Source organism: Triturus cristatus, chromosome 4_2 (assembly GCF_964204655.1).
Source record: "Triturus cristatus chromosome 4_2, aTriCri1.1, whole genome shotgun sequence".
NCBI lineage: Eukaryota > Metazoa > Chordata > Amphibia > Caudata > Salamandridae > Triturus > Triturus cristatus.
Genome location: NC_140586.1, coordinates 624297929 through 624370017, shown reverse-complemented (window position 1 = coordinate 624370017; position 72089 = coordinate 624297929).

Sequence of the window (72089 nt, the reverse complement as noted above, 5' to 3'; positions counted from 1 at the left end):
TATGTACGGACCGTACCCACACCCGCGTATGTATGGAGCGTACCCCCACCCCAACAGTGTATGTATGGAGCGTACCCCCACCTCAACAGTGTATGTACGGACCGTACCCACACCCGCGTAGGTATGAAGCGTACCCCCACCCCAACAGTGTATGTATGGAGCGTACCCCCACCCCAACAGTGTATGTACGGACCGTGCCCACACCCGCGTAGGTATGGAGCGTACCCCCACCTCAACAGTGTATGTATGGAGCGTACCCCCACCCCAACAGTGTATGTACGGACCGTACCCCCACCCGTGTATGCATGCAGCGTACCCAGACCCGCGTATGTTCGGAGCGTACCCCCACCCGTGTATGTACGGACCGTACCCACACCCGCGTACGTATGGAGCGTACATGGCCAGACGCAGGAGGGGTGTGTGCAGAGTCCTCCCAGCAGTGCCCAGACACAGGAGGGGTGGGTGCCTATCACTCCCAGCAGTGCCCAGATGCAGGAGGGGTGTGTGCAGAGTCCTCCCAGCAGTGCCCACACACAGGAGGGGTGTGTGCAGAGTCCTCCCAGCAGTGCCCAGACACAGGAGGGGTGTGTGCAGAGTCCTCCCAGCAGTGCCCAGACACAGGAGGGGTGTGTGCAGAGTCCTCCCAGCAGTGCCCAGACACAGGAGGGGTGTGTGCAGAGTCCTCCCAGCAGTGCCCAGACACAGGAGGGGTGGGTGCCTATCACTCCCAGCAGTGCCCAGACGCAGGAGGGGTGTGTGCAGAGTCCTCCCAGCAGTGCCCAGACACAGGAGGGGTGTGTGCAGAGTCCTCCCAGCAGTGCCCAGACACAGGAGGGGTGGGTGCCTATCACTCCCAGCAGTGACCAGACGCAGGAGGGGTGTGTGCAGAGTCCTCCCAGCAGTGCCCAGACACAGGAGGGATGGGTGCCTATCACTCCCAGCAGTGCCCAGACGCAGGAGGGGTGTGTGCAGAGTCCTCCCAGCAGTGCCCACACACAGGAGGGGTGTGTGCAGAGTCCTCCCAGCAGTGCCCAGACACAGGAGGGGTGGGTGCAGAGTCCTCCCAGCAGTGCCCAGACACAGGAGGGGTGGGTGCCTATCACTCCCAGCAGTGCCCAGACGCAGGAGGGGTGTGTGCAGAGTACTCCCAGCAGTGCCCAGACACAGGAGGGGTGTGTGCAGAGTCCTCCCAGCAGTGCCCACACACAGGAGGGGTGTGTGCAGAGTCCTCCCAGCAGTGCCCAGACACAGGAGGGGTGTGTGCAGAGTCCTCCCAGCAGTGCCCAGACACAGGAGGGGTGTGTGCAGAGTCCTCTCAGCAGTGTCCAGACACAGGAGCGGTGTGTGCAGAGTCCTCCCAGCAGTGCCCAGACACAGGAGGGGTGGGTGCCTATCACTCCCAGCAGTGCCCAGACGCAGGAGGGGTGTGTGCAGAGTCCACCCAGCAGTGCCCAGACACAGGAGGGGTGTGTGCAGAGTCCTCCCAGCAGTGCCCAGACACAGGAGGGGTGGGTGCCTATCACTCCCAGCAGTGCCCAGACGCAGGAGGGGTGTGTGCAGAGTCCTCCCAGCAGTGCCCAGACACAGGAGGGGTGTGTGCAGAGTCCTCCCAGCAGTGCCCAGACACAGGAGGGGTGTGTGCAGAGTCCTCCCAGCAGTGCCCAGACACAGATGGGGTGGGTGCCTATCACTCCCAGCAGTGCCCAGACGCAGGAGCGGTGTGTGCAGAGTCCTCCCAGCAGTGCCCAGACACAGGAGGGGTGTGTGCAGAGTCCTCCCAGCAGTGCCCAGACACAGGAGGGGTGGGTGCCTATCACTCCCAGCAGTGCCCAGACGCAGGAGGGGTGTGTGCAGAGTCCTCCCAGCAGTGCCCAGACACAGGAGGGGTGTGTGCAAAGTCCTCCCAGCAGTGCCCAGACACAGGAGGGGTGGGTGCCTATCACTCCCAGCAGTGCCCAGACGCAGGAGGGGTGTGTGCAGAGTCCTCCCAGCAGTGCCCAGACACAGGAGGGGTGTGTGCAGAGTCCTCCCAGCAGTGCCCAGACACAGGAGGGGTTTGTGCAGAGTCCTCCCAGAAGTGCCCAGACACAGGAGGGGTGTGTGCAGAGTCCTCCCAGCAGTGCCCAGACACAGGAGGGGTGTGTGCAGAGTCCTCCCAGCAGTCCCCAGACACAGGAGGGATGTGTGCAGAGTCCTCCCAGCAGTGCCCAGACACAGGATGGGTGGGTGCCTATCACTCCCAGCAGTGCCCAGACACAGGAGGGGTGTGTGCAGAGTTCTCCCAGCAGTGCCCAGACACAGGAGGGGTGTGTGCAGAGTCCTCCCAGCAGTGCCCAGACACAGGAGGGGTGTGTGCAGAGTCCTCCCAGCAGTGCCCAGACACAGGAGGGGTGGGTGCCTATCACTCCCAGCAGTGCCCAGACGCAGGAGGGGTGTGTGCAGAGTCCTCCCAGCAGTGCCCAGATACAGGAGGGGTGGGTGCCTATCACTCCCAGCAGTGCCCAGACGCAGGAGGGGTGTGTGCAGAGTCCTCCCAGCAGTGCACACACACAGGAGGGGTGTGTGCAGAGTCCTCCCAGCAGTGCCCAGACACAGGAGGGGTGGGTGCAGAGTCCTCCCAGCAGTGTCCAGACACAGGAGGGGTGTGTGCAGAGTCCTCCCAGCAGTGCCCAGACACAGGAGGGGTGGGTGCCTATCACTCCCAGCAGTGCCCAGATGCAGGAGGGGTGTGTGCAGAGTCCTCCCAGCAGTGCCCAGACACAGGAGGGGTGGTTGCCTATCACTCCCAGCAGTGCCCAGACGCAGGAGGGGTGTGTGCACAGTCCTCCCAGCAGTGCCCACACACAGGAGGGGTGTGTGCAGAGTCCTCCCAGCAGTGCCCAGACACATGAGGGGTGGGTGCAGAGTCCTCCCAGCAGCGCCCAGACACAGGAGGGGTGTGTGCAGAGTCCTCCCAGCAGTGCCCAGACACAGGAGGGGTAGGTGCCTATCACTCCCAGCAGTGCCCAGACGCAGGAGGGGTGTGTGCAGAGTCCTCCCAGCAGTGCCCAGACACAGGAGGGGTGTGTGCAGAGTCCTCCCAGCAGTGCCCAGACACAGGAGGGGTGTGTGCAGAGTCCTCCCAGCAGTGCCCAGACACAGGAGGGGTGGGTGCCTATCACTCCCAGCAGTGCCCAGACGCAGGAGGGGTGTGTGCAGAGGCCCCCAGCAGTGCCCATGGAAAGAAAAAGGGTGGAGTACCCACAGATCCAATGGCCACAATTGTCAGTCAGGTGCACAAAGACCCTGCAGTACATGTAACACATGTGTGCAAGGCTGTGAGTACACACATGCATACTGCCTAAAAGGGAACATGTCCACATGAAGTCATGTCAACAGACTACATACACAAGTACAGTGATCACCAAGGATGCCACGAATGATGCAGGTGGAGACATCGCTCTGCATGCATGGCCAAAGTTGAAGGGGTCCGTCACACACCCAGCTAATGTAGACACAGCTCAGCACAACATATTGGAAACACCCTGCAGGGAAGATGTCAGGGTACACAGAGGAAGGAACACACCTTGGGACAATTTTGCCATGCAGTAACTGCTTACATGAACAAAGAAACTTAGCTAACACCTCGTGATGGCACACAGATACCAGGGTCCCCCCTATGACCAGCACACTACTACATTTTCCACACACCCAACACATGATCACCACCCAAAATCATGTAGCAGCCCCACCAACAGCAATACCAGAAAAGCAGTAGTGTACTAAGGAAAACAAAAATGGCTTTATTCAGCATGATCAAAACATGTTTGTTTGGATAAAGTTCAATATTTACAAAGCCCATAGGGCAGCCCATAGTTCAGACCACCCTGTCTTCCACAGGGGGGGAATCATGTGGGGGGGAAGGACCAGGCACCGCAGGGACAGGAGGGGCAAGGGCAGGTGTTGTGGGTGCAGGGACGGAGGACTCCACCATAGGGGGTGGGGCAGCGCCAAAGGAGGTGGTGAGGATGGTGCTGCACACGTCAGCAAGGTCCCCCAGCGTCTCCCCTGCACCCGAAGGAACCACAGGCCCCAAGGAGGGGGGAGCGGAGGAATGGGTCGCAGCGCCACTGGGGGAGGGTGTGGACAGGGGGGGGCACTCAACTACCCTGACCGGGGACTCCTTTGACCGCTTGCGGGGTGGTGTCACTGTTGGGCTCAGGGACAGAGCGGCCATGAAGGAATCTTTGCTGGATTCGTGGCCAGGAGAGCTGAGGGGAGTGGATTTGGAGGGAGTGGATTTTGCGGAATGCGGACTCGCACTCTGGCTGCGTGACTTACGTTTGCCCCCCGACCCAGTGGGTGTGCCTACCTCACTCTGTGTGTGCGTGCCAGGAGGTGTGCGCTTGCCCTGCCCTGCTGGTGTGGTGCCTGTGTCTGGTGGGGTGCGTGCATGCTGACGTCTGGGTGTACGTGGGACAGGCATGGGAGTGGGAAGTTTGGATGGGGCAGGGGTAGGGGGTGGGACGTAGCGCTGCAGGAGACCCACTGCTGCAGTCAGTGTTGAGTCTATGGACCTCAGCAAGTTGCGTTGGTCAGACTGCGCGGCTGAAATGCCCTCCAAGTATGCCTCCATCTGGGTGAGCACTCAGCTGTGGCCATGGAGGACATTAAGCGTCGCAGTCTGACCAACCCGCAACTGCCGCAGGATGTCCACAGACTCGGCATTGGTGGCAGCAGTGGAGACAGGGGCAGGGGGTGCGGTGCCTGGCAAGAAGGAGACACGTGGTGACCGAGCACGGCGGGAAGGGACACAAGCAAGTGGGAGGCCGGTGATCGAAATGGAGGGGGCGGGTAGTGATGGAGTGCTGGTGTCAGCTGTGGGACCAGCCTCCGCCCCCTTGGAGTGCTCAGTCTCGGACCCGTCTGCGTCATAGTCGGTGGTGGTTTGACTGGACAGGTCCTCCGCTGCACTCCCGTCGGCCTCCGTGCCACTCGATGTGCCAGACAACTCTGCACTGCTGGCACTGGTGCTCGCTCCCTCCACACGGTCCTTGCCAGTGTCTCCCTCGGTGTCCCCCGACGATGCTGTGGGCAAGGTGAAGAGACAGGAAATAATCAGACACCTGTATACATATGTCACATGAGTCAAATCCACATAGGTCACAGTGCATAGCCTGAAAAGCAACATGAGTAACATCTACAATACAAGGTACATATGTAGGCCCTGCAACACACAGTTGGTTGACCCACCATGCCACTGACCAACTATGGAGAGCATGACACAAAAGCAAATAACATGATATGGATTAGGACAGAGGAGCCAGGCACTGGGGACAATCCAGCACAGCATCTGCAGCACACAGCCTTGGCGTAAAAAGGGATGAGCAGGAACCATGTCTATTAACAGTAGGCACATGCTGCAAAGGTAATACTTAATAACATGCCCAACATTAATGGGTCACTGCACCTTGAGTGTATGTCCAGACAAACATCACACACCAGACCTAGCAAGGAGACTCCAGGTATAGACATGTAGGCCTTGCCTGCACCAACCACCCCCTACATGAGACAATTTTTTGAGACACAGGAAGCACTTACATCTCTTAGTCTGGAATAAAAACACATGGCCTGCAAGAAATCCTGATTGGACACAAAATACCCCTGGTGCGCCGGTACAAATACATCATCTACAAATGGCCATCATCAGATCATTTTACCAAGACACACAGGCACTGGCCCCCGTGAGTATGAACAAGGGACATTTGGTCAGCCTGTACAGTGGACACATGTAGCAGAGTTTACGTAAATACTAATGGTGCCAGGGTACAATGGCACAGAGCACAACCTATGCTGTAGACACGGATATTGTCGACATTTTTGGATTACACACATGACACCTAGGAAAAGATGCCCCAGGGGACATTAGTGGCCACACTACTCCATGGTCCAGAATGGTAATGACTGCAACACAAGCCACCATCCCTGCACTCTGCATATCTCACACTCATGCACATCATGTCACAGGCCACAAAATAGGACATGCATGCTGTAAAGCAATACACTTTTGAGACACACTCCTATGTCTGGACTCAGCATCAGTGACAACTGACATGGACCCCACAAGTACTGAACTGGACAGGGCACAGGCAAGGTCCCAAAACCTGTTACACACCACCCCCACACATGATGCTGCAAGCATTGGGCACATCGATAAACTGGCAGCCTAGATAACCTTGTGCAAGTGTGACTACACACAGACCAGGGTACACATGGCAAGGAGGGGAAGGGAGGAAGGACAGCACCGCTACACTTTGGGGACCAGGAACTACACTGCACATGTAAACCCTGGCAGTGTATCCATGCAACTGTGCACTTACAAATGCTGGTGACACACAACAAACACACATGTACCTACCCCCTTCCTGCTGCTGCTTTTCCCGTAAGCGCCTGTCCATGTCAGGGAAGACGACCGCCAGCACACGCTTGTGGATGTGGGTCAGACGGCAGCACCCATGGTTCTTTTGGCTCACAGGTGAGTCCCCCAGCAGGACCCGTGCGATCCTCCGCGTCCAGCACCGGATATCCTGCCAGCGTTTCCTCACCTGGGCTAGGCGCCGCTTCCGACCATCCGTCTGCCTCACGGCACTGACGGTGTCCTTCCAGATCTGCTCCTTGGCACAGGCGCCTACCTGTGAGGATGAAAAAGTGAGACAACATCAATACACCTGCGACATGTCACAGAGACACACATTAGGACAATCTGGCTGGTCTTAACAGGGCATAGAATGCATCAAACTCATTACACCTGTGTCATAGGGACATTTTCCTCTGTGGAAGGCAAAATGCACTAGGTGGCATTGTAGAGTACACAGGTGGCATGAGGGGTCCGACACAATCAATCATCCAGGCTCACACTGTGCAGAGTACACAGACACACACAGCCACAGGACAATCACCTGCCATTGCCGACTGCAGCTACACACCTCACTCTGCACATGTGCCACTAGACTGGGGGGTGTCACAGGTGTGGGGCTGGCCCATCACCGCAGACACACAGCACTGCTCCCTGCTCACATCAGATGGGCAGAGAATATCCATCCCTCCTGCAGCTGGGGTGCTACACTCCACATATGCACTCACCCACATGACAGGGTACTTACACACACACACCAATGTCCAGGGGACAAACACATCATTTGTACACTCTCAGCACAGGTACACTAAACAAACACACATCTGTGGGTACTGCCACCTGTCACACTGGGGTGTTGTAAATTGCAACTACGATGTGATTAAGCATTTACTAAAGACATGAATTCTCCTGCCTTACACATGTCTCTTTCGTTATGTTGACTGAAGTTTGGACTCCATTTTGTATTGTCATGTCTCCACGTGCGCAACACGAGGAGAGTCCTATCTTTGTGTTAGTTGCTCTTGTAATCTGCCTAGTAACAGTCTATAAATAGTTCCTTTGTCCGTCTGGCGCATGCCCAGACTTGACCACATCTGTTATCAGTTAGTCCTTGCTTGACCATGTTTTCGCGGGCTTAAGGAGTATGTCAGCTCCGCCCACATATTGATCTTGTATTGAAAATGTCCATAAAAGGTAACATTCTTCGCCTCATGTTGTATCCTCCCACTTATGAGCCCCTCTGTTGTGTATAAAAGGGGACCGTGTACGCAAGTTCTTTGTGCTACTCTATGCAATACTGAAGGGTATTGTATGGATTGTAGGACCACCCTTAAGGGTTAATAAACGCTGTCTTTGTACTTTGCAGTTTCCGTGCCAACTTCCTTATAGATTCCATTACAGGAGAGCGAACCCTTGCGTCCTGCGGGCCTAGCTGGGGCCTGTATTCATCAATTGGCGCCCAACGTGGGGCTCATCGGCGACTCGGATGCTCGAAGGATTGGTCGCGACGAGGGTGAGGAATTTGGCCGGGGATGTGATCACTGCCAGAGGCATTTTAGTCCTGGCATCCCGAGGTTTTTCTTCCTTCCCTTCCGACCTGACCATCTGGGTGGCGCCGGTCCTCGACTGAGACCTCTTCTGTCGGTCCTGCCGTGACAGCCGTTTGGGCGAATTTTGGAGCTTGGCAGTTGGAATCTGGACTCTTGATTGGTAAGAACCGTTGTACGGTACTTGCTCCGAGTTTTTGAAGCCTGGGTTGGCTATTTGAGTTTGATTTGTGATGACCGGTCATATCTGGTATTGATTATTGTGAGAATATATGCGTTGCAACACATATAGGCAGGTAATGTGGAGATATTTCTCCGGAACTGTGTAACTTTGAACAGCACAACGTTTAAGTGCCATTTTTTTGATAATACTGCATATTCTGCATTATTTTTGAGCATGCCTGCTTTTAGCGCACTCCGTAAGTGGTGCTACTGCTTTGGAAACCGGTTAAACCTCGACGAATGTGCTCCAGCTCCCCCAGAGGTGACTCCTAATAGGGATATGTATGTGAAGCATGGTCTTTCCTCCATAATGTACAGCACAGTATGGAGGAAATATACCAGAAAGGATCCTGAGTTACGGTGGCCGTTGTATGGGTCGTTTGATATACGTAAGATTGAGTATGTGGAACAGTGTATGTGTAAACGGCGTGCTCGTCAAGACATGTTTGAATGTGTGCGATTATGGGTGAAGGAAGTGCGTGAACAAGAGAAACGTGAGAAAGCGCTGTTTGATAAAGAGCAACGAAAGAATGATCATGTGAGAGCGCAGGAAGCAAAGCGTTGGGAGGAAAGAGAACAGACGGAGAAGCAAGAGAAAGAACGCAGGTTACAAGTCTCGGGTCAATATGCTGTTCGTCAGCCACTCTATCCTGTCCTTAATAATCATGACGATGATTTTTATTTATTAGATCGTTCTCCGCCTCCTTATGTCGGCGCGTCTGCCCCGAGGCCACAAGATTCTGGATCGGGTTCGAGTAAGGTAGACACGCGGTCCATGTTATCGGCTGAGCGAATGGGTGAGCTTCGGCAGTTTTCCTATCGTGCATGTAAGGGCAAGTTATCCCTTGCTGAGTTGTTGGATTCTTGGGAGTCGTGGCAGGATAGAGAAAGGTTGTATTTCTTGGGACATTTTTCTGATGAAGTGATTGGTGCCTTTCGGAAATATTCCAGTGTCTTTGAACCTGACGATGTGGTATTGGATGCTAAAGCATTGCGTAATGGTGTTTTCTCTCCCTCTAAGGCGCCGGAGGCGGTTCGGCGACTGTTTGCGTTGCGGGATGCGGCGAAAGACCTTAAAGAGAAAGCACGCCAACAACTCGAGGAGGAGAAGCGGTCGGATTCGCGTACTGGAGACGGCCATTCATCCGCCTCTCAATCAGATAAGAGCGATCTAGTACATGCTAAACCAATGCGCGAGGCGGCGCCTTTGTATGTTCCTCCTAAAGGAACGGGGACTAGCTCGGATATTACCTCCGCCGATGCTAAGGGATATTTTGTGTATAATTGGGTTTATACTCCCTGGCACAGGGCTGATGTCATGGCATTAAAGAATGCGTTGCCTGATCCCCGCAAGAATCCAGCGGCCTTTTACGAAGAAGTCGAGGGGGCCTTGAATTCTTGTATTATGACCCTAGCAGATATAGATTTGTTCTTTGGGCTTATTCTACCACCAGATATGTGGCGATCTGTGCGGAAGGTGGATGATGCTGCCACTTTTAAGGCTCGATGGTCTGAGCTTGAGGATGAGGATAGGGAGAGAAAGCCCGCGCAGAAACCACCTCAGATTTTCTTAGATCTCCCTGCTGCTATTCTGACTAAGTTGAAGACAATCATTCCCCCTAAAAAGATTGACTGGAATATGCTAGCCTCGTGCAAGCAGAAAGTCGATGAATCAGTTGCAGATTTCTTTACGCGCTTTGAGGAGACGTTTCATGATTTTAGTGGTCAGTCTCTTACGGATGACACGGGTCGACACCTTTTTGCTGATAAATATGTGGCGAATTTATTACCGGCGATTGCAGCCCGCCTAAAAGCGAGTGAAAGTTCTTGGTCCACTGCGACCCCGACAGCCCTCCTGACTATAGCTCAGTACTATGAGCGCCAGGAGCAAGAAGCGAAGGGGCAGAAGGAGAAGAAATCGAAGGACTTAAAAACGAAGGTGATGTTAGCACAAGTATATGGTCCGCCCCGACGGGGTGTAAATAGAGGTAGGGGAGGATTTTATGGTCCTCCCTCGGGCCGATCTGATCTAAATAGGAATCAATGTGCGTATTGTAAGCAATCGGGACACTGGGCCAGAGATTGCCCAGCGTTGCATGCTTCGCGTCAGGGACACAATCAGGGTGGCCCGAGAGGTAGAGGGGGTTTCTCGAATTTTAGAGGGAATTCTAATGATCACGCTCGTTTTGACCCTGCCGGGCAGCAACGAGATAGGTCTAATGTTTTCGATCGACAAAACCAGTATCAAGTGTCGGGGATTGACCGTTCTGGGTACCATGATTCTCAGCATGCATAGGAATGCGTTGGATGGGGGTTAGAATCAGTTGAGGTGCCGGTTGATCAGAAGGGTCCTTACGTATCAGCTGAGGTTTTGGGTTCTACTGATCAGTTCCTAGTGGATACAGGAGCGACTCGTAGTGCGCTGTCTAAACAATTGGTTCCGAGGGCTCCCCCATCTGGCTTAATGGTTACATCGGTAGGGTTTGATGGTACACTCTCCCAAAGCCCTCTTTCGCAGCCCCTCACATTTCAGGTTGATTCCTTTTCTGCACCCTGTCCGTTTTTGCTTGCCCCGAACACGCCGGATAATATTATGGGCCTTGATATACTGAAGCACTTCAGAGCTACGATCCGCTGTTCCCCTGCTGGAGTGCGGGTGATATTGAATGACAATTACCCCCTGTCTGAACGGATGTGTGTGGTTACAGAAGATGCTGTGTTAGCTACCCTCCCTTGTGCTCTATGGGCCACCTCGGATACTGATGTGGGACAGATGGTGATTCAGCCTGTTCACATTAGTGTCCAGGAGGGGGCGGTGTTACCACGCCTTCCACAGTATCGTATTTCGCAGGAGGGGGAAGAGGCTCTTATACAGATTGTGCAGGATTTGATTAAGGTGGGAGTAGTGGAAGAAGTTCCCTATAACGTTTGTAATAGCCCGATTCTACCCATTTTGAAAAAGGATACGGATGCCAAAGTCTATCGGTTCATCATTGATTTGAGAGAAGTAAACAAGATCGTGATACCTCAGTACCCAGTGGTTTCTGATATCACAACGTTGCTTACTTTGGTCCCGCCTACGGCGACCACGTTTTCAGTTATTGATTTGAAAAATGCCTTCTTTTCAATTCCCATTCATCCCGATAGTCGATACCTTTTTGGTTTCACTCTAAATAATAGGTCTTACCGATTTTGTAGAATCCCTCAGGGCTACACAGAAAGCCCTAGCATTTACAGTCAAGCTTTGAAAAGACAATTGGACTCCTTTGTTCTGCCTGAGGGTGTCGCCCTCATTCAATATGTCGATGACATCTTGTTGGCGGCCGACACTTCGGAGTTGTGCGAAAGGAGTACGTTGTCCTTGCTTTCCTTTTTGGCATCCCACAATCACAAAGTCTCTCGGAAAAAGTTGCAATTCTGTAGACCAAAGGTGACTTATCTGGGTCACCTTTTGTCTAAGGAGGGACGTGCACTCACACCAGATCGTGTCCAAGTGATTCTGGACACGCCGACGCCGTCCACGCAGAAGGACGTGCGTGCATTTTTGGGTCTTGTTTCTTTTTGTAGGCAATGGATATTAGGGTTTTCGAACATAGCCAAGCCATTGTTAGCCTTTTTGACAAAAGACACACCTATCCCGCTTCCTTGGACGAATGAGTGTGACACTGCCTTTCAGAAATTGCGACAGGCCCTCTGTTCAGCACCAGTGTTAGGGACTCCTGATTATACCAAGCCTTTTTCGCTGTATGTGCATGAGAAATATGGATGTGCATTATTAGTTTTAGTGCAGATGCACGGCGACAAGCAGCGCCCTTGTGCATATTTTTCGGCCGTACTTGATCCTGTTGCCCGAGCATTGCCTGGTTGTTTTCGCTCGGTTGCGGCAACAGCTGTGTCAATACGCCAAAGCGAGGGAATTGTGTTATCTCATAAGCTGTTGGTATTAGTCCCCCATGCTGTTGATGCCCTGCTTAATCAGACAAAGACGCAGCATTTGACCAGTGCCCGTTTAACGGGATATGAGCTGACGCTTTTGGCTCCTCATATTACGTTAAAGAGGTGCGTGACGTTAAGTCCTGCCACATTGTTGCCATACCCCGAGACTCGGTCTGAGGCACGAAAAGCACATGATTGTATCCTTGTGACCGAGGAACAAACAAAGGGTCGTATTGATCTCCAGGATACGCCCTTTTCAGATGTAGATGGAGAACTGTGGGTGGACGGGTCATGCCTGAAGCTACCAGATGGTACGACTTCAGCAGCGTATGCGATTACCACATTGCAAACAATAGTGGAGACAGCACGCATACCACAGAAATCAGCTCAAGCAGCGGAACTGATAGCATTAACACGAGCATGTGAGCTCAGTACAGGATTGTGTGTGAATGTTTATACAGATAGCCGCTATGCCTTCGGAGTAGCGCACGATTTCGGCCTGCTCTGGAAGGAAAGAGGGTTCTTAACGTCACATGGAGTACAAATAATGCATGGGGAGTTAGTTCATAATCTTTTAACTGCATTGACATATCCGAAGAAAATTGCCATCGTTAAATGTAGCGCCCATAGGAAAGTAGTCGATAAAGTTGGAGAAGGGAATGCGTTACCAGACCGGGTGGCGCGGGAGACTGCGATGCAGCCCGGTGCTACTGCCATGTATGTAGTGAAGTCGCAAGTAGAAAGATGGCATGATGCGAAGGAAGAAGTGCGAGAAATACAGAGGACCGCTTCTGAGAAAGAACGGGAGCAATGGTCTAGTGAGGGAGAATTGGATGATGAGGGCTGCTGGAGAAATAAGCAGATGGATAGATGGAAATTACCCACGGCTTTTGTACAACCTATGGTTCAGATGGCACATGGGCTAGCACATGTTGGAGCTTCCGCAATTGTAAAATTGCTTACCCAAGTCTGGGAGCATCCAGAGATTGCTAGCACAGCAAAGAGGGTGGTGCAGACCTGTATGATCTGCCTGAGGTACAACCCAGGAAAGGGTACTCGAACCCCAGCAGGAGGGTTTGTAACACCTACTGCACCCTTTGAGGTTTTGCAGATGGATTACATCCAGCTTGAGCGTTGTAACAATTTGAAGTATGTTCTAGTAGTGGTGTGTGCCTTTAGCAAATGGGTTGAGGCATACCCTACGAAGGACAATACTGCAATGACTACCGCTAAGATGCTGTTGAAGGAGTTCTTCCCTCGATATGGCGTTTGTAGACTTCTGTGGAGTGATAACGGACCCCACTTTATAGCGGATGTTATAAAGTATGTTTTGAAGGGTCTAGGCATCACCCAGAAGTTCCACGCAGTATTCCACCCTCAATCTGCAGGACTAGTCGAGAAGTATAATGGTACACTGAAGCTCAAGATCGCTAAAATTCAAGCTTCGACGTCTTTGACTTGGCCAGATGCTTTACCGCTGGCGTTGTTGTCAATTAGGTCGGTACCACACTCTCGAATCGGTCTTACACCGTACGAGATTGTCTTTGGACGTCCAATGAATATTTGGGGTCCACCAAAACCTAAGACTGTGTATGATGTACCTTGTGTAATGATGAATGATTATCTGGCACAGTTAACGGATAACTTGGTTTCTATTCATCAACAGGTCCGGGAGGCGCTCCCTGATCGGTCCACCGGCGAAGGACATAGTCTCCGGCCTGGAGACTATGTCATGCTGAAAATCTTTGACAGGACGAACAGCCTGGAGCCGAGATGGGTTGGCCCTGAGCAAGTCTTACTGGCAACGAGGACGGCTGTGCGAGTTTCCAACAGAAAGAATTGGATCCATTCCCTGCACTGCCGCAAAGTACCGCCCGGATTGGTGGAGCCTGCTGTATTGACCGATCAACAAGAGATTCTGACCACAGAGAAAGGCCGTGCTGTGGAATCGAACGACGCTGAGGAGCTCTTTCCGGACCACGCGGCTCCTGGAGGAAGGCGATATCATCTGAGGCCAAGAAAGTGAATCCTTCAGTATCGGGACATGTTGTCAGAACGGCCCTTGGGTTAGTGAAACGGAGAGCCAATGAGGCAAGGGGGGGATCAGCCCTGCATTAGTGTAGCGACACCCGTCTTGGCCCGTTGGTGAAGAAATCGACCGCTGCCCAAGGGGAAGAGTTCTGACAAACCTTTTAGTTTCAGGAAGATATTGATTCTCTATTCTGACATGGAGAAAAAGAAGATCCTTTGTGCAACAGGTTTTATGCTCACAGTAGCTATTGTTGGGATAACCACATGGTTTGTGGAGGATGTGACTCCTGCTCGAGAGTTACTTGTGTTGACCACTCCAGTGCCTGCGGAGCACTACTTCTATACTCTTCCGTATCAAGAATTGAAGCATCGTCAGTCTTATTTGAATAACACTTTCATCCAGATGTTGCATCATACCCACGTTGCCACAAATGCTACGAACTGTTGGATATGTGGTATGATGCCAGCTCATCAGAAGAAAGGAGGAACGCCATTCATACCTCTTCCTTTCTCTCATAATGGCTCTTGTAGAGCATGGTACACTTTGCTTTTTGCCACTCGGAAACCCACAGTGGGACGATTACTCTTCAGACTCAATAAAGAATGTCATCAGGATAAAGATGGATATCCGCAAGCGAATGGGACAATTTGGGAATGGGAAGAGTATCGACCAGACAATGAATCGATTCCATATGTTTTCACGAACACCAGAGACACTGTGGGAAAAGACAAATTTGTGATTCAAGTGGCACAAGCTCAAGCAGACCTGTGTGTCCAAAGTGTGGGTTATATTCCTGTTGGTGTTAGCGATTGTATTACCATATTAAACATTGATGGGTTGAATAACAGTACCTTCTTAGCATCCCATAATACATACTTTGTATGCGGAAATAAAGGTTATTACCGTTTGCCAGCCGGTTGGTCCGGAGTATGTTATGTAGCATTTTTGTTGCCTCCTGTATTTCTGGCACCTGCATCCTATCATAAGGATTTAAAGTTGTTAAATAATGTGACTGTAAATAGGTATAAACGTACTCTATCAATTGATGACGTGGACCAGACTGACACCAGTTTGCAGCAGTATATTGATTTCAATTTAGGATTGTTTTTCTTCGTTGGAGATGCCCTAAATAGTAGGAAAGTTCGAAGATTAACAAGAGTGGTAGAGGCTGTGACAAACCAAACCGCTGCTGCTCTTGGGAATCTTACGGAAGAATTACAGATTACCAGAATTGTTGCATTGCAGAATCGTATGGTGTTAGATGTTATGTTAGCTGATCGAGGTGGAGCTTGTAAAATTATCGGAAGTAGTTGCTGTGTGTTTATTCCTGACCACACACCGTCAGTCTATAATGCAATTAACAGGTTGCATAAAATTGCAGCTGAAATCCATACAGAAAACGGCACTTGGTCCTTTTCTGGATGGTTCTGGGCATTGATCACTGCTTGGGGTTGGAAGGTTTTAACTGGTCTCTGTATAATTAAAGCAGTTCTGTTTTCTTGTTGCATCTGTGTCCAATGTGGTCCCTTGCTCTGTTCCTTATGTGTATCATTCTGTATCCCCGATAAGAAAGCTATTGCCAATGTCACTTATCAGAAACGTTTAGCTAAGGAGGTAGAAGAGATGATGATAATTGATATATACGATGATTATCCTAACAAACCGGATGTCTTCAGTAAATGCTGAAAGGGTCGTCTGTTGTAAATTGCAACTACGATGTGATTAAGCATTTACTAAAGACATGAATTCTCCTGCCTTACACATGTCTCTTTCGTTATGTTGACTGAAGTTTGGACTCCATTTTGTATTGTCATGTCTCCACGTGCGCAACACGAGGAGAGTCCTATCTTTGTGTTAGTTGCTCTTGTAATCTGCCTAGTAACAGTCTATAAATAGTTCCTTTGTCCGTCTGGCGCATGCCCAGACTTGACCACATCTGTTATCAGTTAGTCCTTGCTTGACCATGTTTTCGCGGGCTTAAGGAGTATGTCAGCTCCGCCCACATATTGATCTTGTATTGAAAATGTCCATAAAAGGTAACATTCTTCGCCTCATGTTGTATCCTCCCACTTATGAGCCCCTCTGTTGTGTATAAAAGGGGACCGTGTACGCAAGTTCTTTGTGCTACTCTATGCAATACTGAAGGGTATTGTATGGATTGTAGGACCACCCTTAAGGGTTAATAAACGCTGTCTTTGTACTTTGCAGTTTCCGTGCCAACTTCCTTATAGATTCCATTACAGGAGAGCGAACCCTTGCGTCCTGTGGGCCTAGCTGGGGCCTGTATTCATCAGGGGGGACGAGTTTAGTGTGTCCTGGCAAGAGTCTGGATTTTTTGGTTGATTATGATAAAATATCCAATTGATGCAAGTATATCAAATGATACTGGTGAGACGTTTGTGCTTTTATTTGTTTGTCAGAAAAGAACAAGGATGGCACAGCCAACACGTGTTTCGCCCTCTAAATGGCCATCAGGCCTAGGGCTTCTTCAGGGCTGAGCAAGGATAGAATTATCATAAGAGTTCATAGCACCCAGTCAAGTGGATCATGTAATTAGTATATGAGGGTGTGTTAGGTGGGAATAGAGGAGGAGGGGTGAGGAAGTGAAGAGTTATTGAAGGAGACCAAGGAAAAGAAAGGGGGAAGAGAACAGAGTTACAATTTGAAAAATGGGCAAGGGTTGTTACCGGAAATTAAGGTGTAGTTGCAAGGAGAAGTATATGTGTGGGGCGATAGAGGATAGATATTATGTGGGGGTCAACCATAGTAATTGGGGTGGTCATGCAAGGAGTGGTTAGGTGGTATGGAAAGAAAGGGGGATGTGACAAGGGTATTAGGATCATTTAGATGGTGAGGGAGAGAGATAGATAGAAAGTTGTAGGCGGGCAGGTTGGCATTAGCAGAGGAACATTACATACAATTAAGATATTTGCATGATTGTTTAAGTTCAGTCAAATACAAACATAATGACAAATATGATAGAGGAAAGTGAATTTGTTATAAAATGTTGAGAAACCACAAGTCAGGATGGCGCGCGTATGCAAAGAGACATTCAGAGCAGTTAGCGATTAACGATGTACATGTTTGTAAAGGCGTCATATTTGCAAAAATCGGGACAGCGTGTGTGTCCAGGACAGGAGCGGGACAGATATCCGTTCGTAACATGCATGTTTGTGACACCATCATGATGACGAAAGTATTTTTTCAATTTAAAGATTCAAGCGATCATTTTAGGACGGAAAACGAGGGAAGGGCATGTCATGCAAAAAGCCGGGTAGTCGGGAGAATCAATAGTTTAGGTACAATTCGTGTGCCAGCTACAGGGGTTTTCACACCTGACATGTGACTACCGCGTTGCATGATGTGACTATGTCATGTATGTGTTGTGTGTTCCCGTTAGCTTGCTGTAGGTGTTTGGTCAAATGCATCTGCAGTTGCTGCAACCAACATGTGTCTGTGTGTAGATGGTCATGGCACAGTGTTACGCATACCAGGCCACATGTGGAATCCGACGTAAGGTGTGTATTTATGCATCGACACGGAGTTTCAAAACAAGGACATATCTGCATACTCTCAATGTATGTGTGATCATTCTAGACATGTAATCCTTCATGGCAAGGTGTGTGGTCTGTCCTTTTTCTATTACATGTGACCTGTGCCTCTAGTGTTCCGCAACCTGTCTGTACAATAAACATCCTTCCTCTGCACATATTTGGTTGTCTGTAACTCCTGTAATGCGTCTGCCTGCTCACTTACACTGGCCCACAGCTAGTTTCATGGCATGACATAATGAGGTTGAGAATCAACGTTTGGAGCTGTCTCTTGGTAGGAGTATCACATGGCTGGCATACGTGTCCAGGGCATATTGCACAGACCTGACTCTGTATGTAGCATATGTGTATTGCCTGTTGACCATGTGCTAAGTACATTCACATTGGTGGTGTACTGTACTCACTCTTCGTTGTCCCTTCTAATTCACTGCAGGGCTCCGCCTCTCCCTCGAGCAATTCCGGACTTGGCTGACATGCGGGAAAATGACTGTATACGCCGCTACCGCTTCCCCCAACGTTTGATTGTGGACTTGACGACACGGCTGGCAGCACACCTCCAACCGCTACACAGGTATCCTGGTGCACTGACACCCAAGATGAAGGTGATGGCAGCCCTACATTTCTTGGCCACGGGTACCTTTCAACATACCATTGCCCATGTGGGTGGGATGTCCCAAACCATGTTAAGCCGTGTTCTGCATGATTTTTTAGAGGCCATGTTGGAGCACCTTGATGAGTTCATTAAATTCCCAACTCCTGAGCAGTTGACAGCTGTCAAGCGTGAGTTCTATGCCCTGGGAGGGATGCCCCATGTCATTGGGTCCATAGATGGAACACATGTGGCTTTGGTACCACCACAGGCACAGGAGGTAGCCTTCCGTAACCGCAAGCATTACCACTCCATTAATGCCCTTGCGGTGTGTCTTGCCAACATGGTGATTTCACATGTCTGTGCTCGTTTCCCAGGATCAGCACACGATGCGTACATCATGAGGCGTAGCAGGGTGCCTCAAATGATGCTGCAGCTGCGCAACGAACGGGCATGTATTGTTGGTGGGTATACTCTGCCAGTCCTGTATTTAACCTCATCTTCCTGTCTTACTGCTTCTCCTGACCCACTCTTGTCCATGATGTTTCCATGTAGGGGACGCTGGCTATCCCAACATGCCATGGCTGATCACGCCTCTCCGCAACCCCCGCACCGCTGCCGATCACCGCTACAACAACGCCCATGGGTGGACCAGGCGAGTGATAGAGAGGACGTTTGGCCTCCTGAAGAGCCGATTCCGTTGCCTCCACAAGACCGGTGGCGCACTCCCATATGCACCGGTGAAGGTCTGCAAGATATTCCTCGTGTGCTGCATGCTGCACAACATGGCAGTGGAGAAAGCTGTGCCACTCATCCTGGATCCAGATGAGCAGGACCATCCACCCGTGGAGGATGAAGGGCTTGGGCATGAGGCAAGTGATGTGGAGGAGGAGGAGGCGGTAGAGGACATGCGGAGTCGGCTCATACGCGACTTCTTTGCTTAGTGGTGAGTTCCAGTGTCTGAGTGTGCACGCATTTGGCTGTGTGTGGCATGTGTTGCAATGTGTGTGTCCATCTGCATGTCTTCCAAGTGAGTCAGAGGTGTGTTTGGATATGTCACTCGAGTGATGGTGCAATAGAAGAATGTTTTTCCAGAGTCATCATTGTCACCTCGCATGTTGACAACCTAATACGTGTCGAGTACATGCACATGCATGCGGATGTGCTTCTTTTGGCTGACTTCTGGTGTGTCTCCCATCCACAGGTACTTGCGCATGCTGTCTGCGGGTGGCATTGTTGTGCTCCTGCTATTCCTCATGAACACAGCAACATGTGCTGAATCAGCGTGACATGCACGGACAAGTTCGAAAATCTCCTTCGGGTAAGGGATGCAGCACAGCTTTTTGGGAGTGGTATTTGTTTTGAATGTGTGTGCACTGCTCCTGTTCATGTTTGGATACTTCACATACATGTAGATTCACCATGGGGCACATGACCTGGAGCAGAATTCACCTGAATTGATGGTCAGACTTGGTGACAGTCATCTGTAATGGGATTGTGATGGAGCCATCAATGTGTGTAACACTGGCCTCGGAAACATACGGGTTGCACCGGGTTGACATGGTGTGTGAATTCCCCATTAGGGGCTCAATGGTGTATAGCAGGCTCTCCGTGAGCAGCAGGGGGTGTTTAGCTGTAATCCGTCACTTGTGTGCCAGTGCCATGGATTTCCTGCATCTGTGGTGGTAAGGGGGGTGCCAGTGTTGGTCCCACGTGTACATCCACATGACCTGTGTATGTGTTGACAGAGTTGCATTAGCATTCCGACACACATGAGTATTAAAGGTGTCCCTCTGCCTCCAAGGTGCCTCATCTCTGTCAATGGTGGTCTGTTGCCACTGTGCATGCGGCATGTCTGGCATTGTTCTCAGAGATGGTGAATATGAGTCTATGTGTAGAGTAGCAGGATGCAAGCTGTTTGTCAGGGATTAGATTCTGTATTGTGCATGATGTCCATGGCTGTGTAGGTTATGTGGCATGTCAGTCTCCACGACGGCCACTGTGCCGCATGTGAATCCATTGTGTGTATGTGTGCCATGTTGAACCAGACATTCCTTCCTTGACATACACCTTTTGCATGGTTCCTTCCTGAGATCCTTGGCTTTGTGTGCTACTTGTGGCATTGTTTCCTTGACATGGCGCATGCTGCTGCAGGCCCTGCTGCAAGGGCACCCAGTGTCCACGCAAACAAGCTGGTGTTCATCATGGATTGCTTGCTGACATGTGCTATGCTGATCAGCAGCATCTGTGCCTCATGCGGCAGCACACTCTGCATTATACACATGATCCCCAGTTCCATCCACCTCAAGGCAAGAGGGAGACCATCCCCCAGGTCAACTATGACATCCATGTCTACTCCTACCCTGCACTCTACGGACATGTGCGTTAGAAATCACATGATACTTGTCCACATCCAGGGTGCATCTGCACAGCTCTGCTACTACATCCGGCGACCAGGCCACATCAACGTCCAACAGAGATGGGGGGAGTGGATCACTGCCAGCTGCAGGATGACCTTCTCAATCCACGCACACACTCAGGATGCAGCCCACACCCACAACACAACCTTGTGGCACTGTGACCCAACACCCAATTGTGCCATCTCCATGCATCCAACCTTGGCTGGCCCACTATTCTCCACATCCACCTGACTCAAGCATGCAGGACATGGTCCTGCCACGTGTCTACACATACCTGGGACTCCCACCCCAGGACACTCCACATGATCCCTGACCTCTGCGCATGACTGTTGCTCTTCTAAATAGGTCTGTGGGCACAGTTGTGCGGGCACCCCCTCAGCTGGTTGGGCCCATCACGGGTGAGTATGGTGCTCCATGTCTGTCATGGATGGTACGTTGTGACCCATGTGTGTCCTGTGCCAGACTCAGACCCCAGGGTATGGATGTTTGGAGTTAATTCAGTAATCAGGCATGGTTTGACTTTACAACACAGACATGTAGTGGAATAATGCAAAATGACGGCATCATCTTGTGATTGTGATGAATTTTATTAGTGCTGGGGTACGTGTTTGGGGGGGTGACAAGAGGTGCTTGGCAGGAGTGTAGAATCCAAAGTTCACAGGGGGAGTTGGTGTCCTTGCCATTGACAGTCATCAGAGTCTGTGCCACAGTCTTTGTCAACATTGGTCAGACAGTGACCAGCAAGGCCATATGGCAGAGAATGTCCTTTGCTGCTGTGCTGCTGTTGGGCCAGAGGGTCAGGTGCCGGGGCAGGTGACCTGGGAGATGGTGATGTTCCGCTGACTCTCACGGTCTTTTTCGTGGACGACCCACCTTCCTGCGGGGACCCTCAGACGCCTGCCTTGACGATGCAAGGGACGCTCCATCAGATGTATCCTCCTCCTCCTCCCTCCCTGGGTCTGGTGCTGCTCTACGCCTGGTGGCACAGGGAGGGTTTGCCAGGCTTTGGGCGATCTGATGGAGGGATTGGCTCACATCCCTGTGCACCGCCAAGAGCTCTGCAAGTCTTGCCTCCATCCTGGCATAATGCTCAACCTGCAGGGCCTTCATCTCATTGAGGGTCTCCACTACCTGGGCGATGCCTCTGGAGTCACGCGGGTATGCGTCCAGGATGGTTCTGACATGTGCCATAGCCGGGTCCTGAGCCAACTGTTCAGGTTCGCAACTCCGCCGTCCTCCACTCCCACCACCCCTGCCCATTTGCGCCTGGCCTGCCGTTGTGGGCACATCGGGTCTCCGGGACCCCTGAGGGATGGCATTTGCGGTGTCGCCTCCCTCCTCCTGGGTGCCCGGAGAACCTTGTCCCTCTTACACAGACTGGCTGCGTTGTTGTGTGCGGGCAGGGCTCCTGGGTGTCTCCTGGGATGTGGCTGGAATGGGGGTGGTGGTTGGCACAGTTGTACCTGACGCAGGTGCTGCAGGTGGTTGGACACCAGAGGGGCCAGGTTGGTCTGGGTCATCCACGGAGTGGTGAGAGTCGTCGCTGCTGGTGGGGTCCTCTTCACGCAGAGCCTGGTCCTGTGAGTCTTCCCCCCCAGTGTTGGGGGGAGATCGATGACGATGACCTGTGTGTGAGAGAGACAGTGTTAATTGTGTTACATGCGACATCCATGTTTCATTCATTTTTGATTTGGCACATGTTGGAAAGGCGTCCGCCGGAAGGGGGTTCGATACACGTCTTGCCCACTCCTTTGACCCACCTCTCCCAAGTAAGCCGAACCAGGCGCGCACACCCTGATCGGCACTGCGAACAGAGGGACACCACACGTATTCTTTGTAGGACGATAAGTTCTTTTATCGATGGTTTCAAGGGATCTTTATGACCCAAAAGGCAAATAGTACAGCAGTGGCACAACATACCACAAATCAGTCGTGGGGAATGGGGGTAGCGGGACAGTCTTTCAAGATAGTGTCTCTGCGAAATACCCTGCGGAAGCTCACAATCCTCGAGCTGGAGGGTGTCGTGTCTCTGGGCGATCTCTTATCGAGTCGTCCTCAAGGGGAGCGCCGCGAGTCTCTCAGCAGGCACAGGTGGTCGGAGTTCAGGAGCCGCGATTCCGTCCGCAGGGCTCAGATGGTTCAATAGCTGGGGGGCCGCGAGTCACTCAGCAGGCCTAGGTGGATCAGTGTTCGGGAGCCGCGACCTCATCCGCAGGGCTCAGATGGTTCAATAGCAAGAGGCCGCGAGTCACTCAGCAGGCCCAGGTGACTTCAACGTTCAGGAGCCGCGACAGCGTCAGCAGGCTCAGATGGTTCCAGGTCTTCTCTGTCCTTGTTCCTCCGGCACCCCTTGTTATACTCCGCTGGTCCTTTGAAGTCCGGAGTGCTCGCAGAGGGGGGACTGGGGTGACGGAGGGGGTTCGGCGGGATTTCCTGCCGCTCACTTCTTTGGTCTTTTCAGGTGGGTCTGGGAGGGACCCCAGACGCTCGGTAGGGGAGGCGCCTGCTCCCCAGGGGCCTGGTGGCCGATTGAGTCCTCCCGGGGAAGGCGACCCGAGGTGTGACTGGGCTGGCGCCTCTGGGTCTGGCTCGAAGGTTCCCGCTCCCTCGGTTGGGCATGCGTGGTAGGGTGTTGAGTCTGTCAGGTCTCTGGCCGGCCCGTGGATCGGGGGTGGCTGGGGCGGCCGGAGTCGGGGATGTCGTGTCTTGAGGGTGGTTGCAGGTTGGCGGGATGATGGAGAGGGCAACGCCGTGAGGCCGGTCTCACAGCACAGTTCCTCTGGGTGGTTGGATTTGGCTAGCATTCCTCACACAGTGCACTTGTGCATGGGTATGTCCCTTGGCCACAGCTTTCGACACTTTACCTATGTGTGACACAGTCTTAGTTGATGCATCTTTTGTGAACGCAGTCAGCAGTGTAGTGAGCGGGCGTAGCAAGCCATGCAGAGCCGCCTTACGTGTTGCACTGTACGTGGCCAAATGGTGTTTATTCCATGCTATATGAGAATGCAGGTAGGTAACTTAACAATTTGTGACAGGGTTCTGACGAACACAGTGGGTAGGTATACTGGGTGTAAGGTTCTGTTTGTGCCTGCAGCACGGAGGTACTCGTGCACAGATTGACACATGGCCTAGTGTTTATCAAAGGTTGAAGGGGGGGTTAAGGCACTGCCAAACCTTGTCTACATGCACACAGTCCACCTGCTGACGTGCGGACATGGCCACACCTCCCAAGGGTGATTTGGTCTCCCTCTATCTCCCTTTCTCCCTCCCTCTGTCAGCCTCCTCCCTCTGTCCGTCTCCCTTTCTCCCTCCCTCTATCAGCCTCCTCCCTCTGTCCGTCTCCCTCTGTCTCCCTTTCTCCCTCCCTCTATCAGCCTCCTCCCTCTGTCCGTCTCCCTTTCTCCCTCCCTCTATCAGCCTCCTCCCACTGTCCATCTCCCTCTATCTCCCTTTCTCCCTCCCTCTGTCAGCCTCCTCCCACTCTCCGTCTCCCTCTATCTCCCTTTCTCCCTCCCTCTGTCAGCCTCCTCCCACTGTCCGTCTCCCTCTATCTCCCTTTCTCCCTCCCTCTATCAGCCTCCTCACTCTGTCCGTCTCCCTTTCTCCCTCCCTCTGTCAGCCTCCTCCCTCTGTCCGTCTCCCTCTGTCTCCCTTTCTCCCTCCCTCTATCAGCCTCCTCCCTCTGTCCGTCTCCCTCTATCTCCCTTTCTCCCTCCCTCTGTCAGCCTCCTCCCTCTGTCTGTCTCCCTCTATCTCCCTTTCTCCCTCTCTCTGTCAGCCTACTCCCACTGTCCGTCTCCCTCTGTCTCCCTTTCTCCCTCCTTCTAACAGCCTACTCCCTCTGTCCGTCTCCCTTTCTCCCTCCCTCTGTCAGCCTCCTCCCTCTGTCCGTCTCCCTCTGTCTCCCTTTCTCCCTCCCTCTATCAGCCTCCTCCCTCTGTCCGTCTCCCTCTATCTCCCTTTCTCCCTCCCTCTGTCAGCCTCCTCCCACTGTCCGTCTCCCTCTGTCTCCCTTTCTCCCTCCCTCTATCAGCCTCCTCCCTCTGTCCGTCTCCCTTTCTCCCTCCCTCTATCAGCCTCCTCCCACTGTCCGTCTCCCTCTATCTCCCTTTCTCCCTCCCTCTGTCAGCCTCCTCCCACTGTCCGTCTCCCTCTATCTCCCTTTCTCCCTCCCTCTATCAGCCTCCTCCCTCTGTCCGTCTCCCTTTCTCCCTCCCTCTGTCAGCCTCCTCCCTCTGTCCGTCTCCCTCTGTCTCCCTTTCTCCCTCCCTCTATCAGCCGCCTCCCTCTGTCCGTCTCCCTCTATCTCCCTTTCTCCCTCCCTCTGTCAGCCTCCTCCCACTGTCCGTCTCCCTCTATTTCCCTTTCTCCCTCCCTCTATCAGCCTCCTCCCTCTGTCCGTCTCCCTTTCTCCCTTCCTCTATCAGCCTCCTCCCTCTGTCCGTCTCCCTTTCTCCCTCCCTCTATCAGCCTCCTCCCTCCCTCTGTCTGTCTCCCTGTGTCCACCTCTGTCTCTGTCCCTTTCTCTGCCCCTCTCCCTCCCTCTGTGTGTCACCCTCTGTCACCTCAGCCCAGCTTTCTGGGCACACACAGTTTGCAGGTCTTGCAAAGGCCATTGGCTTGTTCATGTGGGTTTGTTTCTTCTCTGCGGGCACCCATTGGGCGGAGTGTCTGAGTCTGCGGTGCTGCTGTGGCGGTGTGTGCTGACACTCTTTCAGTGTGCTGCGTCTTCATTGGCTGCTGTTATGTGCAAATTGTGCCTTCATACCCATGTCGTCCTGCAACGCGGCCACCATTAGTAGGCAAAACAGTACTGTGTGGGGACACACTGTTTGTATGGCTGTGCCCTTATCCATATGGGCTGAGGGCATTGTTGTGTGCTTCAGAGTTGCTCTATGTTGGTTTTGAGGCCCACCCTCCCGGCATCAGGGACATCCTGTCTTGTGTTGGTGTTTTGTGTGGCCTGTGACTTGGCATGGCCTTGCTTGGGGCATGGAGGCGCTAGTGGCATGTGTGTGTTTTTGGAGTGTGGTTGTGTCCGGTGCTGGCTTTGGGGTGTTGCGTGCATGATTGGTATTTGGGTTGTATATGGCGTTCCCCCCATGTGAGGTGAGTTGTTTGTGTACTCACCAGGCTCTCGGACTCCCCCTAGTCCGTCTACTATCAACGGCGGCAGCGTGGCCATCACCTTCTCCTCCCAGGGATGGTAGTGTACCGGTCTGCGGGGCGGCCCTCCTCCAGTGATGATGGCCTGGTTGTGCTCGTCCGTCATTTTGCAGCGGACCGTCCTCCGCAGATCGTACCTGTGGGAGCCGGCCTCGTGGCGTGGTCCTGTTTCCCCGCGCTAAGCCGCACGAGGTCCCATGCACATCGGGACTCCTCCATCTTGGATTGCACGACACTCCACGTGACCATCTGTATGACCCTGCTCTACCCGGCCTCGGTCCCAGCGAGGCCTGACATCGAGACGCCAACCCCTGGCCCGGGGGATACCACGTGAGCCCTTCCCACTCCCGGCGGAGGGCAGTATCGATGGGACCCCCAACCGTCTCTCCACACCTGGGTGTGACCGCCCCACAGCTCTCTGGGGCCTGGCGCCTCTCCTGCTGGGCGTCTGGCCGCTCCCTACCCGGCCTCTCCGCCCCCTCCGGGCGCAAGGGTCCGGACATCAAAGGGCTCCCGTCCTATATCTGGGGCGACCCGACAAGAGGGCAGTAGTTGTATCCTGGAGTCAAGAGCCCTGCTGATCGGATCGCGGCTGACCCTACGGAAGAAGACTCACCCGGAACCACCACTTGAGCCCTGCTGACGACGTCGCGGCTCCACCGTGCTTAAAGACCTTCACGAACCTTTGGGGCCCTGCTGACGCTGTCGCGGCCCGACCTTGTTGAACCTTACCACCTGAGCCCAGCTGACCTCGTCGCGGCTCGACCGAAGCGGACCTACCACCAGAGCCCTGCTGACCGTGTCGCGGCTCGACCTAAGCGGAACTACCATCCGAGCCCTGCAGACGCCGTCGCGGCTCTCCACGTCCGAGCCGCTCTGAGACCAGCATCCAAGGTCTGGCCCAGAGCCCTCCCGTACCTGGTTGGTACTAAGACTGTCCCGCTACCCTATCCTCTTAACGAACATTGAGACTCTGATAGGATCCCTCGATCCCTCTGTAAATATTGCCCGTATTACTGCCGATAAATAATCCAATCTTGCAACTGCTATTGAGTCCTGTGTGGTGGTGTTACTGGGCCTAGTACGATCATAGGAGAAGGACCTCCCCGAGGGGGCTTCTCAGCGGCGCTCGGCTATACCTTTGCGGTAGGAAGGTGCCCGGAATAGTCTCCCCGACTACCCGGTGGCCCTCCCTCCAACATTTGGTGGCCAGCGACGGGATCCGAGCCAGACGCAATCGTACAAGCAAGTAACGCAACCACTGCCGGACCAGACGGGAAAAGTAAACCATGGATGGCCAAGAAGCAACCGTGGCCGCAACCTTCCAGGTGGAGAAACTGGAGGAATACGCCCACAAAGAACTCAAACAGTTCTGCAAGGACAAAGGGATCCCAACCACAGGATTGGGCACCAAGGAAGATATGCAGAGAGCCCTGAAAGCCTGGGCAGAACTCGAGACCCCTCCACCCCGAGCCGAAGGGACCTCGGCCCGGGACGGAAACCTGTCGACCACGACCCCGACAAACGGGGAGCGAACCGTCCCGGACACCAGCCTTTCCCACGAAGAGATACGAGAACGGGAAAGGGCACGGACACACGAAATGGACCTTGCCCGACTCCGGCTGGACGGTGAGCTCCTACTGGCGGAGAAAAAGATAGCCCTGGAGCAACTACGGCTACAAGAAGAAATCGAGGAGAAGAAAAGGCATCGGGAGCTAGAGGAGAGACGGCTAACCCTCGAGCACGAGAGGAGCCTTAAAGAACTTGAACTAAAAGCTAAAACTGGGGAGACCAGCAACCCCGGAGCCCGGGACGCTCTGCCCCTGACCGAGCCAAAGGTCCACATCCCCAAGGATGTCGTCAAGGAGTACTATAAAAATGACGACATCCAGCAATGGTTCCGAGCGTACGAGGTAGCCATGACCTCCCATCGGGTACCCCGGAAGGATTGGGGCGCCGGCCTATGGGGGAGGTTCCTCAGCGAGGGGCGGGACACCCTGCTGCAACTCCCCGACGCCGTGATGACCTCGTACGACCACATGAAGGAAGCCCTACTCACACGCTACGGACTATCGGCCGAGATGTACCGGCAACGCTTCCGGGACTGCAAGAAGATCCCCGGTACCACATGGGTCGAATACGTGGACTTCTTCAGCCGAACGTTGGAAGGATGGATAAAAGGGAGCAAGGTCACCTCATATAATGAACTGTTCGACCTCATTGTCTGGGAGCACCTCGCCAACAACTGCTTTATGGAACTAAGGCAACACCTCCTGGACAGTAAACTGACCGAGCCCCGGAAGCTCGCCGCCGAAGCGGACCGATGGGTCAACACCCGGGTCCCCCGGAACCCTGTGGGGGACTACACCCGGAGTACCACGGGACCTCCCCGCCAGCGAGGCGGAGGAGGGGGGTCCCACCGCAGTCGAGAATTCCCAGCCGGGCCGCCCAGAAGTCCGCCACGTGGGCAAGCAACCAACCCCGCTTCCCCGACCCAGGGCCGAAGAGGGACCCCTATCGCCCGGTCTGGACCACGACCGACAGTGACCTGCTTCGGATGTCAGCAGACCGGCCATTATGCAAGCGACCCGGCTTGCCCCGTGAACCGACGGAACGGGACCACGGGGCCACCTCCCCGACACATAGCCGCCGCAGCCCTGGGGGAGAGAGAGGACGAGGAGGAAAACCACGACGACGGGTCCCCCGAGTGGGAACCAGCCGCCATGTCGCTTGTATGCCTAGGCTCCCGAGAAATGGTGCCCCGAGCCACCATCCCAAGCAACACCCAGAAGTACCAACAGTGGGTCACCATCAACGGGCGACGGGCCGAGGCCCTCCGGGACACTGGGGCCAGTGTGACCGCTGTCCGCTGCCATCTGGTGACCCCCGAACAGATCCTGCCACATGTCCTCTGCCCTGTCCGGACCGCAGACAACACCGAGAGCATGTGCCGGATGGCCCGAATCCCCTTCGAGTGGGGAGGAGTGTCCGGCACCCTAAAAGTAACTGTCCGCGACGACGCCCCGGTGGACTGCCTCCTGGGGAACGACCTAGAGAGCTCCCCCTGGGCCCAGGTGGAGCGCCGAGAGCATCTGGGGATGCTAGGACTACCTGAGTGGGCCTGCGCCACCACTCGGTCCATGACCGCCCAGCCAGCCGCGGCCCCGGCCCCCGACCAGCCGGCGGGCCCCGAACAATCCACCTCCTCCGGCCCGGAGGAACCTGACGAGGAGGCCGGGCCGTCCGAACTTTCTTCCAACGAGGCCGCTCCCCTCAGCGAGATCCCCGAGCTGGCCCAGTGGCGCCACGACGGGGGCCCCACCCGCGAACAATTCCAGCAAGAGCAGAAGGGCTGCCCGTCCCTCGAGGGGGCCCGACAGCAGGCGGCCGCGCAGGCTGCGGGGGACCCTACGGGAACCCACTGGGTCTATTGGGACAATGACTTATTGTATAGCGAGCAGAAAATCGCCGAACTAGGGGCCGGCCGGGTGCTGGTGGTCCCCCTCCGATTTCGAGAGTTCCTCTTGAACCTGGCACATGACGTGCCCCTCGCCGGACATCTAGGGCGGGACAAGACTTACAGCCGCCTCGTGACCCATTTCTATTGGCCCCGAATGAGACGAGACGTGGACCAGCACTGCCGATCCTGCCCGACCTGCCAAGCTAGCGGGAAGACTGGGGGACTGGTGAAAGCCCCCCTACAACCATTTCCAGCCGTCCACACCCCGTTCGAACGAGTGGGGATCGACATCGTGGGGCCCCTCGACCCCCGAACCGCCCTGGGCCACCGCTTCATCCTGGTACTGGTCGACCATGCCACCCGATACCCAGAAGCTGTCCCCCTCCGAACTGTGACAGCTCCAGTGGTGGGCCGGGCCCTGATGGGCATCTTCTCCAGGGTGGGGTTCCCCCGAGAAGTAGTGAGCGACAGGGGGACGAACTTTATCTCGAAGTACATGAGATCCCTCTGGCAACAATGTGGGGTCACCTATAAATTCACTACCCCTTACCACCCCCAGGGGAACGGACTGGTCGAGCGGTTCAACCGAACCCTGAAGGGGATGATCAAGGGCCTGGAAGAGCCCCTCAGGAGGAGATGGGATGTCCTGTTGCCCTGCCTCCTGTTCGCCTACCGGGAGGTACCACAGAAGTCCCTGGGCTTCAGCCCCTTCGAACTGTTGTATGGGCACCCCGTCCGAGGGCCCCTCAGCCTGGTCAAGGAGGGTTGGGAGGCGAACGTATAAAGTGCCCCGCCCGACGTCTACCGGTACCTCCTGACCCTGCGTAACCAGACTCGGAAGTTCCGGGCCCTGGCAGAAGCCAACCTTGAAGCCAGCCAAGAAGACATGAAACGCTGGTATGACGAGAATGCCTCCGCCGTCGAGTTTGAGCCGGGCCAGCAGGTCTGGGTCATGTCACCCGTGGACCCCTGCGCCCTGCAGGACAAGTGGACCGGGCCCTTCAAGGTAGTTGAGAGGAAGAGCCCCGTCACGTACCTGGTCGACATGGAGTCTCCGAGGAACCCCCTCCGGGTCCTGCACGCCAACCGGCTCAAGCCCCACTTTGCCTGAACTGAACTAAGCTTACTGCTGGCTACTGACGATGGGGGTGAGAGTGACTCCGAGCCCCTACCAGACCTCCTGGGGTCCTCGAGCCAAGACGGCTCCTTGGAGGGCGTCCGCCTCTCCGCCACCCTGACACCAGAACAGCGCCACGACTGCCAGAAGCTGCTGCAACCCTTCGCTGCCCTCTTCTCTCTCACGCCCGGGGTGACCCCCTGGTGCGTCCACGACGTGGACATGGGGGATAGCCCCCCTGTACGACACCGCGCTTATAGAGTGCCTGACCGAGTCCGAGCCTGCATAAAGACCGAGGTCGCCAAGATGCTCGCCCTCGGAGTCATCGAGCCTTCCGACAGCCCGTGGGCCAGCCCGGTAGTCTTGGTACCAAAGGCCGCCGCCCCCGGCACGGCCCCCGAACTTAGATTTTGTGTCGACTACCGGGGCCTGAACGCAGTTACCAAGACCGATGCCCACCCTTTGCCACGAGCCGACGAGCTGATTGATCGCTTAGGGGCCGCCTGCTACCTGAGCACCTTTGATCTCACCGCTGGGTACTGGCAGATCAAGCTCACTCCCGGCACACAAGAACGATCAGCTTTCTCTACCCCCGATGGCCACTACCACTTCCGGGTGATGCCCTTCGGCATGAAGAACGCCCCAGCGACCTTTCAGAGGCTAGTAAACAAGGTCCTGGCCGGTCTCGAAGCCTTCAGCGTGGCCTACCTCGATGACATTGCTATCTTCAGCGACCACTGGGCCGCGCACCTAGGACACCTTGGGGAAGTCCGGGCCGCTCTCCAAAGATCCGGGCTCACCATTAAAGCCAGTAAATGCCAGATCGGTCAAGGCTCTGTGACCTATCTGGGCCACCAGGTGGGGAGTGGCCAGGTGGCCCCCCTCCAGTTAAAAGTCGACGCCATCCAGGCGTGGGAGCCTCCCGCCACCCAAACCGCTGTCCGGGCCTTCTTAGGCCTCACCGGTTACTACCGACGCTTCATAAAAGATTATGGCAGCATTGTGGGCCCCCTTACGGAACTCACTTCGAAGAAGCGGCCCAAGACGGTGCACTGGACGCCCCGCTGCCAGACCGCGTTTGATGCTCTCAAGGCGGCCATGTGCGCTGCCCCTGTGCTACAGGCCCCCGACTACAGCAAGGAATTTGTAGTCCAGACCGATGCATCGGAGTACGGGGTCGGGGCAGTCCTCTCCCAGCTGGATGCCAAGGGCCTCGACCGACCGGTGGCCTTTATCAGCCGCCGACTGCTGCCGCGGGAACAGAGGTGGAGCACCATCGAGCGGGAGGCCTTCACTGTGGTATGGGCTCTCAAGAAGCTCCGGCCCTACCTTTTCGGTACCCACTTCAGGGTCCAGACTGACCACTGGCCCTTGCGGTGGCTCATGCAAATGCGGGGCGAGAACCCCAAGCTGTTGCGCTGGTCCATCTCACTGCAAGGGATGGACTTCACTGTAGAACACCGGCCCGGCAACGACCACGCCAATGCTGACGGCCTGTCCCGATTCTTCCGCCTCGGCGAGGAGAACCCCCAAGAAGATGGGTGACTCTCCCTGCCTTCAGCTGGGGGGACGCGTGTGGGAGCCGGCCTCGTGGCGTGGTCCTGTTTCCCCGCGCTAAGCCGCACGAGGTCCCATGCACATCGGGACTCCTCCATCTTGGATTGCACGACACTCCACGTGACCATCTGTATGACCCTGCTCTACCCGGCCTCGGTCCCAGCGAGGCCCGACATCGAGACGCCAACCCCTGGCCCGGGGGATACCACATGAGCCCTTCCCACTCCCGGCGGAGGGCAGTATCGATGGGACCCCCAACCGTCTCTCCACACCTGGGTGTGACCGCCCCACAGCTCTCTGGGGCCTGGCGCCTCTCCTGCTGGGCGTCTGGCCGCTCCCTACCCAGCCTCTCCGCCCCCTCCGGGCGCAAGGGTCCGGACATCAAAGGGCTCCCGTCCTATATCTGGGGCGACCCGACAACAGGGCAGTAGTTGTATCCTGGAGTCAAGAGCCCTGCTGATCGGATCGCGGCTGACCCTACGGAAGAAGACTCACCCGGAACCACCACTTGAGCCCTGCTGACGACGTCGTGGCTCCACCGTGCTTAAAGACCTTCACGAACCTTTGGGGCCCTGCTGACGCTGTCGCGGCCCGACCTTGTTGAACCTTACCACCTGAGCCCAGCTGACCTCGTCGCGGCTCGACCGAAGCGGACCTACCACCAGAGCCCTGCTGACCGTGTCGCGGCTCGACCTAAGCGGAACTACCATCCGAGCCCTGCAGACGCCGTCGCGGCTCTCCACGTCCGAGCCGCTCTGAGACCAGCATCCAAGGTCTGGCCCAGAGCCCTCCCGTACCTAGTTGGTACAAAGACTGTCCCGCTACCCTATCCTCTTAACGAACATTGAGACTCTGATAGGATCCCTCGATCCCTCTGTAAATATTGCCCGTATTACTGCCGATAAAGAATCCAATCTTGCAACTGCTATTGAGTCCTGTGTGGTGGTGTTACTGGGCCTAGTACGATCATAGGAGAAGGACCTCCCCAAGGGGGCTTCTCAGCAGCGCTCGGCTATACCTTTGCGGTAGGAAGGTGCCCGGAATAGTCTCCCCGACTACCCGGTGGCCCTCCCTCCAACAGTACCACCTGGCTTGGCACTCATGCCTGGTCCTTCTGGTGGCCCCAACAGCATTCACGGAATTGACTATCCTCTCCCACATGGCAGTTTTTTCTGATATGCTGGTCCGTCTGACCAATGTTCCAAAGAGCTGTGGCTCAAATCTGATGATTTCGTCGACAAGGGACTCCAGCTCGTCCTTTGTGAACTTTGGATTCTTGTTGGTGGGCATGGTGTGGGGTGTGGGTGTGGATGGTCGTGGGGGTGTGGGTGTGGATGGTTGTGGGTGTGCATTTGTGTGTGTGTGAATGTGATGAGGGTGTGTTTGTGATGGTGGTTGTGTGAAGGAGTGCAAGTGTAAGGTGTATTGATGGTTGAAGTATGGTGCAGTGCGTTGTCTCTGGGGTCTGGCAGCAGTGGATCTGTTGCAATGGATCATGGTTTGTGTGTGTTGGGCCTTTTTATTGGTCCATTTGTGGGTGTGGCTGTGTTTGAACTTTGGGTGGGTGTGTTATAAGGAGTGGTAGTGGTTTGGGCCTCTGTTTCTCTGTTTGTCAGTTGCAGGTCAGTGTATAGGATGTATTTGGCCTTGTTGGATATGTTTTGTGGTGTTGTGTGCCTCGGATTGACTGTCCTTGTGTTTTTTTGGTTAGTTCTGGTTCAGTAGGAGTGTTTTTAGCGTCTGTACGGTGCGTACATGGGCCATGTTGTTGTACAGTGCTGTCCTTTGCTATGGCTTAGTACGACTCGTACATGCCCGATGTTGGGTGAGGGTGCTGGTGTGTGGGCCTGAGGTAGGGTGTGTACAGACACGGGCAGGGTGTTGGTCCTCACCGTCCATCGGTGGTGGTGTTTCGCACGGTACATACAAGGGGGGCTGGGTGTAGGGTCCGTACATACACTGGTGGGGTGGGGGGGTACGGTCCGTACATACACTGGTGGGGTGGGGGTATGGTCCGTACATACACTGGTGCGGTGGGGGGGTACGGTCCGTACATACACTGGTGGGGTGGGGGTACGGTCCGTACATACACTGGTGGGGTGGGGGTACGGTCTGTACATACACTGGTGGGGTGGGGGTACGGTCCGTACATACACTGGTGGGGTGGGGGGTATGGTCCGTACATACACTGGTGGGGTGGGGGCGGTACGGTCCGTACATACACTGGTGGGGTGGGGGGGTACGGTCCGTACATACACTGGTGGGGTGGGGGTACGGTCCGTACATACACTGGTGGGGTATGGGGGGGTACGGTCCGTATATACACTGGTGGGGTGGGGGTACGGTCCGTACATACACTGGTGGGGTGGGGGTACGGTCCATACATACACTGGTGGGGTGGGGGGGTACGGTCCGTACATACACTGATGGGGTGGGGGGGTACGGTCCGTACATACACTGGTGGGGTGGGGGTACGGTCCGTACATACACTGGTGGGGTGGGGGGGTACGGTCCGTACATACACTGGTGGGGTGGGGGTACGGTCCGTACATACACGGGTGGGGTGTTGGTACGCTCCATGCATACATGGGTGGGGTACGCTCCACGCATACACTGGTGGGGGTTCGGCGCGTACATCCGCGGCCGGGGGGCATTTTGCGCATACATGCGGGATCTGTGGTGGGGTGTTCGGCGCGTATGCGGCCACGTGTCTCCATGCTTGCTATGGGAGTTCGGTCCGTACGGTGTTTTTTCCATACAGTTGTAAAATCGAAAGGACGGGAGTGATCGTACTTGCGCGGTCGGACTTAATTTTTCCAACTCGTACGGTAAATCGTCCGGGGATGTGTCGGACACAATTTGCGACCCGAGGACGTGTGGGGAACTTTTCCGGATGTGATTCGTATGTATTTTTTCCCATGCGAATCGTACTTGGCAGTTTGTATGCTTTTTGTACGATTCGGACGGAAAAAAGTCCAGATTCAATTCGGACGGGGGAAATTTTTTCAGGATCCGAATCGGCACCTTAATTGGAATAGTGCCCATCCTGAATTGGTGATATCGCTTTCTGTCCTCCGCAACTGTAATACAGTCCCAATAGTTTTCAAACAGGGGCCTGTCCTTAAGTGCCAAAAAGTCAGAGGTTAAAGACGGGCCAATGCTTGATCCAATTTATTTATTTATTAATACACACAATTAACATTATAAAATAATAATTAATAAATATTATATGAAAATTATTAATACATTTGTTAAAATTAAATTACTTTCCACCCTACTCCCCCATCAACCCAGAAACCACTCCTAAAGAAATGACACAACTAACATATTTACCAATTAATTAATCAATACAAATTAACTGTCAATTATTAATTAATTAATATTCAATTCATTATAATTAAATTACTTCCCACCCCATTCCCCTATAAACCCACAACCCGCTACGGAAATAAAACGCTAAATTTAATTAAAATAAAATGAATTACTTTTAAAAATTTAACACAAACATTTAAAAAATTCAATACTTAGACAAAAAAATATAGCACATACCTTTAAAATACACACTAAAATGCTTAACACTAACTAAAACAACAATATTTTTACCAACTATGGGTTGATTCCGATCCAGGTCGGACAGCTCTCCGTCCAGTTGATGAAGTACGATGCGCATAACTGCCAAAAATGCGACCGACACGTAGGCTGTGATTCAAGTTTCATTCTCCTTCCGAGCCGTAACTCCTAACGCCGAACCAAGTTGCCCGGAAGCAGTATCCATAGCAGTTTCCGGCCGGACAAGTACGATGCGTACTTCATACGCACCGGACGGGCCACCACGTACGGCACGTCACAGCATCCAGAAAAGAAGCATATCAGGTACGATTCGCGCCACAACTCAATCCACGGCTACGAGACGGACCAGCTTGCAACGGGTACGAGACAGAGCAACAAGCAGCGTGTACGAGATGAACACATCATGAATCCCTTCGCGCAGGTAATGCCAGTACTCTACACCTATGACCGGATCAGGAACAGACGCGAATGGCACAGACGGTAAGTCAGACACCCAACCACACAAGCAAACAACACGTACCCGCAAACTGTCACACACACACAGGGGATCCATATCCTGGCCACTAACAACAGGCCACCATAGGGGTTGTATGGCCAGCAACACTACCACCCCCAACCATAGGGCTTATGTTAACCATCACTACTGCCACCCCCACCCATAGGGGACCTGTTGCCCATAACTTCTACCACCCCCACTCATAGGGCTTATGTTGCCCATCACTCCTGCCACGCCCACCCATAGGGGACCTGTTGCCCATCACAACTGCCACCCCCACCCATAGGGGACCTGTTGCCCAGCACTCCTGCCAACCCCACCCATAGGGACTATGTTGCCCATCACTACTGCCACCCCCACCCATAGGGGACCTGTTGCCCATCACTACTGCCACCCCCACCCATAGGGGACCTGTTGCTCATCAATCCTGCCACCCCCACTCATAGGGCTTGTGTTGCCCATCACTCCTGCCACCCCCACTCATAGGGCTTATGTTGCCCATCACTCTTGCCACCCCCACCCATAGGGGACCTGTTGCCCATCACTACTGCCACCCTCACCCATAGGGGACCTGTTGCCCATCACTCCTGCCACCCCCACCCATAGGGAACCTGTTGCCCACCACTAATGCCACCCCCAGTCATAGGATGTGTGATGCACCACACATCCATCATACACCAACACTAGGTAAGTCAGCAAAATACATGCCCCCTAACATCATGACAACAGTGTGTAGTCTGTGACAAATTCCCACAACAGTGATCATGACTTCGCACATAAAATGTAACTACCATCACATGTGTGACCAAAAACTGAGTGTGGCCTACACAAGGCAAGCATCACTAGCACCGTGGCAATTTAAAAATAACACCCCCTCACTGTGTAGAACAAAAGTTAAGTGTGTGCTTCCAAACTGCAGCAGATGTTGAGCATTATGGTGATGGGGTCCAAAACCCCCCTCATCACAGTGACCAAAAGGTAATTGTCATCATGGACAAAGCTGCAGATGCCAAACAGCATGTATGATTTCTGGTCCCAACACATGAAACACTTTTTGGCCAAAGTAGTCTCATGTCTCAATCACTGAAAGGTACCACCTAGGGACAACTACATGATATTGCGAAGAAACAAGTGCCTTGGGGACCCCTGACTGTGTCCCATCTGCGTCTGACAACATCATCACCACTCAGAACTGACAAATCCCAATGATGAAACATAAATTAACAGTAGTGTGTCATGCACCCACACATCTGGTAGCCCATGGCAAAGTTGTGGGATAAACACAGTACCACTCAGCAAGCATCAACAACAGGAACATATCAAGGTAACACTGCCTGTGTATGAAAAGGGATGTGGACACACACACATGCCCACACAACACACACCATGGGCCCTGGCAATGTCACGGAACAACACCCTTACTTGAGGGGACTCAACTCCTGTGGAAGCTCAGCTGTGCTAAACGTAGCCCCAGCAGGTCTCAGTCATGTCAGCAGAACACTTGGTCAGTCAGCCATCAGTTACCACACAATGGTCACAGCCTGGGTACGTCAGTGTCCCTTAAGTCATCTGCACATACTCAATACATATGTCCAGTAAGTTGCACAGAGGACCCAGTTGCTCCTAGAACAATGATGCCCACACTTACATGTCCAGTGGAGATGTGCCCACAGTCAGGGAAATAGACAAATTGGACAATGGGAAGCACATCATATGTGCATGTGTGCAAGCCACAGATGTGATCATGCAAATGAAACGTTTACAGAGTGTCCACTAATTGCTAATCATGACACACCCATTTAGCTGCAAAAGATGATATGGATAACGATCAGAATAGGATACACATTTCATGGACTCCTACAAAACTCAGCTAATTGTTCAATTCTTCGTGTGTAGGTGACTCTGGATACCCCAACATGCCGTGGTTGCTGACACCCCTCAGGAACCCTGTGACACCAGCCGAGTTGCGCTACATTGAGGCACATGGTCAGAGCAGGAGGGTGATTGAGCAGACATTTGGTCTCCTGAAAAGCCGCTTCCGCTGCCTGGACAAGACCGGAGGGGCCCTCCCATATGACCCTGCAAAGGTGTGCAAAATTATCCTTGTATGCTGCATGCTACACAACATGGCAGTGCAGAAGAAGGTGCCTCTCATCCAGGATGATGATGACCGACGTCCGCCACCTGTTGAGGTTCCCGGCCTGGGCCACGATGCCAGTGATGATGATGATGAGGGTGACGTCCGCACACAGTTCATCAACAACTTCTTCACCTGAATGTGAGTTTACAGGGTTGTTATATCAATGTATGGAGTTAGCCTGAAATGTGTTGCGGCTGCTCTGTTGCTGTCTGAGTGTGTTTGTGTGCCACTTGACTGGATGCGTGCAGTGATGTGTCAATTCAGGTGGTCTGTACTCCACAATAGTGTAGTAATGCTAACTTGTTTCTGTGTAGGTTTCTTTTGACATGTTTTGTGCATGTGTATTGCATTTCTCTCCTGTTCTGCTGTGCTTTTGACTGTGTCTTTTGTCTGTCCTTCCCAGGGTACTTTGCCTGTTGTTTGGTCAACACTGACCCCCAACACCCAGAATCCAACACCAGTGTGGGAGTAGTCAATTGCCATCAAGTGATGTGCCACACACCCCTGGACTTCAATTCTCAGACACTCTGTGACCGTGTGTCCACCGTAACGTACAATTGCCTTGCAACTATTTTAGAATAAACATGTTGCTGATGTGTAATGAACCTGTGCTATGCTTTGTTAGGTGTGTTGTCTGTCTTCCCACATCTGAGTGACATTTGCTTACCTCACCTGTGGACTTGTTACCACTGACTGTGGATAGGTGTTGTGTCTGTGCATACCAATGTGTTTCAGGTCAACATCATTGTGTGGGATGAGTAACATGGCCATGGTGAGTGTTGTGGTGCCATAGTGGTCTCCCTCACATGTGTCACATCACCATGACTCACATAACGGTGGTCACATTGTTGTAGTATTTGGCATGCACTGTGTTCTTTAGCAGATCAACATCTCGATGACACATAACAAGTTGGAATCACAACAGAGGCAAGTATGGTGTACTGGTGAGTTTATTTACGAACATGTGTGAGGAAAGTGCACAGGATGGTGGGTGCTGTACATTGGGTTTTGAATCCAAAGTTCACAGTAGAGTTGGAAGTGTTGGTAGATTAAATGTCCAGAGTAAAGTCCACAGGCATCTGCTACATTGGGCCAAAATGAACCCTCCATGTCATGTGGACGAGTTGTGTCCGATCGGACAAGGTGAACGGGTTGCGCACAAAGAACATTGTCCAGAACAGGTTTTGAGGCCCTAGGGGATGTGCAGGGACATCTGTGTCTAACATGTCCTTCTTCGGATGACCCCTCTTCTTCTTGGGGGGGATCCTCAGGTGCAGGCCTCTGTGGTGCAGGGGACTCTCCGCTGGAGTCCTCCTCCCTCCCTGTGGCACTGGCAGATGGTGTGGCAACATATGTTGTGGCCACACAGGGAGGTGTGGACATGTTTGTGCTGATCTGGCGGAGGCATCGGAGTATGTCAACCAGAGAGCTCAGTGTCCAGCAGAGTCTGGGACTGGGAATCCTCTTCATTTGGTGCTGGGTCCCCAGCACCACCTGTGTTTGGAAGAGACACACAATGTAAGTTATGTTTTTACAGGCATCAATGGTTCACAAACATGACATTTTCTACTGTACGAACGGATGCCTGCCTGTACACTGCTTTGTTCCGGGTTGTCACGGACAGAGATTGATATTGTTGTTGCACATTGCCCAGCCAAAATGAATCATTTCAATATGCATGTCGAACTGTGTGCATGCCCAGCTCATTGATAGATTTGTCTGTACATGACCATTACTACTCAAGGGCCATCATGTTGCTGACACAGGTGTGTCATCCCTGTACAAATGTGAGATTTAACAAGGACATACGTGCTATTCCACTGGGGATATGTTGTACTATTGGGGCATGTGTGGTAGCAGAGTTTGCTAGTCTTTGTGTGCCACATTGGTGTTTTGGCACAACATGGTCACAGTCCGGTATGCCTGTGATCTCTTGGGAGAAAGTGTTTTTTTACAATGTTCCTAGTTCCCATCTCATTTCATACAAGTGATGATGTCACCATCGTTAATGAGTCTGGTGCTGAGTTTTGTACATGCATATGTGAGTTGACTTGTCAATGTTCTCCATGGTGACATGGATTGGGCAAGGTAGCACTCTGGCTTTTCAATGCTCATGACAGTGAGGGCCGGTGGTGTGTGTGTTTCAGTTTGGCTGCTGTGAGTAGCATGTCTCCTCCAATGCTGTCCAGGTTTGACCTTGTGTCTACAGTGTCTATGTCAGTGAGTGGTGTGTTGTGTGAAGGATGCCTATGTTTCAGCACGATGTAGGAGTGGAATGCAGATCACAACAGCACCGAGTGTGAATGCGAACATGCTATGGTGTCGACTATATTGGTGTGTCCATTCCATTCACTGTCAGATGTCCCCTGTCAATGATGTATATGTGAGTTCCTGTGTGTTTTGTGCAATGTACCATATATGGCTCTACACATTTGTCATTTGCAAGACACGCCTCCCAAGCCCGGCCAGGGGGCACCCTTGGACACTGCATACCCAGACAATGATTTTGAACATATGGTTGCAATGGCTGTGTGTGTGACCAGTGCATATGTGTGATTGTCAGCCACATTATTTCTCAGGCCTAGTGTCAGACATCTTGTCAGTCCCTTCCCACTCCCTGTGATGCGAGCATATTTCAGTGTGAGCTTGCTGGGCCATGTGGGTGACTGGGGATTGTCTGTGACTGCAACTCCCATCATGCTCTTGGCTACACCCCCGTTCCCAGCATGCCCATACTTCCTTCCTCTTGACTCTGCTTCCCTGTGAGGGGGTGTGACAGCAATGGCAAGATGGCTGACTGTGAAAGCCTGGTGTTTGTTTGGCTACAAGTCCAAAGAGAGCCCCTGTGCTTCACGCAGCAGCACCCAGTACGGTGTATCTTTTGCTGATATTTCACTGAGGTGTGGGTCAATGCATTCTACCCGGTGAGTTGTGTGACGTTTGTGTTGAAGGGGGGGGTGTCTCCACATGCTGGTAAGTATGGTCAGAGCTGTCAGTCCTCCTTCCCACCCGGCCAGACATCCCACCATGAAACGTGCTTCCATTGGACGGCGTGCAAGTTGTCTTTCAGGATGTCAGTCAGTGGTGTCCTGCTTCTGATTTGCACACAACCCCTACCAGGGCCTTGTGCTCCCCACAGCAAGACACAGTGTCAGACATCTTGTCAGTCATTTTCCACTTCCTGTGATGTGGGCATGTGTCAGAGAGGTCTTGATGGGCCAATTTCGAGGGGGAACATTATCTGTGACTACAAACCCCATCATGCTTTTGGATACACTCACTTCACCTGCATACCCACTATTCTTTCCTGTTAGTCAGCTGCACTGTGAGGTAGTGTGTTTGTGTTGGCAAACTGTCTGACAGTGTTTATTTGGCTTTGTGCCACTGTCTTGCTCTATTTGTTGGTAGGTTTGTACATGTCATGATACAGTTCCAAGTCACTATGAGATAGCAGGTATTGTGTTTGTCTGACTAGCATACACATCTTGGGATGATTATCTATTGGTTACTGTGGCTTTGCTAACGGTGCATGGTTTGACTGCCCCCTTGCCACACAATATTGAGTATGTTGTTTGAGTATTCACCAGGCTCTGGTATGTCTGCTAGACCATGGACGCTCTCTGGTGGTAGGATGTCCCGCACCTTCTCCTCCCAGGACCTGAAGTAGACTGGCTTGGCAGGAGGGCCACCGCCAGTGCGCTGACTCAAGGCGTGATCTTTCTCGGTGAGTTTCTTGACCCTCCTGCGCACGTCATACCACCTGTTCTGGATATCGTCCTTTGTGGGCAACGTTGGTGCTTGTGCGTTCACCTTGTCCACAATCCTATCCCACATCTGGGTTTTCTGCGACATGGGGTCCTTTGGATCAATGTGCCAAACAAATGTGTCTCTACTCTGATGATCTCATCTACCAGCACTTCTAACTCATCATCTGTGAACTTTGGATTCTTCTTTGGGGGCATGGTGATGGGTGGTGGTGGTGAGTGATGTGTGTGTGAGGGTGCAAGTGAGGGTGGGTTAGTGTTGGTTCTGCTAGCTGTATGTGTGTGTGCTTTTGGTGAGGTGCTAATGGAGTGTGAGTTGTGTGATGGGTGAGTTGTGAGTGTGTCTGTGGTTGCTGTGTGATAGTGTTTGCTGCTGGCTGTTGTCTCCTATTTGCAAAGGATCATGGTAGTGATTGATGTTCTTTATATAGGTGGAGTTGTGGGTGTGTCTTTGTCCCAGGTTTAAAAAAAAAAATATTTATTGGCTTTGTCATTGCTTCTTTGGACCTTTTTTTGTCTTTTTTCCTTTGGGTTTTCTAGGCATGAAGGAGACGTTCTTCTGACCGAGACAGACGCTGATGTTGGGTCGTGCGGTCTTCTCCGCCTCGTTCACGCTGACTTTCTTCTGTGTTTCATACGCGTCGGTCGCGGAGATCTCTATTGCTTGAGGGCCCTGATTTCTGTGCGTGTCGGTCTTGCGGCTTGGGCTCCGTGCGAGTTGGTCTAGGTTTACACGCATTGCATCGTACTGCTCGGATCGGACATCGCGGGTACGTGTCGGTCGGGATCATTCCAGGTACGTGTCGGTCGGTGCAACTCACATCGGTTTTCCGGCCGAATCACTATTTTCCCTACTGCTCGGTCGTACGGCTTGTATTCCATACGTGTCGGTTGTAATTCACATACGTTGCATCGTACTGCACGGGTCGTACGGCGCCGGTCGGTCTCCGGTCTGGGTCCGTGTCGGTCGGTACATTTTGCGGCCGGAATCAAAATCGGCCCCTATATTTTTGCAAACAATATGACTTCGATATTTTTTGAAAATTATATTTCTTACCTTAAACTCGATATTCTTGACCACGATATTCTGGCAGTCGATATTTCTGTATCCCGATATTTTTCACTCGATATTAGTGCAAGTCGACATTTCCTACTCAATATTCTGACTCTTTACTGTAAAAATTGACTACACACCAAATGTTTCCACCTTTGCATTAACATGGTAGCCAGCATTCTAGGGGGGCAGGTGCCTAAGGTGAGATTAATACGATGTTCAAATCACATCTACATGCTTATATTCTAAGCCAGGTGTCCTGTAATGAGAGTTTTTTTAAATTCATGGGTGAAATAGTGTCTACTACTAGACAAAACATAAACAATGTGTACATAATGTTTTTGTAAAACAATTCTATGGTAAGGAGTACTCAGCCTACCCCGCCCACTAATATTAAAAATTAAGCCGTGAGGTGGGAGGCTGATCTTTCCTTTTTGGCTCAAATTCAGCAGGTCTCTGCTACTTGCTTCAGATTTCTTAATTTCCTGCCAGAATATTGCCGCAAATCCGTAGTCCATGCCACAGTGACATCCAGGCTAGACTATGCAAATGGGCTATATCTCGGCCTTCCTAAATATTCAATTACACGCCTTCAGATGGTACAGAATGCGACTGCAAGACTGATCAGACGCATCCCCTTTCGGCATCATGTCTCTCTGCATCTACACGAGCTTCATCGGCTCCCAGTAGCCAAAAGAGTCGAATTCAAGGCCATGACTCTGGCCTACCGGGCTCTAAAGGGAAAATGCCCTGGGTATCTTAAACAAAGACTGTTATAGGCAAGATCGATCTCTGAGGTCAAATTCACAAAATTTGCTTTGTACCCCCCGCTTTGCAAAAGCCCATCTGGATGGTAGAGCGTTCTCAGTGAGGACAGCCAAAATGTGGAATGCCCTGCCTGGGAACCTCCGCCAAGCTGATTCAGAGACCTGTTTCAGAAAAGCGCTGAAGACATGGCTCTTTAGGCCTGTCTAGGCTTGGGATCAGTGCCTGGACCTCAATGCGCGTAATGCCTGCTGTTAGAGCGCCGGGACACCTCTGTTTGAGGTAGCTGTTTGCGCTATATAAGCTCCAGTATTATTATTATTAGTATTATTATTATTACATGCTTAGCAATGTCTTTTTTAGGTTGATTTAGTATTCTAAATGTATTGTAGACACCAAACAGTAGAAGTTGACTATGTGAATTGTGTCATATGTATGGTGTAGTAGCTACTCTCTTTGCTTTGGTGTATTTTTTTCTCCATTTTACAGAGTTTTATATAACGCGAACTTGACCCAAATTCGAGTATCAGAGCGCTTTACATAGCACCAGTTGCATTACATGAGGACACATTCATTTTTTGTGAGGCATGGTGAGATTAAGTGATTTGCCCAGAATCACAGGATGTTCAGCGTCATTGCAGAGACTCGAACCCAGTTCCCCAGATTTGAGGTCAACCGCCCTAGCCATTAGGCCAGCTCCTCTCCCCTATATTAGATGCCTTCACCATGGCATCTTCATTTGGATATTTCAGAGTTGTGGCATTACCAGGTATATGTTGCTGTTTGGATGTACAAAGTGAACATGCATTGTTCCTGGGAATGTCTGTCACATACTTTGGGTGGACCAAACCTGTACCAAGACAGCTTGTTCAGCGATAGGATGGAAGTAAAGAGGGATCCACTTGACTTTTGGTGTGATGGTCCTAATGCAAAATGTGTGTAGTATTATGCTCCAACACAATATTGTGCTTGCCCCAAACCATGCTATTTTGCCTTCATGTTCGCTAAATCCTCATTCTGCATGAACTGTATGTAGCTGTTGATGTGTCTCCTCATTGTAGGCCAAAGTGCTTGTGGTACATCACTGACATTTGTTTGTGACATTCCTCCGGATACAGCAACACTGGATTGCAATGATCCTGTGATCAGAAACTGTTGTAATGTGTCTGTTGGTTTACATGATGTGGTATTCCTTTTGTGGGATACGCTATATGGCTCCAGCTGATGATGTAGACCAATTTTGATGTTGCCTATTGTCTGATGTGTCCCATCCTTCCATGTTGTTAAGGTCTACAACTGAAAATGTGATCACTGACAAAAAATATTTGAGCCATGTCTGATTTGCTATGTTTCTGACATCATGTCAGCCTACAGTTGGACAAATGGAATACAGATCTTATAAGACCAAACACTTGTAAGTATGTGTTGGTGTGACATGATTGTGATCCTGAGTTAAACATTGTATACATTCAACATATCCATGCTTACACAAGAAGCTCTTTTTGGCATTGAAAATGTCACATGGAAGTATAGATGCATTGCTAGATGTGAGAGATACTATAGGAGGCAATGACTTTGTGGACAGTGTATGTATTTCAGTGAACAAGGAGAAAATAAACAATGTGCCAGACTAAACAGGGAAAACCAAAAGTGAAGACAAATTGTCTGAAGTCCAAAGTCCAAAATACTACTTCCATTTGAAATGGAAAAGTGTCCAGAAATAGTCCATGAAGTGAATGCATTGCACACACAGGAAGAAATTAGGTGTGAGGTTTCTTACTGGCAGTGGTGGGTGTCTTGCCATCCACATCACTTGCATGTTTGGTTGGACGTCCCCTCCTTTTGTGGGAGGGGGGAATGCTGATGCAGAGACAGGGGTGGCTGCAGATGTGTCTTCATCTTACAAGGCCTCCCTTCCTGTGGCTGCCGCAGATGTCAATGGCCTGGATGCAGCTAGACCACAGGAATGGTGGTGGAAAAGCCCTTCTGAGGGTGGTCCTGCAGTACCCTAATGAGCTGGCCCATGCTTGTTGTGTATGTCCCTCTGCAGCTGCCTTATTTAACATGACTGACAACCCAACCTCTGTAATATGTGGATTTGTGGGCCAAGGCATAACTACAAATTAAAGTAAGTGACAATGAAAAAAAATCAAGATAGAGAGATAAAAAGAAAGAACAACAAAAGGGTGTAGAGAGTGTTCAATGGGATGATGAAAAAGGGCTGCATTTCTCAAAAACATAAAATGTTGGTGGCTGTCTTGAAGCGCTGCAGTTGAGAAGCTAAGGATCATGGTCAGGGATGGGGTGTGTTTTATAGTGTGATGTGCAGGCATGTCCACTTGGTCAATGGACAACAGCTGTGTAATTTTTGTATCCATCCAATGGGCGCCAATGTGGTGCTTTGCTGCGTGCGGTTCATGGCGGTCTACCTAAAGAACCACCACAAGGGTGCCACCAGTACAACTGTTTTGTCGTAATAGGCTAGGCGGGAAGCTGTGGCCCTGAAAGCGATGGCGTACACATTGCCAACATTGCAGACTGCTGCACTCCAGGCGAGAACAGCGCCATCGACCCGGTTGACGTTTCAGGCTGCATGGCTTGTAATACAACATGGCGGAAGACTGCCGGTACAGCAGTCTTCTAGGGACTGCCACGGCAGTGGTACTGCAGTCAGACGGCCAAACTCGTATACAGGCCCTAAGTTACATTTGCAATATTTGGTAAATCTTTATGTGAGCCCCACACATCACATGTTCTGTAACAGAAAGGCCATTTTGGATCAGGTATGCTGCATGGAACATGCTTCCTTCATCACACTTGGTGCTCCCTATGTAGTGCCGTCTAAGTTTGGGCTTCCTCATTGACTTGCTTCAGGCCACACAAAGTTCTGCTCATTTTTCAGAATCACTATTTAAACCTGGATTTACTTGTTCTTCATTCATTCCTCTCCTGGATTAGCACATTTTTCTTCATTTACTGGATGCCACAGGTACTGTTTGTTATTGTTATTTTATTTATTTACATTTTATAACTCTTTTGTGACACTCCTGGGGCATTCCAACTCCCTCAACTGTAATGACCGCTGACTAGTATCCAGTTTGATTTTGCTCCATCTTTACAGAGCCCTTGTCTTTCGACCCTGTGGAATTGTTTGCTGGCCGTTTTGGGAGAGTTGCGCTGCTGAACTGTTCTTTCGCTGGGACCCTGCGTTTTGTGAATTCCTGTTACCGCTGCCACCAGTGCTACAACTCGCGTTTCTCGCTTCGCGGGAAACGCTCGCAGCTGGGGCGGGGGACTGAGGCAAAGAGGCTGGTAGACTACACTGACCAGAATCCTCCAGGGCCTGAAGCCGCCTCCTTGTCCCGCCCATGCCAGGTGGAATAAATTGACCAACAGCTACGCGCATTGCGGGAGCCCTTGTCTTTTGACCCTGTGGAATTGTTTGCTGGCCGTTTTGGGAGTGTTGCGCTGCTGAACTGTTCTTTCGCTGGGACCCTGCGTTTTGTGAACTCCTGTTGCCGCTGCCACCAGTGCTACAACTCGCGTTTCTCGCTTCGCGGGAAACGCTCGCAGCTGGGGGGGGACTGAGGCAAAGAGGCTGGTAGACTACACTGACCAGAATCCTCCAGGGCCTGAAGCTGCCTCCTTGTCCCGCCCATGCCAGGTGGAATAAATTGACCAACAGCTACGCGCATCGCGGAACGCGCGCGGGAACGAGCCCGGGCGAAGCCCGGGACAAGGGTGGGCCCTCTGTGGCCCTCAGAGGCCTGAAGAGACTGGGCTGGGCCCGAGACCCTGGTTTTCGTGAACTGATCCCTCTTTTTTAAGTAACAAGTGAGACTTTAATTCTTTTTAACATTTATGTATAGTCGCATTGCAATTTAAACACGTATTGTTTCTATTTAGGATGTCTAAGGCTAAAAATGATAAAACTGCTACGGGCCATAGCACTATTGACAATTACATGGTAAAAAAAGTCACTCAGATCAACAGTGAACGTCGGGCATCTCTAGGGAAAGGGCCCCCTGCAACAGCACTGGTTGAGACGCCGCCTCTGATAGCGATGGACGCTGAGGGAGAAGCCAGCGTCAATGGTGCTGCTAGAGAAAACCCGGTCACACCGATTGTGGTAAGGACTGAGGTCCATGTAGAACACCAAGATACATCCAGTGAGGATTTGGAGGAAGTTCCGCCAGCTATAAGGCCGGTACGCAACTGTAGGCGAACACAGATAAAAGGGGGTGGGAAACAGAAGAAAAAAACTACTGCTGTAGATTCTGCTATTGTTAATGTCCCACTTAATAATCCCTTTGTGTTTACCGGAAACAAGGAGAAAACTTAAATGCTAATATTGCACAACTGGTTGCCCTCATAAAAAACCTCGAGTCTAAATTGGAATCTAAGGTAGAGGAGGCTATCAGACCTTTAACCACCAAGATAGACACTCTAACAGCTGAGGTGTCCAGGCTTGGTGGCCTGGTATCTTCGTACCAGGCTGCAGTTACTGGATTAATGGATAACCCTGGGGAAGGCAGACAGGCAGGGATGGTGCGGGGAAAAATGCAGTCAAATTCCATTAATACGATGGCAGTACCTACCACCGTGAGCAGGGTTCCAATAAAAGCAACCACACCAGCCACTCAAATAACAATGGATCCACAGATTCAATCTAACCCTGTTTCAAGACAGGGAACAGATAGTAGGCCGCACAGGAGTAAACGCTATCTTAACCTGCCGCCCGACTGTGCGCCATTTGTGGTAGTCCTAACTAATGTCCCACCCTGCGGTACTCATCCTGCCTCACCCTATGACGAGTCTCACGCCTCACTTAAAAACAAAACAGTGTCATGGCTTAATAAAAACTGTGGCTTTCCAATTGCATATTTTGATCAGATAGTGGCAGTCAGGCGGGTGAATTGGGTGGGCCCATCGAAAAAAATGGGAAGCGGAGACTGCATTGTTGTGAACTTCAAACATCCCCAACATGTGGCCACCGCTCTCTTAAGAGCTTCGTCACTGATATATAATGAGAGCAGTATATGTGTCCGACCTCTGGGGTACTTCTATGCCCATCTCTGTCATAATTCCCCCCAACAAAGGTTGTTTAGTCCAGTGGCTGAAACTCAGATCCAGGCCATAGACACCCGCTCTCAGTATAATATTGTTAACCCGAGGGGATTTGGAAACGTTACCAATACACAGAATAGACCTAATTTTTTGGCCCAACCTTATTCCGGGTTTAACATCAACACACAGAACAGGTATGACCTTCTATCTGGCCTGGACATGTGTGATTGACATGAGATCCCTGTGGGTCAGGGCATCTCAATCGCAGATGAACTGGTACCTATCCTGAACTCACAGGATAAAAACTGTGGTAGCAATGTTGTCTCGTGGAACATTGCGGGGTTGGCTGCAAAAATGGCAGACATAAACTGGGTCAACTACATTAAGCAATTTAAAGTTATCTGCCTACAAGAGACATGGCTGGTTGAATGTGATCTTTTTCTAGAAGGGTACAAGGCCTTCTGTGTCCCGGCCACACCATCATTAAGAGGCAGACCTAAGGGTGGACTGGTGATTTTCGTTTCTATCCTTGTTACCTGTAAAATCAGTAGAATTGATGCAAATGATCCTGGTATGATGGGTTTGGTTTTAAATGGGGAACACTGCCGAGTATGTTTAGTGAATTTTTATAATGCTGCCAATGTCACTTCAGTATCTAATTCCGTATCTGTCCTGCATGCCTTTCTCATTTCCTCTCTAAATGATTTCAATCACAACCTCATGATTGTGGGCGATCTAAATGTCCACTTGTGTGGAGACCCTCTGCACAAATGCATAAATTATTTAAGTTGTGAGCGTATGGAGGGACTCCACCTGGATCACACAATGGCTGGGGAACTATGCAATGCTCTCCTTGATAACCTGAACCTCTCCCTGGCCATGACACTCAGGGATCCATTTAAATATTTTGATACTCCAACCTTTAAGGGGCATGGGAGGGGCACCTTTATTGATCACATGCTGTTGTCAGCGACACTGCTACCTTTTTTAGATTCGTTTGATATTGTCCCAAGCGAATTCAGTGACCATAATCCTTTAACAATCCGTCTGAAGGGACCTTGGTTTACTAAGGAAAGACAGATATGTAATTCCGGGAGGCTGGGCACCATAGATGGGAGACGGCGACTCAAATGGTCAATGGTGACTCCAGATTTACTGTATAAAAACATTGTAGACACATGTACGGAGGATATTGTGAACTGCACCCAGGTAGGGGCAGCCCCACGACGGGTTCTCACTGCTTATCAAAATCTGTCGGAGATAGTGTCAGAACTGATGTCGGCTCCTGCAAAGATGAGTGTGGAAAAATGTGGGCCAAGATGGTTCAATCATGATTGCTCCAAAGCTGCTCGTAACCTCAGGCTAGCACTGGCAGCTACTCCGAGAGTGCAGGAAAATGTCAAACTGTGCCGTAGAGAATATAAGTCCATTCTTAAATCCCATAAGGAGTCGCTAAGAGTAGAAGCGTGGAATGAGTTACTTGATCCCTCTACCTTAAAATCCAGCACCAGATTTTGGACAATAATTAAAAAACCATTTCTGGTAGAAGACCCGGGTAACGGTCTGGACTGTTGTATTACCAAGGAAGAGTGGGAATTTCACTTCAAACAATTATACTCTTCTGGGTTACCTGTTACAACTGAGAAATTGCTTGATGCTAGGGGAGGTGCTATTAGGTTTACTAATGGTGAAGTTATGTTGGCCATTGAAGGACTTACTGCTAGAAAAGCCCCAGGGCCTGATGGGATCCCCCCAGACTTGTATAAGTCTGATCCACACTTTTGGGCGCCCATCCTGGCTGCAGTATTTAATGCAGCTGCCAAAGTGGGCTGTCCTATCTCCTGGGGACTATCAACGATTGTTCCCGTTTTTAAAAAAGGAGATAAGGGCAGTCCTCACTGCTACCGGCCAATCTCATTAATTGACTCCATGGTCAAAATTATGGGGAGAATTCTACTACAAAGAATAACATGCTGGGCGTCTGAAAATAACATCATGTCGATTTCTCAGTATGGTTTCTGTGGGGGGCGCTCCACCATAACCCAGTGCCTTAACCTCTTCCTTGTATTGAGCAAATATACCACTGTACAGAGGGGAACTGTCCATCTTGCCTTCATGGACCTTTCTTCAGCCTTCGACTGTGTTAACATGGGGGGCTGTGGAGGTCCATGAGGGAGAAAGGTGTGGATCCTGGGATAGTCGACTTTCTGGTGGATATGCACAGTAATACCAGTGCTAACGTCAGATATTCTGTAAATGGGGACACCACTAGTAATTTCGACATAAAGAAGGGAGTGCGTCAGGGCTGCATTCTTGCCCCCTTCCTTTTTAATTTGTATATTAATGATTTAGATGATTATCTACAGAATGTACAGGCAGACTGCCCTAGATGCTTTTAACATTTTTATGTCTGATCAAAATCTATTGGTCAACAACTCCAAATCATACATAATGCATATTGGCCATAAACCCAAAAAGAATTTTATTTTTAAATTGGATGATGTCCCAATACCAGTCACAGAAACATTCTCATATCTTGGTGTCCTGTTTGATACCAAGCTTAACTGGGGTCCACACCTGGTCAAAAAGAAAGGTGAACTGACAAGGGCTAATGTTTCTGTTTTTAACTTTGCGACAAAACTGGGTAAGAAGCCAATTAACGCAATGATTAAGCTTTACAATGCCAAATCTGTTGCTACAGCTGCATATGGTAGCGAACTTTGGGGATATGTGGCTGGAGAACAGTTGCAGGTTGTTGAAAACAATTTCCTAATACGTCTACTTTGTGTCCCCACTAGTACACCCAACTTGACAGTACATGAAGAACTGGGAATCCAGTATTTAAGTGATATTTTTTCCTTACGGCCACTGATTTGTTGGGTGAAACTGTGGATAAATCAGGACATACCTCTTACCCATTAGATTGTAAGAGATCTTGTATCTCAGGACAAACACATGCGTGTCCCCTGGTTAAAATATCTGAAATCCTGCTTTTCCAGGCTAGGCCGTCTGAATTTGTTTGAAAATCCTAGCGGAATTGTAAAGGGGGATATAACAGCAATCAAACAAGCCTTCTATAAGGACAAGTTGGCTCAAAGGGAAAGTGAGGAGCTTATGAAATCAAGAATTAGGAAATATGTGATGTTAAAAACTTGTGAAAGCATGGAGCCATATTTAATGAGTAATCTCACCTCTCATGAGAAATTCTTGTTGACTAGGTTTAGATTTGACATCTTCCATCATCTTTTAATTCGACCGAAGTCAGACATTTTTAATAAGGTTACAGCACCCTGTGGCTGCGACGGGAAGTCTCCTCAGGATATGCTGCATTTTATGTTTTTATGTAGGTTTTATGAATATCCCCGCAAACGTTATCTTGTTGCACTCTTAAGGAAACTTAATTTTAACCAAATCAAACCTGCCTTTTTCTATTTGCAGCTTTTGTACAGCGATAGTGTCTTACAGGTTAAAGAATTTTTAAAATTAACCGTCAAATTAAGGAATTGCCTAGACCAATGATGTTGTACTTACTATCTGCACTTTTCCCTGTATCTGGATCAAGTTATTGGCAATGGGCTACGTGTAATATGATTCTTGTATGTGACTATGAATTATTGTAATAGTATGAATAATGTTTTTAATCGTATTGTATATATGTGCACTTTTATGGTGTGAAATATAACCGAATAAAGTCTCTATTGAATTGAATACAGAATCCAAGTAAAACACCTGTTCCTGCAACAATGGTTCCACATTAAAAAAAATTATTTAGTGGCTATTGCCGCAATAAACTTTGGACCTGCGAGAAAGGCAGCTTTATTATTAAATCATCTGGGCAATGACGGGCAACATGTACTTCGTAATTTACCTGTTTTGGCAGCACCTGGAGGTTATGGTGATTCTTGGGAAGCCTACAGTAAAGCAGTGTGACTCCTAAGGATTAAATTCTCTGAACAACGTAGTATACTTCTTGAAAGATTTAACTTCTTTAGAAGGAAGCAATCGGCTGACAGAAGAATTGAGGAATTTATTTCTGGTCTCAGTTCCTTGGCTTTGACATGTAGCTTTGGTGATTCACTAACATTTACATTAGAGACCAGTTTGTCTTCTCTTGGCTACTCCAAAAACATCCAAGAGCGGTTGCTAAGTTGCAGAGACCCCACACTTCCTGAAGCGATTGATGTTGTAAAGGCCATCGAAAGATTTATGGTCTCAGCAAACTCTTTGCTCTGGAATATTCTAACAGTTTGCATGTTAAATGTCTATTCTTTTTCTGAGAAACAACCAGCCTATGCCTTATCTTTTAAAGACAAGTGCGCTAAGAATGTGTCCAGGCAAGGTTGACCTATGTGCTGCGGATGTGGTTCAAAATCCAATTTAGGGAATTATGTAAATTGTTTGAGTATTTGCAAACGTTGTAACAAATGTAAAAGGGCTTGCCACTTTGAGGCTGTTTAAAGGGTGTGAAGCCATCATTTATAATTCATACTGATGATGAGGGGATGACTGTACCAATGATGTGTCTAAATTACTTCTTTCTGTTCACACCAGTTCTTGTTCAAGTGATTCTGATATCAACAGTGTGAGTAGTAATGTTAAAGATCCTTGTTGTGTGGTCACAATTGGTAACATTTTCCTCAGCATGATGGCTGATTCATGTGCTCCTATCAAACGTTTACCATGGTTGAGTGGCAGGGTTTGGCAAAATTGGGTCTGATGTTGATTCCTGGCTCTGAAACACACTTGGTGGCAGTTGACACATTTTTGGCTAAGTTTTGACAGAGGTATATGCCAGATGATGTGTCTCTTTCGCATGTTGACACTTCACTTGTAGGGACCGATGGGTCCTTATCTGCAACTGATTCTGTTTCAGTGAAGGTTATCACTGAAATTATTCTGAACTTTTTAGACGTTTTCAGTAACACAGTAACAGCATTGGTAAGCATCAAATATTTTGAGCATGAAATTAAACTGAAATCCAACAAAGTAATAAGAGTTCAGGAAGTCAGACCAGTCCCATTAAGTGTTAGCGATGATTTCAAAAGATTGTCACAGAAGTTAGTGTCTGAAGAAATCATCAAGGGAACTGATTCAGCAGAATGGGTGAGCCCCATTTTTGTTGTGTGAAAGAAATCTGAAGAAATGCACTTGTGTGAGGATCTTTGCACATTGAACAACAACGAATTGGATAGATGCCATCCGCTTCCAAAGGTGCATAAATTGTTAGCCAATATGGACATACCAGATTATTTTCACTTATTGATGTATCATCAGCCTATCACTAAATTCCCCTAGCAGAAGAGTTTCAGGATCTGGCCAACTTTGTGACTACTTTAGGTGCTCTCAAATTCCTGTGTCTTCCTCTTGGCCTAGCTTCTGCTGCCAGTGTGTTTCGGGGATTCATGGACCTTATCCTGGAGGATGTGCCTGGTGTGAAGGTCTTCCAGGATGATGCTTTGATTTTTGCTGAAAATGTTCAAGAACACAATACCATTTTAGAAAGAGTCTTTCAAATTTACAGGGATGCTGGAATCACTTTGAGAAGTGATACATGTATGTTCTTGACAAGAGTTAGATTGTCTGAGACATTACATCACAGTTGAGGCGATAAAACCTAAGTTTTCTCTCGAGCAAGCTATTCTGGATGCTGTTTCACCCTAGGATAAGGATACCCTTTGGTCCATTTTAGGACTTAGCAAATATTATTCTAGTTTTATAGAAGGGTATGCTTTTACTGTTTAACAGCTATGGGGTTTCCTTATGAAGGGTTTGAAGTTTTTCTGGAATGAAGAGGTTGGTAATGCATTTTTTAAAACATTGATCGCTCCTACTGTGGCTTTGTTTGATTCAGAAAAAAAATGTTTTGTGATAGTGGGTGCAAGTCGAATTGGTTTGGGGCATTTCTCTCACTTTGGGTGGACTGTAGGGAGAAGACTTTGGCTTTTTTCTCTTGTTGTTTAAAACAGTCTGAGACCAACTATAATGCTTTAGAGTGTGAGGCTCTTGAGTGCTGCTGGGCTGCGGAGACATTAAAAACGTTTTTTGTGGGGTACAGAATTTGATATTTTTACAGATCACAATGGCACTGGCAAAGCATCATCATGTTTAGTTAGATTGTTAGCACATCTCCAGGAAGTTTTGATTACTATCAAATACATCCTAGGAGGTAGAAACAGGAGGGATGATTCTTTGTGTAGGATCCCTTTGGACTATGGTTTTACAACTGATCAAGTGGAGAATGTTGCCTTTCTTGTGGCTTTAGTGATGGCATGTTGGAGAACAACGGAGCAGTTTCTAAAGCTGATTAATTGCAGGATCTAGAATCAAATCAGGAATGCTTGGCCACATGAGAGGAATTGGATGATGGGGTTAAACCTTTTGCCAAGGTTTCTGACGAATTATTGTGAATGGTTGTCTTATGTGTCAAGATTTGTGAATTTCCCCAACTGCTACTTATGCGATGCTGATTAGTTTAGCACACAAGGGACATTTAAGCATCAGTGGTACGTGTAAGAATCTAAAGCAGTACTGCTGGAGGCCTTCAATGGATGCCGGGGTGGTCCAATGGGTTTACTCTCGTAACATGTGTCTTCCTTCTGATGAGCATTGTAAGACTTTTGAATTATCTTTGCATTTTGTTCTTTTCCCCACATATCCATGGGATAAGGATGGCCTGGATTTTGTAGCACCCTTTGACATGTTGCCTTCAAAGACAAAATTCTTGTTAGTTTTCTTGGACTATTTTCTAAATGGGTCTATTTCGACTGTGCAGCAGCTCTTAATACCATTACTGTAATTACATTTTTTAAGAGAATTTTTCAGGGTGCTCCATCAGTTCTTGTCACTGAAAAAGAGATACATTTTACCTCAGGTCGATGGAACAGTTTATTAATTTGCACATTGTCGCCATCTTAGGGTAGCTTTTCATTCTCCTACTTCTAAAGGTCTGTTGAAAGAAGGAATGCAAACTGCCTTGAAGACTGGTGTTGATGTGCAGTATGTCTTAATGCAAAAGGCCTGGGTTTAATTGATTACACCACATAGTACTACAGGACTTTTAGGCTACTGAGGAAACGAAATATAAGATCTTCTTTACGTCCAGATTGGTTGAAGTTCAATGACATTTGTCTGGTGCAGCGCCGTTCCTTCTCTCTCCTTACTTCCTGCTGAACTTCTTTAGGCTGGTATATTCCTCTGATTACCAACCTAATGTACTGGACATTTTAGTAGACCTTTAGGTCTTCTCTGTGACATATTGTTCTATCTCTCTAACATCTGGGAAAAAACTGAATGTACTTGTGCAATTATTTATTAATTATCAACTTTTCATGAACTACTTGCAGACTGCAATAATATGTCGAGGAATCACTACTTACTCTAAATTAACACTGAGCTCGAGGTATAAAATAGGCTAGGCTTGGACATTGAGTTCATCACAACTCCAATGGAAGCATGCTCACCTCGTTGGCTGCTACATACCTTGCACCAGCATGCCACCTCAATCCTGTGGCTCATCGCTAGAAGCACTGAAAGCTATTCAGAGTTTTTTTCTTATTGATCACCAGGTTTTTCCTCTGAAGCACTAGTTTATGACCTGGGCTTTTTTTTATCTCTCATCCTGAAGAATTGGACTATTGTCCTGAGACCAGTCCATGACAATTTAAGTTTTAAAGGAGTATTAAAGATTAGCAATTAAAATGAAGACATAACAAACTTTTTAAAAATCATGTGTTGCGGTCTATGTATAGTGAGACAGCACACACTCATAGTGATTCCATGAGCAATATGTACATTTATCCTTAACATTAAATTATGCAATGTAATTCAATCCACTCTATAGCCCTGATTATGAGCTAAGGGGTCCCCTAATGAAGGCAGACAGAACAGGACCTTGCTCACCTCCTACATGCCGTTAACCAGCGGCAGCTCCTCTGCTCTGGTGGAGGAGCATCATCCGACACACCAGCAACCTTATAAACGTGAAAAATAAAATGATAATAAAACAGGGTTTGAATCTGTTTTATTATTGTTTTATCTTTCTTCTACTTAATGTCGGGCGGACTGCCACTGACAGGCCGTCAGTGGCAGTCTGGCCGACAGACAGACAGGCCATTGGGCCGTCTGCCGCTTCTTGATGCATACGGTTCAACCACAGAGGACGAGGAAAGACCGTCACCTCTAACAGGATCCAAGATCCCATCGGGGCAGCAGTCGGAATCCTATCCCTACAATGCCTGGCACACGGTGCATGGATGACACAAAGTGCTTTTTCCTACAGCGGCTTGTGCTGTGGCACTTTTCCTGGTCAACAGCACATGCCACAGTAGAAAAAAAGGACTTTCCGACCACGGTGCTGGTGGTCTCATTGTAATGGGGTGGGTCCGACCGACTGACTACCATCGTAATTAGGGCCTAAGCGTGCCAACACTTGGGGGCAGTGACAGGGGGCTGACATTCACTGAGGGGGAGTGGTATGAACTGCCTTCAACGCACATGTGGGCTTGACAGGCTTTCTCAGGACGGCCAAATCTACATGCGCACTGAAGCTTTCTCCAACCCAAGCTGTGTTGCCGAGTTGGAGACAGAAGGCACAGGCTTCCAGTCTCCCTGAGAGCGGAAATCCAGGGCGCTCACATCCATCCTGATGCTGCTCTCATGCTGCATGAAAGCAGTATCAGGATTGGCTGCAGGGGATTCTGAGAGCCTGTCTGCAGAGGAGCAGAAGAGTGCAATGCGGCTGTCTGAATGTAAGTACTAGGTACAGATGACTGTAAACCATTGGTACCTATGTCTTTACTTGAGTGCAGCCCCTCTTAGCAAGATTTATTCTGAAATACAGTTTTAATAGACTAAATATTGTTATTTGGCCAGTCACAGGTTGACAAAATCGAGGTCAAGCTTCTAAATATACATATCAAAAATTCATGTGTAAATCATAATGTGTAATTGGCAACATGCTGTATTGATTTCAGGTTCCCTTTGCCTGCTTCCTGACAAAGGTTTCATTGCAACAAATGATGGACGGAATGCTGAATCATTCAAGCATTCTCCCCCAGTCAAGGGATCTGGGTTAAATCCATTGTTCTTTTGCCCACTTCGCCACCCTAGTTTGGACCCAGCCATATGGAAATCAGTATTGACCCTGTGCCTCATGGGAACAGTCTAGACCGAACTGCCAAGCCAGGTCCTCCCTGGACTGGAAAGAACCATCCTGGGGCTGGTTTCAGGGTATGTCACCCTTCATCAGCCAGGCTAGCTTGAATCCAGTGGCATAGTGAGCAAGGGAACCACGTCTGGGCAGACCCGTCCCACTTAGGGCGAAAAGTGTAACTGCAACAAATGATGGACGGAATGCTGAATGATTCAAGCATTCTCCCCCAGTCAAGAGATCTGGGTTAAATCCATCGTTCTTTTGCCCACTACGCCACCCCAGTTTGGACCCAGCCATGTGCAAATCAGTATTGACCCTGTGCTTCATGGGAACAGTCCAGACCAAACTGCCAAGCCAGGTCCTCCCTGGTTGACATTTTTGGTCAACGCAATGCACGTGACATAATCATATTTCCTTACACCCTGGATGAGACTTCCTGAGGCATCCAGGTGCAAGGTCATAAGGGCTTGAACAAGAGGTCTGAAGTCATTTACTGGGAAAAACAGTTTCACTTTCTTCAGAAGAGTGAGTTGGTACAAGGTCAACTTTGTTTTTTTTGGCAATGTATTCCTTGAGGGTGAGGTTGGTGTACATGAGTGAATTTAACTGATATGGCATTGGGTGACAGGTGAGGTCTGGAGCTGTGGCTCTGGAATGATTTTCAGAGTGGGAGTGCAACATCAATGTTGCATCACTGAAGTCATAGGGATTGTAAAAATTTCAAGTGTCACATTCAGAACAAGTGTAGCAAATGACTCACACCAATTCAGCTTGAGAGTGTTAAGGTGTAGTATATAGCCAGTGGTACATTTTGGAGCACCCTGTCACACATATATTTCTAAAGCATGGTGTGGCAGTGCACTGTCAGTTACAGACAGCACATTTCCCATTGAAAAGTTCATTTACAGGTATTTGAATATTGTTGTGTGTTAGAAACAAATTAACACCATGCAACCTTTCCTGATGCACTCCCTGTACCCCAGCAAGATTGTCAGATAGTTCACTTCACAAAATCCTCTCATTTTGGAGTCAAAGAAAGAAAACACCAAAGATTAAGCAGCAATGTGACAGAGGACATAGGCTGGCATTTGACCTCTGTTTCTGAATACACATCAAATGTGACAAGATAAAAAACGAAATTTAAGGCATCTTTATTGCTCATTTGCCTTCTGAACTCCAGCAAGTATTTTGGTGGGCGACACCCCTACTTCCAGCACCTATGTAGCCATTAAGGTTAATTACATTGAGCTAGGCTAGTACAATTTCCTGTTTGTTGCTCTAGTCAAATAAGAGGAATTCTCTCTTAGGGCCTTATTACGCCTGCGGCGGTCCATGGACTGTTGCAATCCTGGTCGTGGTCCAAACATCACAAGCTCGGTGGTCTGACTGCCATATTATGAGTTGTGCGGAATGCATTAGGAAAGACCGCGCCTGAACCGCAGGCACCGCCAGATCACCACCAACCACCGGGTTTCCGGTTGGGGAAAACCATCTGCCATGGGACGGTACAGGAGGGTTTCCCCGTCGTCCGTATTACAAGTTGGTATTTCAATAGGCTGACCATGGTGGTGAGACTGCCAGCTTCAAGCAGAAACCAAGGATATGGGATGCATACTCACCCCTTTCCTGTTCTTACTGTCAGAGTTCAATGTAGATCCCTTTCTTTAGGCCCTCCCCTTCACAGCAGTGTCTGCACCCCAAGGATTACGACCTCTGGGACTGTCCACATATGGGCCTGACTCCCGCAATGATTAAGTGGTATATTTCCACATGTATCATGCATATGTGTGCCTCCAACACATATGCAGTCGAAATGCTTACAAAGGCATCAATACATATGGAAAAGTTATCACCACTGCTGCAAAATTTCTGCAGCCACACTGCGTTAAACTCATAATACAGCAGTGGGAAGACAGCTGGCCTCCTGGCAGCAGCAGTTGCGGGGATAGGGTGGTCAGACCGCAAACTTGTAATAAGGCCCTTAGTGGGGGTGAGCTTCTACTAGGAGCCAGCTATTTAGGTCTGAGTGAGGTACACACAGGGGTCTACTGCGATGACTGGCGGACAAAGTCCGCCCGCCACCACAACGGCAAAAGGGACCGCCCGCCATAGATGCGGCAGTCCCGCCATTCAAATTAGGATGCGCCCGCTACACTGGCAGGCGCATCCCACACTTTTTACATTGCGGCGGGTGGCGCTGTAAGCAGCACCCGCCGCAATGTAAAATATGCATGTTGTGCATTTGCATGCACAACGTGACAGGAACCACGCGGTGCCTGCCACCTTGTGCATGCAAATGCAGGGGGGTACCATAGGTACCCCCCCATGTGCACCCCCCACCCCCCATCACCCTGGGGGCCCGCAACAGGCCCCCAAATGCAGAAACCGCATGCCTTTCCATGGCGGCGTTGCCACCATGGAAAGGTTGATCTCTGCCATCATCAGAATATGGATGGTGGTTTCTTGCAGACACCACCACCATATTATACACGTTTTCCGCCCGGTTGATGAGTCGACCGGCGGAAAAGCGGCGGGCAGTCTTCCCGTCCGCCGCAGAACCCCCAGCCATCCTAATGTGGTGGGGGATCATTCTTGGCAGGATGGCGGTGGCTACCGCCGGCCCGGCGGGGGCAATCCGCCCGCCATCCTAATGGGCCCCACAGTGTTTGCGGTGGAAAGTATAATATATATAAAATTATGTATCTAATATGTTTTATATATTATACTTTTTATTCACTTTGTAGATTAAATGCATAAGAGGCCAGAATGCACACGGTGCTCAGTGTGCTTGGTTTCATAGAAAAGAGACACGTCAATTCAAGTGGAAGCAATGAAAACATATTTTCTCCATGCTCACGTTAAACATTCAGAGACTTTCAGTGGAAGCTGTCTGTGTGTACAAAAGGGCACACTGTATGCGCACTACCAATAAACATAAAACTTATGCTACTTGTTAGCAACTTCATGCCTTGTTAAGGCTGGTCTCACGCATAGTGCCAGCATTGCAAGGTAAACTACATCATTTTCCTAGCGCTGAGCAGTTTCTTTCTCTCTTCCCCAGATTGTCCGGTAGATTGGCTATAAGTAACAGAACTATGAGCCTGTTAAAATGTCTATCACAGACAATCAAGTAACATCGCCGGTGACATTACGGCCAGATGGACAATCTAGGCTGGTATCATCTTCATCCCCAAGGCCCTTTTATTCTCTATCCTGGCTGTCGAGTGCTCTTAGACGTATCTCTGTAGAAAGCTCAGGAAGGATCTCCAGAGTGGAGATTGAGCACAGAAACTGTATTGACGTCAGAGCTGCAGTTACTCTCGCCTCTTCAGTCATTGCTGTCAGCAGTGCATGCAGTAAAGTAGCAATTAGGCGACATGACAGTGTCACAGCAGCATAGAAAGGAAAGGGCATTGAAATAGCAGCATTGGCGAGCAGGGGCATGACCTCAGTTGGCATGCGCAGCATATGGGTTCTGCCGCTGAAAATCTTGGAAATAGGCATCTGCTCCCGTGGTGGGTTAGGCGCCATATTAACAAGCATTTGCAATGCAATCGGTCTCGCCGTTGGGACCTTATATGTATATAGTTATGCAGCACATTAGCCTGGGTGCTGAAACATCTACTGTATCTTTTAATTGCACTGTTCTGTTGTCTCCTATAGAAATGTAAACACATGGTGCTACAGTTCAGCCAAAAGAGGCATGCTCCATGACATTTCCTGTGAAAGCCAACATTTATTGCTGTCAAAAGTGGTAAAATAATACTGTTCCAGTTCTTCAACTATTTAAGATATCAGTCAGCCCAAAACTGTGACAGAAATTGTCTTTCTTTATCGCTTCCAGTGCTCACTATATGTCAATAGCCACGGTCCGTAAGTTGAGGCCTAAAAATAGAGATGAGCAGATATATAGGCAGTTGTCTTACTCTGTATAAAGTAGTAAAATTGAGTGAAAATGCTCCAGTGAAGAATGATGTTCGCTAATGCTGTGATATCACACCCTGTCGAAGTTCAGAATGCCACAATTTGGATACTGCATATACTGCACTGAAGTAAACAGAGAACTTCCCATAACTTGTGTCAGCAATGAATATGTTTGCCTTTCCGGATTCAGTGTGAAACATTGACGAAGTTGAGGGCAGGAGATGGTTTCCTTTCTTTTAACCGCTTTAGTGTGACTGTTTACAAAAATTAAAGTTAGAGTGTGAGGGTGAAGCCTCTTTTATGTCCCAAGTTTGATTTTTTATTTAGTTTTGCTATAACACCAGCGAGCACAGAGAGCTGGCATCACAGCAGAACAAAGTGAAAGTAGAACGTGCTAAAGCCGTAGTCTGCTTTCTCTGTTGATTGATGCTGGAAGGCATAGCTTTTACCCCCAAACACCAATGTCTGCAGGAGAAACAGCATTGGAAAGGGTACAAAGCCCCTTTCCACTGTTGTCGCTCCATTGTAGATCTCTACTTGGTGATAGTTCTGAGATAGAACTCTCCCAGCAGGGATCAACCCCACTGAACACCAAGGTAGTAGTTCATTGTAGAAGAAGCAGTCTCTTGGTTAAGGATCAGTGCGCTCACTGACCAAAGGCCATAACAGTCATTCTGACCTCAAGAGGTAGAAATCCCACTAGACAACAGGATTGTGCATGGTGGAAAATAAAGGAGCTGGGCAGCTCACTCTAGTATCGGGCCAGAGCCACACATCAATGTGCATACTGTCTTTCTGCACCCTGGGGGTACATTGGGGATTTATTCTTTCTGAGGGTGCTGCCTCTTGGGCATGCTCCATTGACCCCTTCACACCCACTAGGGGCAATACAGTCTTTCTCTCCACAGTGTTTAGTTTTCAGAAATGTCTGGGTCTGGAAGGTTTCCCTGTGTGGCGGCACAGTGTGGGCCCAAATACCATAGCTACCTATGTTGCTTAAGTGAGACAATTTTGATGGAGACACATAAGTAGGGTACCATTTTTATTGAAAAATGTGCAGTAATTGTGGGTGGTAGCAATTAAGTGGTCTTCCCCAGCCTCCATAGGTTTCCTTCACAGAAATGTGGGAGAAATGTATGATTTTAGCCAAGGTTTTTATGTTTGCAGTGCATTGTGGGTAGGAAAACTTAATGAAATACATGCAAGTCAGACCATCCTGGAATCTCCTGGGTGTCTAGCTCTCCAAAGTGTCGGGGTTTGGCAGGTTTCCCTGGGAGGCAGCTGAGCCCAGGCACAAATATCGCAGCCACCACTATTGCCAAAACAGGTATTTTCTTTTTCAGTAAATGTTAATATCTCCACGTTGTGTTAAGGGAGCTTGTGTGCCAAGGTCAGTAGTCCCAGCCACAAAAGTTGGGTACCATTTTTATCAGAAGAAATGCAGAAACTGTGTAACATTTGCTGTTATGAACTGAATTTTTATTGGCTTCCAATTGTAAGGCAGTGAGCAAGAAAGATCACATTTTGCAAATTACCCACTGAATTATATGCTGGAATGGGTAATGTTCCGAGCTGTACCAATAACCACTGTTCATACAATCAGTGTTCATACAATCAGTATTTAGAGTACATTTAAAAAATGTATAGGTTTCCCTCATACCCATTTATCAATCATTACATTTTACCTACAACGAAAATCATTATAAACTGCATCTCAGTTTTTGGCTCTTGGTATTGCATGTTTACGCGCAACCAACAAACACTATATATCCCTGCGAACAGAATGATCTGACTGATGTAACAGTATATTGCTTTTGCAAATAGGTCATCGGGGCAAAATCTTCTAACTGACAATGGTGGCTTTCTTCTAACTGATGACGGCGGCGCTGTTAAATATTGGAACAAATCAATAGGTGAGATTGCACATATACCAATGGAAAATATCAAAGCTGCATACTTCAATTACAGTGAGGCAATGCAAGCAGGTTTGGATATTGCATATTACACCTGGTGAAGTACGATCCTGCTTGTTGGATTTGCAAAGCTCCTTGAAGCACTGTTGTTTTCCATAGAAGAAACACACCATACATAGATCCATATTTCATTCTTGCAGCTAAGTGTCGTTTAATCAAATGCGACGTTTTGCTAGACAGACTGCGGTGCTTTGATTGCACCAAAATAATAATTGTGCTAACATTAGAGGTGCCACCTTTAATCAAACAAAGCATTGTACCCACTTTAGGTTTGGACCTTTTTTTATTGTTGAGTCCCACAAATGAGATATTGGACAGTATCACTAGTAGTGCTGTAACTAGTTTGGATACGCTGCCTGGTAGTGCGTGTACAAAGAGCGGCAGTGCTTGGGGCAAAGCTTTGGTTACCATGTGCATCATTCATACTTTAATCAGAATTATGCTGCCTTATGGTGGTAACTGCATTAAACAAATGCATTTACCCTAACGAGAAGTGCGCCATCCGCAGCATTTTAATTGCAGTGATGTAATGAGCCTTCTGGGTGGCTGGGTCAAATCGGATGCTGATACTAAGATCACTTTAAGTTGCCTGGTGAAGTTCTGTCATGCCAGTTGCGACTTTGCGAAACTTTTTTTGGGGAGTTTTATATAGCGCGAACTAGACCCGAGAAATCGGGTTTCGGAGCGCTTTACATGAGCACCGGTTTTGTTACAAATTGACTCATTCATGTTTGGCTAGGCAGGGGAGATTAAGTGATTAAGAATCTTGCGCGTTGTTGCCCAGACTCGAGCCCGGTTCCCCAGCTTCCAGGTCGACCGCTTTTGCCTTAAGGCTACAGAATGATCACTGTTCTAATTACATAAATGTGCTATGCTATTTCGGCGAAGAAGTGACGTTTTATTGTGTGGTTGAATGTCGGCGCAATGACACTGACCGTAGCTCAAGGAATTTCTGTCAATGGTGGGTGGCGATGCTGGACTAAGAACGGCACTGACTTTAGCCCACTGAACTCGTGTATCCGCATTTACGCGAGGTCTGTCATTTGTTTCTAAGCATCCGTTTACGCTTCTGCTGCTTGAGGCATCGATTTTCCTCTGCACCCCTGCATATTTGCGTACTTTTGTCTTTTTTGCTTCCCGTGTCCCTAACCAGATTCCTTTCTAGAGCTGGTGTAAATAAGGCGTTATGGCAGTGAAAAAATATTAAAACGTGCCTCGCTTATTATAAATTTGTAGTTGTATGCCCCACATACATACACATCCCATGAGCAATTATTCATACATACGTCACTGCTATTTTACAAATGTCTCCAATGGGAAACACCCATTACAACGACTCTGTTTTCACGCGCTGCCATCGCAACGCGGCTTTCACATCGCAGGAGGCTTGACACCGCATGCTTTTAGATCGCATGCTAGTAATGCGCATGCACATTTACATCGCTAGCATTTAAATCGCAAGCAATTGCAACGCATAAACTCGTGCTGCTGATATAGTACACTAAATGCTATGCAGACAAACATATGCATGCCATGGTAGAAACATGACTTTTAACACACTATGACCCACTTAAATTAACTGTACTGACTCAACAGCTGCTCCATACTGATCTGACTCGTCGTGCGCTATGTAACGTACTAGACCTTGCCGCATATTTCTGTAGCATTTTTTTTTAGCCTAAACGAGGCCTCCAAGCAGTCTCTGAGTGGAGCAAGTCTGTTAGTAAAGTGAATGTTTTATAATGTGATCTGTGCTGTAAGCATTTTAGTATTAAGTCCGAGTTCCGGTGTCACGTGCGCAGCTCGTGGCAGTGCTTAACGCGCCATAAAAGGAAGGGTTGCTACTGATCGACTAGCATTTCCTTGCACTTCCTGTCCTTACCTCCCCCTACTACCATTGAGTCCGTAATGTTGATGTGTTGACTGTATAAGAAAGTATTCATTTGGAGTGGTTTGTTAAGGATGTGTAAGATTGCAGCTAAATCAAAGGGCACACTCACATGCATAATCAAAGGGCACACTCACATGCAAGGAGCAACAGACACCACGCGGTGCCGACTACACAAGCACGTGGGTCTACGTTGCTCACCCATGAGTAGTGATGGTGTGACCCACAGTCATGGATACTTCCCGATGGGTAGCAGCGAGGGATAAAGAAGAAATAAACCCTGCTTTGCAGAAATGTTTTAAGGCTTCAGCATACTTGGCTGTCTATGGCCGAGGCCCCCCCATCTTTCTAGGGGCCCCATCATTAAACTTTCAGGAAAGTCCCAGACAGTGGCATTACGCAAACCCGATGGGGCCCCTGCACAATGTGAAAAGGGGCTCTCATGTCTCTAATATCTGATAAATATTGAAAGAATTTGCACTGAGTGGGGCCCTCCTGAAGGACTGGGATTCCCCTCAAGGGTTTTAAGGCCTGCGAAGACGGACTCCAATGATCAGACCATAGGTGTTGAGGACCAGAATGAGCTGAAAATAGATGATACATTTAGGGCCGGATGTGCATTGTGGCTGCTTTGAAGGAAGTGCATTGTGGCTGCGGTGAAGGATGTGCATTGTGGCTGCGGTGAAGGATATGCAGTGTGGCTGTGGGGAAGGATGTGCAGTGCAGTGTGGCTTTGGTGAAGGATGTGCAGTGTGGCTGTGGTGAATGCTGTGCAGTGTGGCTGTGGGGAAGGATGTGCAGTGTGGATGTGCAGTGTGGCTGTGGTGAAGGATGTGCAGTGCAGTGTGGCTTTGGTGAAGGATGTGCAGGGTGGACGTGCAGTGTGGCTGTGGTGAAGGATGTGCAGGGTGGACGTGCAGTGTGGCTGTGGTGAAGGATGTGCAGTGTGGCTGTGGTGAAGGATGTGCAGTGTGGCTGTGGTGAAGGATGTGCAGTGCAGTGTGGCCTTGGTGAAGGATGTGAAGGGTGGATGTGCAGTGTGGCTGTGGTGAAGGATGTGCAGTGATTTGGGACTAAATTATTGCCAAATATATATTCAAAGCTGAAATTTGAATGGTAATAACAACTGCTGCCGTCTCAGACCTGAGTTTTCTTATTTAAGCTGACTTCCTGGTGTACATCGTTGTCTCTGCTGTGCTTGTTCCTACTGCTCTTTTGCTGCCCATGTGCCTCTCCTCCTCCCTTCTCTGTGATACCTTTGTGTGTGTATCCTCATACATTTTATTTTCACCCATGTGCGTCTTCCCTCACTCCACGTTGCGCTCTCTAGTGCTTTAGATCCCCCTTATTCTTTTCAGATCGGCAAACAAACGAATACGCACTTGGTTCATTTTGTAGACGGATCCCTTAAACTAATAGGTCTCAAAATCGAACTTATTGGCTCCGCTAATACTTATTAGAGGAAGTGCTTTATAATAGTGAGGGGCTTTTGTACGTGTAGTCCCCAGATGTCTTGTAAACCAAGTTCCATAAAAATGTAACATTTTAAGCTACTTTAGTGTGGGGGCTTGGAACAGAGTCCCTTTTGCTTAAAAAAATTAAACAGTACCCCCAACCGTATGTTATCACGAAGGCAAAGTGCAATAAATGAACGTGCAAGGGTACATTGTAAAGAGCACTCTACGAATGGCTAAGACCACCTGCAATCTTGTGTGTATCTGCCCGTATAATTTGATGTACAGTAAGCTTGAATATCGCAATAATAGACCACGAAAGGAGAATGAGAAGAGGCCACGTGTTCAGTTTATTTACGGACACTGAACGTAATGCAATAGTAATTGACACATGTGCGTGGCGGGAAACTTTTTGCGGGCTGGGAAGTGGATGGGGTGGGGGCTGGAGACACAAAAAACCCTGGTTTGCCTGCAGCCTCGTATAGAGACCAAAAACCCCAAAACAACGCGTTGTAATGGTAACGCGATGTATTCGTATACGTAGTAATGCCGTCTTCCATTGGGGTAACACATTGCAGTTGGAATGGTATGCGGTGAAAAAACACGCGATGTAACAGCAATTGCGATGTAGAAACGGCGTGGTAAAAGCACCCGCTGTAACTGTTTGCGATGTCGGATCATACATCCGTCTCCAATGTGTATTTAGCCACCAGATTCGTATTGGGACGTTTAGGTGAAGCAGCCGGTACTTTATTTTGCAAGACACTGGTGCAACTTCATGTCCTTTGAATGCACGGGTCCAATAGACTGCGACCTCCGGGGTGCGACATCTAACTATCATTCATCTTGCAGCCTCGCGTGTGCAAGCATACACACAAGCATCAACTCATCACGCTGAAGTGGATGCCTGCTTGTGCCCCGGGGGGACCGCAAAGTGCTTTCTGATAGAGAAGCACTCTAGTAGGTCCCTGCTTTTGCCCCAGGGGCACTATAGTGCACGCAATGGACACAAAGATAAACCCCTTTATGGGGGCTTGTTTTGAAGCGACGAGCCGGTGGCGTAACATATAAAGCTGCCGACGTTGGAGCTGGAGAGCAGAGTTCGATCCTCGGCTTGGGCTGTATAATGATAAATAATTAAAAGGAGGTCCGCTGCGTTGGCTGTATTAATCCTAAATAATTAAACAGAGATCTCAGCTAAAACAAGCTTTGTGGGGAGAGACAAATAAAACAAGCATTGGCAGGGACAATAAAACAAGCATTGGCAGAGACAAATACAACAAGCAGTGGCAGAGAAACATAAAACAAGCATTGGCAGAGACAAATAAAACAAGCATTGGCAGAGATAAATACAACAAGCATTGGCAATGCAATAGATGGGGGTGTGAGAAGGCATTGGAAGAAAGTAGTCTGCAGTAAAGGGGCCAATAGCCGTGGAAGGACACAAATGAAGAAATGTCCATCATAAGGAGGGACTAACAAGCCTACGACCAATCGGAAGGCACCATCTAGGACACCAGCCAATGAAAATGATGGGTGGAGAGTGGGTGGAGCTTATATACACTATAGTGTATACTGCATGTCTCAACGAGACAGCGCAAGCGCTGCCTAGGCGAGACCTAAAAAGGATAACGTGCAGTGTATGCTGCATCCATGAGGTTGGGTATTTATTCCACCAGGGTGCTGGTGTAACAGTGATGGGAAAAATAAATGTAAAATGGGCGATTGGCAAAATATTGATCTACTGTATCATAAAAAAGTCACTTCAACATGCTGGCAAGGTTCGGAATGGCGGTAACAGAATTATGAAGCTTCCCTTGATATGCAGATTCTTTGTATACAACTAATGCGTGAAACCTATATTTGGTGCGATGAGAATATACCTAGGCATTTCAGGCTTCGCTTTCAGGCTTCACTGTGTTCCAGCACTTGAGGCTGCGCCTGGGAATATTAAGCCGTACCCTGATGTATGTGGCTGCACCCGTCATAGGAAAGCAGCTTTGAGGCATTCTTCGCTGCATCTTTAAGACGTGGAAAGCAGCTTCTAGGTATGTAAACGTACATGGACAAGTGTTGGCGAATTTAGCATATAGAGCATCATATCCAAATATATAGGACCACACCTAATATTTGACAGCAGCTCGGCATGACATGCTGTACAGTACACGGGCTTGCAAGTTGCAAGCCTATCCCTTGCAGTGTAACGCTGCAGCTGCCCATAAAAAGCGTATCTGGCTTACGACAGACTGGACTGGGCCACGTAACAGCTGTAGCTGACGGTAAGGGGATGTATCTAGCGTGCGGTTGTATTTGTGCACCATTGGGGCTGTGTGTGTGAGCGTAAGGGCTAATAAAATATACTGTAACTTTTTTCAGTCTTGCACCTTCAGGTAACTATATATAAAATAATGCACAGCTTAAATGAAAATTAAACGTCTTATGTTAATCAGTGGGAAATTATGAAACCTCTATTAGTATGGGACCCTCTGGGAAGGCAGGGGTTGCAGAAAAGTCAAGGGTAGGGGTTTTGGAGGGAGAGGTAGCTGAGGAATATGTAGTGGTTGTGGATGGGTGTGTGTGTTTCTTGGCCCTATCCCCTGTGTGTAATGTCAGTCTCCTGAGTGTGCGTGCATTTGTTTGGACTTTGTATTAGGTGGCTGTGTGCTGCTTGTGTCTGTTGGGGTGTGCACATGTGCCTGTGTGAGTATGCTTTGGTCAGATAGATTAGTGGGGACTGTGGATGGGGCAGAGATTGGAGGGGTGAGGGAATGCTGTAGGAGGGACACTGCTGCCATCAGTCGGGAGGCCATGGACTGACTTGTCCGCTGTAGGGCAGACATGTTTGATGACATGACCTCCATGTATGACACCAATTGGGTCAAAAGACTAGTGTGTGCATGGAGGACAATCAGCATGGATGTCTGCCCCACATGAATATGTTTCAGCAAATCTACAGACCCCACACTCAGGGCAGCAGGGGTGACAGATGCAGGCGGTGCGGTGCCTGGCACAAAGGAGACATGCTCCCTAACACGGGAGGGTCCACGGACACTTGGAATGGGAGCAACTATGAAGGTGGAGATGGTGATGGTGGCAGGGGAAGACTCTGAAGTTGTGGCCTCTGCTCTGGTAACACCCACCACCATTAGGGAGTCATCACTGGTCCTCTGCAGATGTCAATTCGTGAGACCGGCCCTCAGTGTGGCTCCTCTCACCCTCTGTGCCACTGAGTCCCTTCTCCTCCCATGTGGACCTAGTCTGGCTAGCCGCTTCCTCTTGTTCCGTGGATCTGTCTCCTCCAGTAGCCATAGATGATGCTGTGAACAAGGATGAGAAACAGATTCACATCAGTCATCTGCATAGACTTGACACATGAGGTTAAGCACAAAGCATGACAGAGCAAGCCTTTGTATTACGTTAATGTCACTTTTAATAATCAATGCACATATGTTTACATGGTATTTGTCAGTCTGCCAGTGAACCATGGTTCCTAAAAGCATGATGGCAATGGAACCATCAGATAGATGTTTTTTTAAGACTGCTAAACACATGTTCAACAACGCACTAATTTGCCTGTTGTCTGATCTCTAATGCTCCTGACTGTCATGTGTCATTGCATACATGACTCATCTCATGCAAGGGAGTCTGGAAGTGACGGAGCATATGGGATTGACAAATTGATAAGTTGACATGTTGAACATAATGCCATGCCCAGTCATCATGATGGGCGCATGTCTTTAACGTCAATGCTATAATGGTCTGCATGCAGGACAACAGAAGTAATATAGCATACACATACATGTTGAAGCCACCATTATGCAGAGTCAAGGGATGACACACACATGTTCTGTTCTGTGTATTTGAGCCACCTGCCAGACATTAGATGTTTGTGCACATTACCTATATTTACGACCTGTGCATCATAAAAGTCATGCCTTTACACACTGACACAGAGTCAGACACATGATTATAAAATTTACAATGGTGGAAGTGTTGCATGGCACACCAAAATCTGATGTGACAGTGTCTCAGATGGCCTGACTTGGCATACCTGTACTTGTTCCATGTGAAACACGTGATTACACAGAGCACTATGCAGGTGACTACACATTTGAGCACTTATCCATTTCCTTTTTCTGAGGCATCAACATTGGTATCACTTACTGCACTGGTGTGTAGCATATTTTTCACAAACCTGTGTTTACATAGATCACCATTTCAAACAGATATGTATGTTCCACACAGATTACAAGGCACATTTCAGTCAACGTGCTGACACATGGGAGACAATCGCATCACTCATGGTGGACAAGTCAGTGCACCTGTTGTATATGGTGCTGATCATATTAGCCTTGGACTACAGCAAATACACAGGGCCTAAGTGACACATGTCACAGTTGGAAAGGGACCCACCTGTGCATTAGAAGATAATGGCCTAAGGGAAAAACAGGGGAACCCTACTTACTAAGGAACCAGCTTATTAGTTATATAGGAAAGACAATGGTTCCTGTGGAATATTGTAACCTATACTTGTAATAAAATGCACAATCGCAATACAGAGGGTTTAACTAATGTCAGAGGGTGAAGGAACCACCAAGACCAATAATTCAGTATGTCATACTTTATAAATTTTCAAGGGAGACAAAAAATATATACATGGTTCCAATTCTATTGAAGAAGACATTTGTGCACAGTGTCCCAGGTGAAACGGGAACCTAAACCTAAGTGACAGTGTGATTTCTATGTAAAAGGTTTCCACAATTTATACAAGTCGACCATTATCAAATAAATTCACTGTGAACAGCAGCTATATACAATGATACATGGTGGGTAATGGTTCGCTTCTTCT